Below are 72,089 nucleotides of genomic sequence, written 5' to 3' on the forward strand. Positions count from 1 at the left end.
TATCACTGTGGCAGAATTCAGGCACATGGTATCCCAATCTGACTCTGGGTACACACTAGACGACATGCAAATGATGCAATGTTGCTCACGATTACCCTTGAACTCTCTGGAACTCTCGGGCAAATGATATTGGGCCTAATTCAGTAAACATTGCAGATTCTGCTTTTTAGCAGAATCTGCAATCCTTTCAACCACATGCTGGGTGCTGCCCCTTGCAGGGCAAGGATGCCCAGCATGCGACCCACCGCCCACCCACTGAGATCACACTGTTATTGCGATTACAGCGTGGTTGCAGATATTGTACATTCCTCCTGCCAGTGCTGCCTGGGTGCAATGGGAGGAGTCCCGCTGCCATTTTCTCAATATGAGCGGCTGAGTGTGACAATACGCAGTCACCCCTAAAATGCCGCAGACACGCCCCCATTTCCAAGACACTGCCCCAAAAACGCCTGGATGTCAATCAGGAAATGCGTTTGCAGTTAATGCGCTCCACTCACATTAATTGCTCGCGCACACGCAGGATGGGAACTGCGCATGCGCAGAGCACACCTTTCTCAAAAATGACGATCTCATCGCCATGCGACCTGAAAAAAGCCCATTGTGTGTACACACTAAGCGATTCTACAAATTACCAAATGAAATATGTTACTTGTCCGACACTAACAAATTGTTGGATTTCAGCCTCATTTAAATACTGGGCAGGCGTTTCAGGGGTGGGGGGTGGGCAGGACTTCAGGAGGGTATAAATAGACAGTGGCCATTAGCGCATTAAAACATTGGTGGGCAGCAGTAAAAATTAGATGGCGTATATGTGGCACATATTGGTGGGCATCAGCGTATTAAAACATTGGTGACCAGCAGTGTTGGGTGGCATATATTGGGTGACCAACATCATAGGTGGGCAACAGGATACAACATTGGTTGACAAGTGGGTATACAAGTGGGCACTGTATACATACAAACACGCAGACTGTTCCAATCCCGGATCCTCTCAATTGTCACACACAGCACACAACTGCCAGCGATCCACTCACAAAATGGAGGACGTGTGTGGCTCTGATGATGTAGGTCCTGAATACATATCGTTCATCATTGGTAGCATACACATGGTCCTAGTTATAACGACATTTTTGAAATTGAGTTGCATGTACAGACGACAGGACGTGGGAGCATGCATCGCTAGCGATATACTACACACTGAGCGATTTTAAGAATTTGTCATGATGATTGGTCAACATTTATTTAAAATATGTAATTTAAAATGTGTTTAAAATGTTGTCTAGTGTGTACCCAGGTTGTATAGTGTGTACCCAGCTTTACGCCAACCACACTACATAATGAATAATAATAATGCTTAATGTATTACCATTGCCCTAGCTGTTACCTATATATCTCACAAAATGTCAATTTACAGTACAGGGGTGGATCTGAGGTGGCAGCAGAGCAAAAAACCTAAAAACTAAGGAGTAAGTAACTTTGTGCTTGGTAAGACTGAAGAAGGGGGGGGGGCAGATGTAACAGTTAGATTTGGGAGAGTAGGATTTGGGAGGAGTAAATTCCAGTGTAAACATAAAGCTGCATAGCATTTCTGGGCTACATGCAAAAGCATCCGGTATTTACTCTGCCCGCAACCCCCTTCCCCACAACTGCCACCAATTATCTGCACCCCTTGTATTGCAATATGGTTTGTCCAGGTGCAAAGTTGCTCCGTTATCTTGTTTGTTTCCAACTGAAATTCAGACCCACAAGGCCTCCCCAGGGTATGCCGTCATGATGTTGACATTCAGAATGTCGACTTTCACAATGTTGGCACTGACTTGATGTTGACATTACATTTTTTCATTGACCTTTGAACTAGCCCTAACCCCAGTCTAACCCTAAAATCAGCCTAATCCCAATATGTCAACTTTTTGTCAGTGTCGACATTGTGTTGATATTCTGAATCTAGACATTCAGACCATGTTGACAGTCTTGTGTCAACATTCTATATTTCGACATGCTGAACACACATCGGTTTCAGGGTTAGGGTTAGATTAAGGTTAGGGTTACATTCAAAATGAATGTCAAATTCTTGCTATGTCAGCATTATGTTGATGTGTTATCATTATGAATATGCATACCCCATTAACATCTTTAACTATGCAAACAATCAATGTACAATAGTACATGGTCTATGTGATATTATGTAGGATCTTGTGAACTAGTTATCAAATTTGTCACATATGGGCTTATTTATCAATATTATTTTTACTAAAATAATGTGACACCTTTTCACATCATTTTAATACATAAATGCACTAATGGGCAATTGGAAGAAAATTTCCACAATTCTCCTCCAAGCCCTTAATATCGCATTGGTTTAGTAATCAGAACGCACTTCCCACACTTATAATGGGAAATGTAATATGCCCAAATTTACTTATGTTGAATGGTTAAAAATTTCGTAAAGAGCCCTACGATAATAACGCTGTCTTTAGATAGTGTTATGCAAGCTTCCCTCCAGTTGCCCTACTCCTTCTCTACTCTGTCATCTGACAAGCAGAACAAAGCACGGACCTGGTGCCTCTGATCAGCCTAATCTATCTAAATAGACCACAGGCTGAATACATACTGTAGGTTTCTGTGTTGTTGGGGATGTGCTCTGCGCTCCCTAGAAATGTTTAATTGTGTGTTTTGTGTAGCCGAGCGGCCCAGGTTGGTTTAGGAAACTCTTTTCGTTTGTTTCCTGGTTTTACAGAGTCTGCGAGGAGGGGGACCAACCTTTGGCGCTGCAGGCTTTTGAACAAGTATATAAAGGCAGTAGGGTGTCTATGGGTGTGATAAATAGATGTGTGTAATATGTATAGGTGTAGTGGAAATATATACGTACGGAGGCAGTGGGATGTAAATGGGTGTGATGAATATATATGGAGGCAATGGATTGTATCCAGATAAAAATTGTTTATTAAGTGAAAAAAATGTTTAAAAATATTAACAGTTTTTGACAATATTCCATAAAAAATTAGAAAAAGAAGGCAATTATGTTCAGTGTGTTTCTATTACATAATAAATAAACATATGCAGCACATCAATTAAAAATATAAGATATAAAAAATATATAAAAATTATGGAATAGAATAAAGATATATATATAGAATAAAAATAAAAATATATATATAGAATAAAAATAAAATTGTATATATATATAAAACCAGATTTTGAATCTAATGTCAATCGATATGTGATCGTTTACACTTTGCTTTTGATCATAGAGAGACCGGTCTCTTCTATTTAGAGTGTTACGGGGTTAATATGGTGTGAGTCACGGCAGAGCTGTCTGTGTCCACAAAATGGTCCGGTTTATAATAAGTTCCTGTTGCTCTTAGAAAGGCAGTTTGTAATGGTAACGTTTCTCTCTATTTTTATTTTTATTCTATATATATATCTTTATTCTATTCCATAATTTTTATATATTTTTTATATCTTATATTTTTAATTGATGTGCTGCATATGTTTATTTATTATGTAATAGAAACACACTGAACATAATTGCCTTCTTTTTCTAATTTTTTATGGAATATTGTCAAAAACTGTTAATATTTTTAAACATTTTTTTCACTTAATAAACAATTTTTATCTGGATACAATCCATTGCCTCCATATATATTCATCACACCCATTTACATCCCACTGCCTCCGTACGTATATATTTCCACTACACCTATACATATTACACACATCTATTTATCACACCCATAGACACCCTACTGCCTTTATATACTTGTTCAAAAGCCTGCAGCGCCAAAGGTTGGTCCCCCTCCTCACATACTGTAGGTGTAGGATAGAAAATAAATAAAACAGAAAATACCTTCACCCAGGTACCGGTAATTGTTGCCCTCCTCTCTGTGACAAGATCAGCTGAGGAGATCACAGAGAGGAGGTCATAATCACCAGTGTCCGGTGCATGTAAGTTTACTTTATTTATTTTTTTACACCAAGGTCAGCTAGGGCAGAGACTGCAGCTGGAATGGGAGCGAGGGGCAGTCAGTGGGGACAGGAGAGGTGACAGGGAGACAGGCTGCAGTGGCAATAGAGGCAGCAGTAGGGGGTCTGGGGCAGGAAAACTTCCCTGCAAATGATTTTGATATGTTCTAGTGATACTGTATTTCCTAAATGCAAATTTAGGTGAAAATATCACACCACAGCCGCATTATTTATGCGCATTGTGGTAAATATGCCTCTAAGGGTGGGATGTATTAAGATACATCGCCGCCCCTCGCCAGTTACCACAGCGATGTTGATCGCATATGTACTAACATATGCGATCAATATCGTGATGCGGTGACAGAGGCCCCCCGCGATACCTGTTAGGTGGTCTGCCCCGGCGCCTCCTCCTTTCCCCTGCAGCCGGAAGGACGTCCGGCTGCATTGCTAGGGGGAGGAGGAGACTACCTTCCGGGTCCAGGGCAGCCTGGAGGAAGGTAAGCCGGGGGGGAGGGGGGGAGGCGTCTGCTGCGGGGTCGGCGGGTTGCGGTGGTCGGCGATAAGAAGCCCATAGGCTTCTATAGGGTATCGCCATCCAGAGATGGCGATACCCTGGACGGCGAAAACGCTGTGGTAGGGTCTTAGTAAATTTGAAAATGCAGTAAAACCCCAGTTTTGGGGGGTTTTACCACATTTTTGCTTTAGTACATCCCGCCCTAAGAGAGGTTCTGCCTTTCGTCATTTTTTATCATTAGAATAGAGTAGACTGTTTTTATGTACTGTATGCTGGTGTCCAGTATAAGAAAAACAGGATCTGTTTAGATAGCTTGGTTTAAGAATATCAGTTTGTATGCCTAGAGAATAAGTCTAGTTAATTAAAACTATATATTATTTGCAAAATAAAATGGATTATTTTACCCAACTGGTCAAAATAGGATACTTGGAAACTATTCATTCTGGTAACACATATATACCACGACTGCCAACAGTCTAAATGAAATCAGCAACAGAATATGTATAAATTATGTGTCTATAATTAAAGAGATTTGCAGATAAATCTGGCAAACAGCAGAGTCCATTCTGGTGGCCAGTCCAATAAAGTTCATACATCTGGTCATAAATACCCATCCAAGTAACAGTCTCAGACAAGTATCTAACCTTTGTCCTTGTAGCAATGACAGCACCAAACTTCTGTTTGGATAAGCGTACGATGGAGTTTTTAGTATGCCCAAAGACATTTTATCACCTGACATTCATGGCTCACTAGTAATTGTGTTCATTTATTTTATGCAATGCCTCATTCGCATTAGGCAATGTTTCCTGTTAGGCTCCATAGTCAAAGGGTTACTATAGGCTTACAATTGTACCCACTGATGATGTCATCATTAATTTAAATAAACAATATAGGGAAAAAAGCAAAAAATAAAACATCTCACAGTTTGTGAATAAGGGGTCTATTCATGAAGCAGTGAAAAGTGTGGAGAAGCGAGCCAGTGGAGCAGTTGCCCATAGCAACCAATCAGCTGCTACATACTGTATAATTTTATGGAATACACTTTATAAAAGTTACCTCAACGCTGATTGGTTGCCATGGGCAACTTCTCCACTGGCTTACTTATCCACTCTTTATACTGCTTCATGAATAGAACCCTAAGTTCACTAAGGTAATGACACTTGCATAATATCAAAGGAACTCTCAAGAACCATGCTTGCAATGTATAACATTCAACTGAGAGCACAGGCGATTTTGAGCTCAAAGTAGCTCACTTTTGGCAGCTTGAGCTAATTTGAGTTTAAACTCATCCAGTGTGTATGGGCGGGCGATGAGTGGTGAGCGCTGATGCGCGCTCCCTTATCATCGCTAGCCGCCGCTGTTCGTCGGGCTGTTTGAACAGCCGAGTGAAGCACTTTCCACAGCTAGCGAGCGAACAACTTGGAATGAGGGCCCATGTTGTTATATAAAGTTAAATGTATCTTTTACAAATGTAATATTATAATGTAAGTGCTGGAAAGTAGAAATGTGATACTTGAATAATTGGAAACAGATACAGAAAATATTTCTATTTCTAATCTAACAAGTATTATTTATGCCTCACTGGTTAATATACTGTATAATATTAAATGCTGCCTTAACTGGCAATATTTAAACGGAGAAATATACTGGAAATCATCAATACAGTAAGTCACTATCCCTGATAGCTACTTGTGATTTAATACATTAACACAAATTTAAAAATAAATCAAAAATATGTCAGACAATACCAAATACATCAAATAAACTGCTTTATATATTGAAATGAATATTATCTATATAAATTAATGATCTAAAACAGCTTCAATTAGTTTGTTATTTCTTTGGGCCTAATTCAGCATGGATCACTAACTAGAGAATTTACAATTGTGCACGCATGTGGGGTAATAGTGACAGGAAATGCATACAGATCGTAAACGCAATGTAGCCACTGTTGGACTGACAGGAAGCTGACATTTCTGGGCGGAAACCTGATGTTTTCTGGGTGTGTCAAAAAAATGCAGGCATGTCCATGCGTTTTTGGGAGCGTCTCTGACAGCGGTGCATGTGGGCAGGTACGCGCGGGTACGGCGTACCCTTAAGAATTTAGCCATGGCTACGCCGTACCGACCGCCGCCGGGACGCCGCTCATTGCACTCACCAACTAGACCCACGGCTCTCAAGCCGCATGCAGCTCTTTCAACCTCCGCATGCGGCTCGATTGCCTCCCGGCCACCGCTCCCTCCCTCCCTCCCTCTGCTGCTGCTCACCGCACTGCTGCTGTGAGGGGAGGAGAGAGCAGCGTGCACCTCTCCTGCCCCTCAGTGTCTACCTTCAATTTGGCACAGGGCCATGAGCCAATCAGAGCTCGCGGACCGGCAGCCAAGGTTCCTGATTGGCTGTTGGACCGTGAGCTTTGATTGGCTCACAGAACGGCACCTAATTGAAGGTAGACACCCACGCCGCCGCCGGAGACTGAGGGGCAGGAGAGGCGCATGATGCGCTCTCCTCCCCTCACACACAGGACAGCAGCAGCGCGGTAAGCAGCAGGGGGCACTGTGAGGACATGTGTACCTGGCTCTGGGGGCAAATCCGGCACTGTGGGGAATATGTATCTGGCACTGGGGGCATTTCTGTATTTGGCACTGGGGACATATCTGGCACTGAGGGCATATCTGGCACTGGGGACATATCTGGCACTTGGGGCATATCTGGTACTGTGTAGGGACATGTGTATCTGGCACTGGGGACATATCTGGCGCTGGGGGCATATCTGGCACTGTGTAGGGACATGTGTAACTGGCACTGGGGACATATCTGGCACTGGGGGCATATCTGGCACTGTGTGAGGACATGTGTACCTGGCACTGGGGATATAAATGGCACTGGGGGCATATCTGGCACTGTGTGGGGACATGTGTATCTGGCACTGGTGGCATATCTGGCACTGGGGGCATATCTGACACTGTGGGGGCATTTCTGTATCTGGCACTTGGGGCATGTCTGGCACTGGGGAGACATGTGTATCTGGCACTGGGGGAATTTTTGTATCTGGCACTGGGGGCATTTCTGAATCTGGCACTGGGGGCATATCTGGCACTGTGGGAAGATGTGTATCTGGCACTGGGGGCATATCTGGCACTGTGGGGACATGTGTATCTGGAACAGGGGGCATTTCTGTATATGGCACTGGTGGCATATCTGGCACTGGGGGCATATATGTATCTGGCACTGGGGGCATATCTGGCACTGTGGGGGCATTTCTGTATCTGGCACTGGGGGATAATGTATATCTGACACAGTGGGTGGCATTTGTGTATCTGGAACTGTGAGGCAATGTATATCTAGCACTCTGGGTGCATTTGTGTATCTGGCACTGTGGGGCAATGTGTATCTGGCACTGTGAGGCAATGTGTATCTGGCACTCTGGGGGCATTTGTGTATCTGGCACTGTGGGGCAATGTGTATCTGGCACTGTGAGGCAATGTATATCTGGCACTCTGGGGGCATTTGTGTATCTGGTACTGTGGGGCAATGTGTATCTGGCACTGTGAGGCAATGTGTATCTGGCACTCTGGGGGCATTTGTGTATCTGGCACTGTGTGGCAACGTGTATCTGGCACTGTGGGGCAACGTGTATCTGGCACTGTGAGACAATGTATATCTGGCACTGTGGGGCAATATGTATCTGGCACTGTGGGGCAATGTATATCTGGCACTGTGGGGCAACGTGTATCTGGCCCTATTGGGGTCATATGTGTATCTGCCCCCCATATGTGTATCATGCCCCCATTTTCATTGGCCATGCCCCATGTGGCATTTGGCAACACCCATTTTTTTGTCGTGCGCGCACACAGTACCTGTAAGACATTTTTTCTACTTACACTACTGGTCTCTGATGTCAACGCAGACGACTCCCAGCCTGTCTCAGTGGCAGATTAGTGGCAGCCTCAGACCTACTCACATTTGTGTATCTGGCACTGTGGGGCAATGTGTATCTGGCACTGTGAGGCAATGTATATCTGGCACTCTGGGGGCATTTGTGTATCTGGCACTGTGGGGCAATGTGTATCTGGCACTGTGAGGCAATGTGTATCTGGCACTCTGAGGGGTATTTGTGTATCTGGCACTGTGGGGCAATGTGTATCTGGCACTGTGAGGCAATGTGTATCTGGCACTCTGGGGGCATTTGTGTATCTGGCACTGTGGGGCAATGTGTATCTGGCACTGTGAGGCAATGTATATCTGACACTGTGGGGCAATGTGTATCTGGCACTGTGGGGCAATGTATATTTGGCACTGTGGAGCAATGTATATCTGGCACTGTGGGGCAACATGTATCTGGTCCTATTGGGGTCATATGTGTATCTGCCCCCGCCATATGTGTATCACGCCCTCATTTTCATTGGCCATGCCCCATGTGGCATTTGGCCACACCCATTTTTTGGGCGCGCGCGCACAGTACCTGTAAGACATTTTTTCTACTTGCACTACTGGTCTCTGATGTCAACGCAGACGACTCCCAGCCTGTCTCAGTGGCAGATTAGTGGCAGCCTCAGACCTACTCACATTTGTGTATCTGGCACTGTGGGGCAATGTGTATCTGGCACTGTGAGGCAATGTATATCTGGCACTCTGGGAGCATTTGTGTATCTGGCACTGTGGGGCAATGTGTATCTGGCACTGTGAGGCAATGTGTATCTGGCACTCTGAGGGGTATTTGTGTATCTGGCACTGTGCGGCAATGTGTTATCTGGCACTGTGAGGCAATGTATATCTGGCACTCTGGGGGCATTTGTGTATCTGGCACTGTGGGGCAATGTGTATCTGGCACTGTGAGGCAATGTGTATCTGGCACTCTGGGGGCATTTGTGTATCTGGCACTGTGGGGCAATGTGTATCTGGCACTGTGAGGCAATGTATATCTGACACTGTGGGGCAATGTGTATCTGGCACTGTGGGGCAATGTATATTTGGCACTGTGGAGCAATGTATATCTGGCACTGTGGGGCAACATGTATCTGGTCCTATTGGGGTCATATGTGTATCTGCCCCCCCCCCCCCCATATGTGTATCACGCCCTCATTTTCATTGGCCATGCCCCATGTGGCATTTGGCCACACCCATTTTTTGGGCGCGCGCACACAGTACCTGTAAGACATTTTTTCTACTTGCACTACTGGTCTCTGATGTCAACGCAGATGACTCCCAGCCTGTCTCAGTGGCAGATTAGTGGCAGCCTCAGACCTACTCACATTTGTGTATCTGGCACTGTGGGGCAATGTGTATCTGGCACTGTGAGGCAATGTATATCTGGCACTCTGGGGGCATTTGTGTATCTGGCACTGTGGGGCAATGTGTATCTGGCACTGTGAGGCAATGTGTATCTGGCACTCTGAGGGGTATTTGTGTATCTGGCACTGTGCGGCAATGTGTTATCTGGCACTGTGAGGCAATGTATATCTGGCACTCTGGGGGCATTTGTGTATCTGGCACTGTGGGGCAATGTGTATCTGGCACTGTGAGGCAATGTGTATCTGGCACTCTGGGGGCATTTGTGTATCTGGCACTGTGGGGCAATGTGTATCTGGCACTGTGAGGCAATGTATATCTGACACTGTGGGGCAATGTGTATCTGGCACTGTGGGGCAATGTATATTTGGCACTGTGGAGCAATATATATCTGGCACTGTGGGGCAACATGTATCTGGTCCTATTGGGGTCATATGTGTATCTGCCCCCCCCATATGTGTATCACGCCCCCATTTTCATTGGCCATGCCCCACGTGGCATTTGGCCACACCCATTTTTTGGGCGCGCGCACACAGTACCTGTAAGACATTTTTTCTACTTGCACTACTGGTCTCTGATGTCAACGCAGACCACTTCCAGCCTGTCTCAGTGGCAGATTAGTGGCAGCCTCAGACCAACTCACATTTGCTCAGACGGCAAAGACTTTTTGATGTTCCAGGATTTGAGTATAAATCTGCGAGTGGATAACGATCTGCGATGCATTCGCAAATTTGCAGGGGGTATTTTTTCTTTCTGTCAGGGTGACGCCTTTCTACTCACCAACAACTGCAATTTATTGGATTAAAGATCCATGCTAAATTAGGCCCTTTATCTTTTGCTTGATCAGGGCCGAAACTAGGGGGGGGCTAGGGGGGCAGGCGACCTGGGCGCCGGATTGGAGGGGGCGCCGAGACCCCCTAACACCCGCCGCGGCACTTTTATAACGTTGAAACCCCCTTCTCCCGAGTGCCCAGCTCGGGGGGCGGGGTTTCGCGGAATGATGCGATTGCGTCGTGACGTCACGGCGCAAACGCGTCATTCCACGAAACCCCGCCGGAGGAGGGAGAAGGGGGAGCCGCGCAGACCGGACAAGGAGGGAGAGGCGGCTGAAGAGCGGCGAGAACCGCTTCAAATGTAAGTCAGCCCCTCTCCCTTCCTCTCTCTCTCTCTCCCTCCACCACCGTCCTGCCGCAATGTGTAAAATGGGGACCTGTGCCTGCCGCAATGTGTAAAATGGGGACCTGTGCCTGCCTCAATGTGTAAAATGGGGACACTTTTTCCTGCCACAATGTGTAAAATGGGGACACTTGCCAGCGTACTGTGTAAAATGGGGACCTGTGCCTGCCTCAATGTGTAAAATGGGGACACTTTTTCCTGCCACAATGTGTAAAATGGGGACACTTGCCAGCGTACTGTGTAAAATGGGGACCTGTGCCTGCCGCAATGTGTAAAATGGGGTCACTTGCCAGCGTACTGTGTGAAATGGGGACCTGTGCCTGCCGCAATGTGTAAAATGGGGACACTTGCCAGCGTACTGTGTAAAATGGGGACCTGTGCCTGCCGCTATGTGTAAAATGGGGACACTTGCCAGCGTACTGTGTAAAATGGGGATCTGTGCCTGCCGCAATGTGTAAAATGGGGACACTTGCCAGCGTACTGTGTAAAATGGGGACCTGTGCCTGCCTCAATGTGTAAAATGGGGACACTTTTTCCTGCCACAATGTGTAAAATGGGGACACTTGCCAGCGTACTGTGTGAAATGGGGACCTGTGCCTGCCGCAATGTGTAAAATGGGGACACTTGCCAGCGTACTGTGTAAAATGGGGACCTGTGCCTGCCGCAATGTGTAAAATGGGGACACTTGCCAGCGTACTGTGTAAAATGGGGATCTGTGCCTGCCGCAATGTGTAAAATGGGGACACTTGCCAGCGTACTGTGTAAAATGGGGACCTGTGCCTGCCGCAATGTGTAAAATGGGGACACTTTTTCCTGCCGCAATGTGTAAAATGGGGACCTGTGCCTGCCGCAATGTGTAAAATGGGGACACTTTTTCCTGCCGCAATGTGTAAAATGGGGACCTGTGCCTGCCGCAATGTGTAAAATGGGGACACTTTTTCCTGCCGCAATGTGTAAAATGGTGACACTTTTTCCTGCCGCAATGTGTAAAATGGGGACACTTTCCTGCCGCAATGTGTAAAATGGGGACACTTGCCAGCGTACTGTGTAAAATGGGGACACGTGCCTGCCGCAATGTGTCAAATGGGGACACTTTTTCCTGCCGCAATGTGTAAAATGGGGACACTTGCCAGCGTACTGTGTAAAATGGGGACACGTGCCTGCCGCAATGTGTAAAATGGGGACACTTTTTCCTGCCGCAATGTGTAAAATGGGGACACCTGTCTGCCGCAATGTGTAAAATGGGGTCACCTGTCTGCCGCAATGTGTAAAATGGGGACACTTGCCAGCGTACTGTGTAAAATGGGGACCTGTGCCTGCCGCAATGTGTAAAATGGGGACACTTTTTCCTGCCGCAATGTGTAAAATGGGGACACCTGTCTGCCGCAATGTGTAAAATGGGGTCACCTGTCTGCCGCAATGTGTAAAATGGGGACACTTTTTCCTGCCGCAATGTGTAAAATGGGGACACCTGTCTGCCGCAATGTGTAAAATGGGGTCACCTGTCTGCCGCAATGTGTAAAATGGGGAATGGGGACACTTGCCTGTCGTACTGTGTAAAATGGGGACACTTTTTCCTGGATATGAAATTCATGTTAGAAAAGGCAATTTTTCAGGTAAAAAAGTTCTGAAAGAGATATATATATATATATATATAATATTTTTATTCATGTATTTATTTATTTTAATTTTTTTATTATTATTTTTATTTATTTATTGTAAAATAATTTTTTTTTTTTTGCCGGGGGGGGGGGGGGGGGGGTGTGTGTGTGTCAAATGACTACCTTGCCCCGGGTGACAAAAATCCTAGTTTCGGCCCTGGCTTGATTATATTATTTTGGTGCCTACAATAACTGCGTAATTTTTGTTTTGTTTTATTGTATTATTACTAGAGATGAGCGGGTTCGGTTTCTCTGAATCCGAACCCGCCAGAACTTCATGTTTTTTTTCACGGGTCCGAGCGACTCGGATCTTCCCGCCTTGCTCGGTTAACCCGAGCGCGCCCGAACGTCATCATGACGCTGTCGGATTCTCGCGAGGCTCGGATTCTATCGCGAGACTCGGATTCTATATAAGGAGCCGCGCGTCGCCGCCATTTTCACACGTGCATTGAGATTGATAGGGAGAGGACGTGGCTGGCGTCCTCTCCATTTAGATTATAAGAGACTGAGAGAGATTTACTGGAGCTGACTAGGAGGAGTACTGTTACTGTAGAAGTGTAGAGACTGAGTGGAGAGAGTTTACTAGTGAGGACAGTGCAGTTTACTTTATAATCCGTTCTCTGCCTGAAAAAAGCGATACACAGCACACAGTGACTCAGTCACATACCATATCTGTGTGCACTGCTCAGGCTCAGGCCAGTGTGCTGCATCATCTATTATCTATATATAATATTATATATATCTGTCTGACTGCTCAGCTCACACAGCTTATAATTGTGGGGGAGACTGGGGAGCACTACTGCAGTGCCAGTTATAGGTTATAGCAGGAGCCAGGAGTACATAATATATTATATAGTGAGTGACCACCAGACACACAGTGCAGTTTATTTAATATATCCGTTCTCTGCCTGAAAAAAGCGATACACACAGTGACTCAGTCAGTCACATACCATATCTGTGTGCACTGCTCAGGCTCAGGCCAGTGTGCTGCATCATCTATTATCTATATATAATATTATATATATCTGTCTGACTGCTCAGCTCACACAGCTTATAATTGTGGGGGAGACTGGGGAGCACTACTGCAGTGCCAGTTATAGGTTATAGCAGGAGCAAGGAGTACATAATATATTATATAGTGAGTGACCACCAGACACACAGTGCAGTTTATTTAATATATCCGTTCTCTGCCTGAAAAAAGCGATACACACAGTGACTCAGTCAGTCACATACCATATCTGTGTGCACTGCTCAGGCTCAGGCCAGTGTGCTGCATCATCTATTATCTATATATAATATTATATATATCTGTCTGACTGCTCAGCTCACACAGCTTATAATTGTGGGGGAGACTGGGGAGCACTACTGCAGTGCCAGTTATAGGTTATAGCAGGAGCCAGGAGTACATAATATATTATATAGTGAGTGACCACCAGACACACAGTGCAGTTTATTTAATATATCCGTTCTCTGCCTGAAAAAAGCGATACACACAGTGACTCAGTCAGTCACATACCATATCTGTGTGCACTGCTCAGGCTCAGGCCAGTGTGCTGCATCATCTATATATATTATATATCTGTCTGACTGCTCAGCTCACACAGCTTATAATTGTGGGGGAGACTGGGGAGCACTACTGCAGTGCCAGTTATAGGTTATAGCAGGAGCCAGGAGTACATATTATATTAAAATTAAACAGTGCACACTTTTGCTGCAGGAGTGCCACTGCCAGTGTGACTGACCAGTGACCTGACCACACTGACCACCAGTATAGTTAGTAGTATACTTATATTGTGATTGCCTGAAAAAGTTAAACACTCGTCGTGTGACTTCACTTGTGTGTTTTTTTTTTTTTTATTCTATAAAAATAAAACTCATTCTGCTGACAGACAGTGTCCAGCAGGTCCGTCATTATATAATATATAATATATACCTGTCCGGCTGCAGTAGTGATATATATATATTTTTTATATCATTTATCATCCAGTCGCAGCAGACACAGTACGGTAGTTCACGGCTGTGGCTACCTCTGTGTCTCTGCACTCGGCAGGCAGTCCGTCCATAATTGTAATACCACCTAACCGTGGATTTTTTTCATTCTTCTTTATACATACATAGTTACATAGACATCTTCTCTTTATCAACCAGTCTATATTAGCTGCAGACACAGTACAGTACGGTAGTTCACGGCTGTGGCTACCTCTGTGTCTGCAGTCGGCAGGCAGTCCATAATTGTATACTAGTATCCATCTCCATTGTTTACCTGAGGTGCCTTTTAGTTGTGCCTATTAAAATATGGAGAACAAAAATGTTGAGGTTCCAAAATTAGGGAAAGATCAAGATCCACTTCCACCTCGTGCTGAAGCTGCTGCCACTAGTCATGGCCGAGACGATGAAATGCCAGCAACGTCGTCTGCCAAGGCCGATGCCCAATGTCATAGTACAGAGCATGTCAAATCCAAAACACCAAATATCAGAAAAAAAAGGACTCCAAAACCTAAAATAAAATTGTCGGAGGAGAAGCGTAAACTTGCCAATATGCCATTTACCACACGGAGTGGCAAGGAACGGCTGAGGCCCTGGCCTATGTTCATGGCTAGTGGTTCAGCTTCACATGAGGATGGAAGCACTCAGCCTCTCGCTAGAAAAATGAAAAGACTCAAGCTGGCAAAAGCAGCACAGCAAAGAACTGTGCATTCTTCGAAATCCCAAATCCACAAGGAGAGTCCAATTGTGTCGGTTGCGATGCCTGACCTTCCCAACACTGGACGTGAAGAGCATGCGCCTTCCACCATTTGCACGCCCCCTGCAAGTGCTGGAAGGAGCACCCGCAGTCCAGTTCCTGATAGTCAGATTGAAGATGTCAGTGTTGAAGTACACCAGGATGAGGAGGATATGGGTGTTGCTGGCGCTGGGGAGGAAATTGACCAGGAGGATTCTGATGGTGAGGTGGTTTGTTTAAGTCAGGCACCCGGGGAGACACCTGTTGTCCGTGGGAGGAATATGGCCGTTGACATGCCAGGTGAAAATACCAAAAAAATCAGCTCTTCGGTGTGGAGGTATTTCACCAGAAATGCGGACAACAGGTGTCAAGCCGTGTGTTCCCTTTGTCAAGCTGTAATAAGTAGGGGTAAGGACGTTAACCACCTCGGAACATCCTCCCTTATACGTCACCTGCAGCGCATTCATAATAAGTCAGTGACAAGTTCAAAAACTTTGGGTGACAGCGGAAGCAGTCCACTGACCAGTAAATCCCTTCCTCTTGTAACCAAGCTCACGCAAACCACCCCACCAACTCCCTCAGTGTCAATTTCCTCCTTCCCCAGGAATGCCAATAGTCCTGCAGGCCATGTCACTGGCAATTCTGACGAGTCCTCTCCTGCCTGGGATTCCTCCGATGCATCCTTGCGTGTAACGCCTACTGCTGCTGGTGCTGCTGTTGTTGCCGCTGGGAGTCGATGGTCATCCCAGAGGGGAAGTCGTAAGCCCACTTGTACTACTTCCAGTAAGCAATTGACTGTTCAACAGTCCTTTGCGAGGAAGATGAAATATCACAGCAGTCATCCTACTGCAAAGCGGATAACTGAGGCCTTGACAACTATGTTGGTGTTAGACGTGCGTCCGGTATCCGCCGTTAGTTCACAGGGAACTAGACAATTTATTGAGGCAGTGTGCCCCCGTTACCAAATACCATCTAGGTTCCACTTCTCTAGGCAGGCGATACCGAGAATGTACACGGACGTCAGAAAAAGACTCACCAGTGTCCTAAAAAATGCAGTTGTACCCAATGTCCACTTAACCACGGACATGTGGACAAGTGGAGCAGGGCAGGGTCAGGACTATATGACTGTGACAGCCCACTGGGTAGATGTATGGACTCCCGCCGCAAGAACAGCAGCGGCGGCACCAGTAGCAGCATCTCGCAAACGCCAACTCTTTCCTAGGCAGGCTACGCTTTGTATCACCGCTTTCCAGAATACGCACACAGCTGAAAACCTCTTACGGCAACTGAGGAAGATCATCGCGGAATGGCTTACCCCAATTGGACTCTCCTGTGGATTTGTGGCATCGGACAACGCCAGCAATATTGTGTGTGCATTAAATATGGGCAAATTCCAGCACGTCCCATGTTTTGCACATACCTTGAATTTGGTGGTGCAGAATTTTTTAAAAAACGACAGGGGCGTGCAAGAGATGCTGTCGGTGGCCAGAAGAATTGCGGGACACTTTCGGCGTACAGGCACCACGTACAGAAGACTGGAGCACCACCAAAAACTACTGAACCTGCCCTGCCATCATCTGAAGCAAGAAGTGGTAACGAGGTGGAATTCAACCCTCTATATGCTTCAGAGGTTGGAGGAGCAGCAAAAGGCCATTCAAGCCTATACAATTGAGCACGATATAGGAGGTGGAATGCACCTGTCTCAAGTGCAGTGGAGAATGATTTCAACGTTGTGCAAGGTTCTGATGCCCTTTGAACTTGCCACACGTGAAGTCAGTTCAGACACTGCCAGCCTGAGTCAGGTCATTCCCCTCATCAGGCTTTTGCAGAAGAAGCTGGAGGCACTGAAGAAGGAGCTAAAAGGGAGCGATTCCGCTAGGCATGTGGGACTTGTGGATGCAGCCCTTAATTCGCTTAACAAGGATTCACGGGTGGTCAATCTGTTGAAATCAGAGCACTACATTTTGGCCACCGTGCTCGATCCTAGATTTAAAGCCTACCTTGGATCTCTCTTTCCGGCAGACACAAGTCTGCTGGGGTTGAAAGACCTGCTGGTGACAAAATTGTCAAGTCAAGCGGAACGCGACCTGTCAACATATCCTCCTTCACATTCTCCCGCAACTGGGGGTGCGAGGAAAAGGCTCAGAATTCCGAGCCCACCCGCTGGCGGTGATGCAGGGCAGTCTGGAGTGACTGCTGATGCTGACATCTGGTCCGGACTGGAGGACCTGACAACGATTACGGACATGTCGTCTACTGTCACTGCATATGATTCTCTCAACATTGATAGAATGGTGGAGGATTATATGAGTGACCGCATCCAAGTAGGCACGTCACACAGTCCGTACTTATGCTGGCAGGAAAAAGAGGCAATTTGGAGGCCCTTGCACAAACTGGCTTTATTCTACCTAAGTTGCCCTCCCACAAGTGTGTACTCCGAAAGAGTGTTTAGTGCCGCCGCTCACCTTGTCAGCAATCGGCGTACGAGGTTACATCCAGAAAATGTGGAGAAGATGATGTTCATTAAAATGAATTATAATCAATTCCTCCGCGGAGACATTGACCAGCAGCAATTGCCTCCACAAAGTACACAGGGAGCTGAGATGGTGGATTCCAGTGGGGACGAATTGATAATCTGTGAGGAGGGGGATGTACACGGTGATATATCGGAGGGTGAAGATGAGGTGGACATCTTGCCTCTGTAGAGCCAGTTTGTGCAAGGAGAGATTAATTGCTTCTTTTTTGGGGGGGGTCCAAACCAACCCATCATATCAGTCACAGTCGTGTGGCAGACCCTGTCACTGAAATGATGGGTTGGTTAAAGTGTGCATGTCCTGTTTTGTTTATACAACATAAGGGTGGGTGGGAGGGCCCAAGGACAATTCCATCTTGCACCTCTTTTTTCTTTTCTTTTTCTTTGCATCATGTGCTGATTGGGGAGGGTTTTTTGGAAGGGACATCCTGCGTGACACTGCAGTGCCACTCCTAGATGGGCCCGGTGTTTGTGTCGGCCACTAGGGTCGCTAATCTTACTCACACAGTCAGCTACCTCATTGCGCCTCTTTTTTTCTTTGCGTCATGTGCTGTTTGGGGAGGGTTTTTTGGAAGGGACATCCTGCGTGACACTGCAGTGCCACTCCTAGATGGGCCCGGTGTTTGTGTCGGCCACTAGGGTCGCTAATCTTACTCACACAGCTACCTCATTGCGCCTCTTTTTTTCTTTGCGTCATGTGCTGTTTGGGGAGGGTTTTTTGGAAGGGACATCCTGCGTGACACTGCAGTGCCACTCCTAGATGGGCGCGGTGTTTGTGTCGGCCACTAGGGTCGCTAATCTTACTCACACAGCTACCTCATTGCGCCTCTTTTTTTCTTTGCGTCATGTGCTGTTTGGGGAGGGTTTTTTGGAAGGGCCATCCTGCGTGACACTGCAGTGCCACTCCTAGATGGGCCCGGTGTTTGTGTCGGCCACTAGGGTCGCTAATCTTACTCACACAGCTACCTCATTGCGCCTCTTTTTTTCTTTGCGTCATGTGCTGTTTGGGGAGGGTTTTTTGGAAGGGACATCCTGCGTGACACTGCAGTGCCACTCCTAGATGGGCCCGGTGTTTGTGTCGGCCACTAGGGTCGCTTATCTTACTCACACAGCGACCTCGGTGCAAATTTTAGGACTAAAAATAATATTGTGAGGTGTGAGGTATTCAGAATAGACTGAAAATGAGTGTAAATTATGGTTTTTGAGGTTAATAATACTTTGGGATCAAAATGACCCCCAAATTCTATGATTTAAGCTGTTTTTTAGTGTTTTTTGAAAAAAACACCCGAATCCAAAACACACCCGAATCCGACAAAAAAAATTCGGTGAGGTTTTGCCAAAACGCGTTCGAACCCAAAACACGGCCACAAAACCCGAAAAATTTCAGGCGCTCATCTCTAATTATTACCGTGCCTAAAAGAGTTTAAGAGATGCTTACTTGTATATTTCTTCTTTATTTTATTATTTTGGTGCCTACAATCACTGCTTACTTGTTTATTTTGTTGTTGTTTTATTATTTCATTGCCTACAAGAGTAAAGGTACCCACATATGGGCCCTCATTCCGAGTTGTACGCTCGTTAGTGGTTTTCGCAACGGAGCGATTTGTTGCAAACTGCGCATGCGCAATGTTCGCAGTGCGTCTGCGCCAAGTAAATTTGCCAAAAAGTTAGGTATATTACTCACGTCTATACCCCATGCTACTAAATTGGACCCCAGCATCCTCTACGGACTACGAGAAAAGGATTTACTGTTGAGTCCTCTATCATTGGATACACAACAACCTTGGTAACCCCCTTGGAGCGATGCCCTTGAAAGAAACCGCTATATGAGGATATCTACTGTCTCCCACGTGAGTGTTAGGTACGCCCTCTCTCACAGTAGCAGGTACCATTTAGATCTTGGTTTTCCACCACTGATTGATAAAGAGCACGCCACATCTTGAAAAGATACCTTTATGGGCATGTCAACACCTGTCTTTGTGTAAGTCAGGTGTGTTCATGGGAGAATATTGTTTCCATATTTTGGTTTAAAAAGATCACCTTACAAGTATTCTCTGACCACTTACATTGCCTAGTGAAGCATTTTAGCTTATATTGGCAAAAGACTCTAGTCTAGACCACATATTTTTTAATTTGTTCCATGTGACATTACTACACAATGTGTACTTCTGTCTCATTTCTTATTTTTTGAATACGGTTGAGCTCTCCATCAAAAATTGGACACAGAATATCCTTGACTATTCGTCTGAATACGGCACAGCTAAGTATTTGTTTAGCACTCTCCTATTCAGCATCACTGCTTGAGCGATAGCGCCATCTAGTCCACACCGCCACAATTCTCTTTATTATAAGGAACCTCCCTCCCGGCTTGAGAGTGAGAGGTTAAGAAAACCTGCACACACCGCTCACTGCAATCATGGACCCTGCAGCACGTGACCTGGAACCAGGAAGTGGAGAAAGAAACCCAGCAATGGAGCGCAGCGGCTGCTGCACGTCCGGACAGCGGGTCACACCTGAGGTCAAGCGGCCGAGAACAGAGGAGAAGGAGCAGCAGAGAGGTGGAAGCTGAGCCGGAGGTGCACCAGACGCGCCCCGGCGGTGAGTACAACAAGCCCACCATCTCCTAACATAGCAGGCGCGCCATCCAAACTTAGTGCAGGGGGAGACAGCGGGACGCCGCAATTAACCCCAGGATACCCACACATTTATGACCTCCTTTTCAGCTCCAACACCTAGGGCACATAGGTACTGCATCCTATGGTAAAGGTACACTCATAAGTATACCTGACATACGCCCTACAGTAGTGTTGGTATACCAATACGGATGGTATATACCAAAAGGGTAGTCCGCTGACTCCCCAGATGAACTAAGTTTATCATAGAATCTTGAGCACAGATTTATAATAAACAAAATTTTTATTGCCAGACCAGAAATCTAATTCGGATTTTTTTCACAAGTTAAGCAACCAAACACATTACATACAACATATCCTATTTTTCCCAAAATGTCATTCCATAACCTTTCTTCCTTTCCCCTGACATTTCACTGTCAGCCCACCTCTCTTCATCCCCCCTTGCCTATACCCCAATCAAGAGTTGCGCATACCACTGCAAAGCACATATACTATATTAGGTTGGATACCTCCAGGTATAGCTGCACTCCAAATCTTTCCTGAATGAATGAGCGCAGTCACACAATATATACCGAAGTGACTAGGGACACCACACTTGAGTGGATTGCTGGTGGTTGAATATCCTGGCCCCTGCTTTACCGGACTCTTCCAGTAAGCATGCTGGCATACACTTGAGGTATCTCCAATGCCTTGTAGTATAAAACCTCAACAGCTGCTATTTAGTTATCCCAACCCAACAGCTACAATTGCTTTTCTGCTACTGTATGTATCAATTTCCCAACACACCTCTTAGAATGCCAACTCCTTTGGGCAGGACCATCTTTGATGTCTTTTTAATGTCAATGTATGTAATTTGTTTGCATCATCATGAACCTTTCAATGTATATTTTGTGGAATAGTTTTGTATCTAAAAGATGACAAATTACAATAACAACCTGCATTCAATGTAACCAATTCACTTTCCTGGAAGCTCAATATAATTTAGGATAAAAAAATAACCTGACGCGTTTCAAGGACAGCTGACTTCATTGGGAAAATATCTTGAGGAGCTGCTGTCAGTCTGGAGCATTGTTTTTGGAGCACTGTGGAGAGGGGAGTGGAGAGGACGCGGTGTAGTTGGGCACTGGTACGTGAGCATGTAAGATGCACATTTACTATGATAGTGCACTATTAAAGAAAGAGTTTGTTTATTTACAGAGCTTCACGTATACCTGGCGGAATTCTAGTTGTTAAACCTACAGTAAATATGTGCATTTCCATAGTGAATTAGAGCATATCATAGACTTGCAGATCCTTGCTCATGAACAACCAGAATGAGGCCAGGAAAGCATTAGCAGAATATATATGTAAGAGAAGTATGCAGCCTGAAGATGTGGCCTAATGAGACTTACACAGTCCCTAGATATGTTTCCTAGAAGGTTAACCTTTTGGTGGCATTTCATTCTTTAGTGTCGCAGTTATATTATGTCAAGCCGCAGTTGTCTATTCATATTTCTTTTTGGCTTTGTGCAGTAAAGAAGACCCCTTTACAAAGTGTTAAATTATGTATGGGGAGGTGTTTGTATTTATTTAGATTTGTTATTCCTATTTATTAATAGCAGACTGTCAAGGCACTGTTCTCTTGTGTCTATGGCACTTCATTACATATAGCGCACAAGTAGGGTAATTCATGCTACGGTTCCATTTATAGCCAAAGGCTGTCAATCTCCATGCTATCATTAGGCTTAAGTATGTATGAGATGTAGAATTTCTGCCGTGTTTTGATTTCGACATATCTTGAGATATGTGCAACTCTACATACACATCATTTTTAATCATGCATTTGGTGCAGACGATGCACCAAAGTCTATATCAGTCCATAGTTTCTAAGATGCCACCCTCTCTATTGCAGCTATACTATTATAGGCCCTACACACTGGCTGATATTCCTCAAAGATATGAACGATCTCGTTCATTATTGAACGAGATACCGTTCATATCTTTGAGTGTGGAGTCACCAGTGATGAACGATGTGCGGCCCCGCGCTCGTTTATCGTGGTGCCCCGTCGGCTGTGTATGCAGGCCAATATGGACGATCTCGTCCATATTTGCCTGCACTTTAATGGAGCCGGGTGATGGGGGGAGTGAAGAAACTTCACTCCCCCATCACTGCCCCCCTCCGCCGCCGGGTCGCCCGTCGGCCATATCCGCCGTCGGGCAGCTCGGCGGCGGATCTTTATATGTGTAGGGCCCTTTAGTAAACATTTTATTGTCCGGTCCCTTTAATTATTTTCTCCAAAGCAAATAAATGAAAATGTCACAAAATACTGCACTGTTCTCAGCCTACCCCCCCTTTAGTCAAGTACAGGATTAGTTTCATTATTTGCGAAAGCACTTTCAAGTTCACATTGACAAATAAATAATAATTTTCTCCAAGTGATTCATCTGCCTGATCTGTTGTCTGTGTCCCCCTTCAACTTATTCTGAGAGATTTCCCATTTCCCTCTGATACTTAAAGCTCCGCTGGCCACTCTGTTGAGTAATTGTCATTTGTTGTCATGGAAACCTCTCTCTCCCAGAAACGTTTAGTAATGTGCTCCCTGTTTTGGCTGTGCCTCGTCAGGCTGCAGCCGTCGCTGCTTTCCACCTCTTACATTACTTCCAGCCTGATAATTACGCTGTATCTTTCTCATGAGTCACAGCTACCATATAAGGGAGCTCTGTGCTAAACCCCCGCTTTTCCCTTGTGCAGATTTCATCTCTTCATTGTTATGTCCACATTCCGCAGCAGAATGTCCGCTTAATGCTGGATATGGGGGTTATCCAGGTTTCTTAGTGAACCAAAAAAGCACACTAATGGGCAATACCATGTTGCAGTGCAGGTGGGGCAGATGTAACGTGCAGAGAGAGTTAGATTTGGGTGGATTATATTGTATCTGTGCATGGTAAATTCTGTCTGCTTTATTTTTACGCTTTAATTTAGATTTCAGTTTGAACATATATATCTGCACATGTTACATCTGCCCCACCTGCAGTGCAACATGGTTTTGCCCAATTGCTTACTTTTTTGGTTTGCTAACAGACCTGAATAAGGCTCTACAGTATGTGTACATTACTGGGATAGAACCATACATGTGAAATGAAGCGGCTGAATTCTGAAAGACAAGTGGATGTCACTTCTTTCTCTGCTTATATTGTGTACTAGCCCAGAGGTTCCCAAACTGTGTGCCGTGGCTCTCTGGGGTGCCTCGGGACACTTGCAGGGGTGCCCTGGGTTGGTGGTCCAGGACCAATTCAAATTATTCATGGTCAATATAATAGGCAAAACCAGTGCTGGTGGCTGCCAGTCATAAAATATGTGGCCAAACAGAAGCAAATCTTGTCCCTCACCACACAACTGACCCTAATGATGACATATAAACGCGATCTACTTAATGTAATACTTCTTTCTAAATTTCTCAATAAGAAATTTTTGGCCTAGGGGTGCCGTGAAAAAAATTCTGATATTCTAGGGCGCCGTGATTCAAAAAAGTTTGGAATCCACTGTACTAGCCACTTATTTCCGTGGTACTTATTTCAGTGGTACTTTTATTTATTTGTTTACTATAACCACCAACCACCCACTGAGCTCAATGTTTGATGAGCAGAAGCAATGCACAGCTCTACTCTTACCCTATATATTTCTCTCTACTCTTTCCCTGTATTTTTCTGAACTCTCATCAATGATTCAGGAGATGGGTGCATGCAAATACCCTTAACCTAGTATCATACCTCACTGCTTACGCCCAATCTCATCCGATCTTGGAAGCTAAACAGTAGAAGGCTGGGTCAGTACCTGGTGGGGTACTACCAGGGAATACTCGGTGCTGTATGTTCTGAACCAGGAACAACTCCAGTCTAACATTGACAGCAGATTCATGCTATTCCTTACACTTTTTTTTCTGCCATCTCAGGCACCCCTCTTACAACCCCCCAAAAAAAACTCAAATTCCATATGCTGCCCTACCCCATCTAATCTGGAAGCATTGACAGTGTATAAACAGTACCTGGCCCCCATTTACCTGAGCTTCTCACCGCAGGACATCTCCCAATTAATAGGAAATAGATTACCTACTAGATATAATATCAATATTGATATTCCTTCTGCCAACTGTTTTAACTTGTACTGTATTTATTGTTTATGTCTATTTGTCATAGGAGATAAACTTTTTAAGAGATACAATTAAAAGTTAAATTTTAACTCCATCATTGTAACATTGTAATTTCAGACTTTAAGAGTGCACCCACAAAGAAGTCTTCTTTCTTTTCTTCTTGTGTAACAGGCATACAGTAAGCAATTACTGACTTTGGGGTGCACCACCAGTGTAACTAGCAGTGGCATCTTGCCTAGATATTATTTGAATACTGGTTAACATAATAACTTTCAAAGATTTGATACCAGTGCTGAATCAAACCTATATCTTCTTCAGCAATGCCACAGCTTCCAGCCACATCCTAGGAGATAGCAACTACAAATGATAAATGTAGCCAATCCGGTCGACATGTAATTAGAGAAACAAAGACAACCCCGCGTTCAAGTCATGCCTATTAATGCACTAAGGAACCATTACCCATTCTTCTAATGCTTCTCAGTTTAAATTGAGGAATTTGTAGTTTATTGGAAACGATGGGTGATATAATGTACAGGCCCGGCGACGGGGGCGAGGGGGGCTTGGGGGTCAAAGGGGACACCCCTAATGGGCCCTGAGCATCAGAGAGGCCCCAAGGATCAGGCAGAAAAAAAGTAACCAGAGAGTCTATTCATTACTTTGATACTATCCGCTCCACTTGCAGGGTCAGAGCGGACAATGAGCATGTCCCAATCAACCTCCCCTTCCTCCCTCACAGTTACCCATCACTTGGTCTGGTTCCGATGGACGTAATGACGTAGTAACACATGACACTGCATGTTCTGGCTCTTCCCTGCTGTTCTGCCACCGCCACCGCCGAGGAGCTCCAAGCAGTCCCCCTGAGCCCAGCAGGCAGCTTGAAAAACTGCATTTAATCGGTCACATCACTGTGACAAACAGCAGCAGTCCCATCGCAGCCCCTCCACTGTCCCTACACACAGAGTCACCCTGGCTGTGGTAAGTCACCCCAGTGTCCTGTGGCACCCTCACTATATATATATATATATATATATATATATATACACAGTATATAGTACTATTTAATGCTCAGCACTCCTCTGCTTGTAATAAATGGTCTGCTAGGTGCCCTCCATCAAAAATCATGCAATTCAAAGGGTATATTGGTGGCACTCACAGACTTGGTTCTCCCAAGAATCGCAAGCGGACTCTCCAAATGACAACTTTTCAGTTTATTCAACCGTCGTCAGGTACCTGATGATGGTTGAATAAAGCGAAAACGTAAATTGGAGAGTCTGCTTGTGTGTATATCTATCTATCTATCTATCTATCTATCTATCTATCTATCTATCTATATATGTATGTATATATATATATATATATATATATATATATATATATATATTCAGGCAATCAGCGGCACTCCACATCAATATGTAAGCAATAAATTACCGGTGCTCTCCAGGTGTGATGATTCACAAACATATACCAGGCAATAGGCGCCACTCACGGTATAAGAAATAAAGACAGCAGTCTCGTCTGCAATATCTATCTATCTATCTATCTATCTATCTATCTATCTATCTATCTATCTATCTATCTAAGTGTATTTGGTGATCCATGTATTGGCACAAGGAGGGATGTTTGGAGGAGGGGTCAAGTAGGTTTAAGGGAGGGTAGGGGGGCAGAGATGACCATGTACCGGGTCCCAAAATTTCTGTTGTCGGCCCTGATAATAAGTATGACTTAAGTTGCTGGGATGGAATAAACCAATAACCAATTTAGTTGGCAGAAATGACTGCACCATTAACTTTACTTCGGACAGACCTGTTTGCTCGCTAGGGTTTTTTTGCAGTCCTGCGTTCACATAGCCACCGCACATAGGGAAGTGCATTTTCGCTTTGGAAGTGTGCGAACACATGTGTAGCAGAGCTGTACAAACAGATTTTGTGCAGTCTCTGAGTAGCCAAGGACTTAGCTGCTGCGAACACTTCAGCCTGTCCGGGACCGGAATTGACGTCAAGAACTCTCCCTGCAAACACATGGACACGCCTGCATTTTTCCAACCACTGCCAGAAAACGGTCAGTTGACACCCACAAACGGATTCTTCCTGTCAATCTCCTTAAGAACGCCCGTGCAAATGGATTCTTCACACAAATCCATCGCTGAGCGGCGATCCGCTTTGTACCCGTGCGACGTGCCTGCGCATTGCATTGCATACACACACGCTGTTTAGACCTGATTGCTCGCTGTGCGCGAAAACCCAGCCTAGCGATCAACTCTGAATTTGGCCCAGAGTCTGTTGTGTTATTAGCGTAAGCACATAATGAGGGTAATAGCTACAGGAGAGCCATGGATGGTCTACTAATAAACTAGAACATTTTGGTGAATGGTTCAGCTATTTAATGCCCACATCATCATAAAAAATGTTCTCAAGAGCAATTTCATCATTTTTCTACCTGGGATGGCAACTTACACAGCAACATACTCATCCTGCGTGCAAACTAACATTTGTATCAGAGTAGTGTAGCTCTATAATAGAAATAGTGTTACTTTAATCATTAATAGGTCCAGCAAACCTTATGTACAGTAGACCTTGTCAGCAGGAAAAGCAATTGTTTAAGTTGATTGCCTGCACCTTGCTTGGCCAGAGCCTGCAGCCTTTCTATACTGTACCTTGCTATACCTATCTTTGTAATGTTTTGCACTAATTTTTATGGGTGTGGATCATAGGGTCGACAGTAACTAGGTCGAAAGTCATTAGGTTGACCACTATTGGTCGACAGGGACTAGGTCGACACCTGAAATAGGTTGAGGCGGTCATTAGGTTGATGTGGAAAAGGTCAGCATGGAAAAGGTCGACATGAGTTTTTTTAATATATTTTCGGTGTCGGTTTCTTCGTAAAGTGACCGGGAACCCCAATTAGTGCACCGTATCCCCTGACATGGCTTGCTATACTCACCACGCTTTGGGAAACGTGCCTTGCTCCCCTACCGCTGCGCTCGGCACAGGTTACTATTCCCAATCTACGTCCATGTGGATCGTAAAGTATGAAAAAGTTTTTAAAAAGTTTTTGTTTTTTTAAAAAACTCATGTCGACATTTTCATGTGCCGACCTTTGCCATGTCAACCTAGTAACCATGTTGACCTAATGACCATGTCGACCAGTGTCGACCTAAGTGCTGTTGACCTAAAGCCTGGATACCACTGAGCACATGGGCCTGATTCATCGCCGTAAGCTATGCCGATGTTATATGCAGTGGAGGAATTATTGACCTATTTACCGATGTGATTAGCAATAGTGCATGCACAGAGGATTTCACTGCAAAATGAGCGGTAGATAGTCAGTGTTTCGGGGAGGTGACGGAGGGTGGCTAGAGAAACTCAGGCACGTTGAGATCATTATCTGGGTTTCCAATATCAACCACTGAAAATTCACTAAGAGCTGGAGAGAACCCAGTGCCTTGGGAGAGCTGCTTAGTCTGAGACAGCATAGTTTGATGGTCGATCAATGCGCATCTGATGTTTCTCCTTTTGTACATAAGCAGCAGATGTGAGATGTCAGCAGTTGATGTCTCATTGCACAAGACAGTCTCTGAGTCATGAGCAACAGCGCATTTGAGAATGCATTTGTGTAAATCTCTGAACAGGGTTGGACTGGCCCACAGAAGTACAGGGGAAACCCAAGGTGGGCCCCACTGCCGGGGGGCCCACCTCCTCCTCTAGGGATCAGGTGTCAGACAGTGCACTTGAATTATTCAGTAATTGTATGTTACCTTATACTGCACATGACTATGGTGTAGTTTCTACACTGCATTGCTGTTATTAATCTGATACATTATCTTGCAAGCACTAGCAATATTTACCAGAGGCAGAACTCTGGGAGGCAACGGAGTAAACTGCCGCCGGGCTCCTGCTTTGAAGGGGGGCACTTCTCCTCCGGTTCTGTGTGTTCAGCGACATTAATCAATTAAGTTAAATGACAGCAGCCGGTATCTCTTCCGTAGGCGACTTCCCCACTAGTCACTGCACCTTACAAATCACACCCTCTTTATTATAGATATACTGGAAGCAGTTACCTTACTGATGAAGCTATTTGCTCCTATAAATGAAGCATGAGAATTCTAACTATATGAAGTTATTTCTCTGACAGTTACAAGTAACTTCATATACCTGTAGTTAGAATTCTCATACTTCCTATGCAAGAGCAGATATCTCCATCAGTAAGGTGCATGCTTCCGGTGTAATAGGTTGTGGGTTCTAATCCTGGATATGACACCAGGGCCGAACCTAGGATTTTCGTCACCCGGGGCAAGGCTATAGTTTGCGGCCCCCCCCCAAACAAACAAAAAAACAACAGTAAAACAAACTCTGTCAGACTAAAATATCAAATTACCAGGAAATTTGAAATAAGGGGATACTATTGGAAAATATTCCTGTATGTGCGTCAAATGCTCTACAGCAGGCTTTTTCAACCAGTGTGCCGCGACCAGTTGCAAGGTGTGCCGCGGAGCCAGAGCAGCTTCCTGCACCTTCAGAGTGAACTGTTGGCCAGGGTTTTCTTAGAGGATCAGTCTTGCTCTGGCCATGACCTATGCCTTGAAGACGCGGCGGTGTGATATCATAGGTCACGGCCGCCGTGTCTCACCACCCAGCCAGCCCACCTGCCTGCATACACATATTCCAGTTCCTGCCTGCATACACAGCTTTCCTTACCCACCCACATCCACACCTGCCCCCCCCCCCCCCCCCCCGCTGCTCCGTATTCGCAGCACTCCACTATGAATAACCCCCACCACTGAGGGACAGGGAGGAGGACAGCTGACCGGTAGGGGCTAATATTTGTTATTTTATTTCTCCTGTGGGGATTTATGTGGGTAGAATAAGGATTTATGGATTTATTGGGGTAACAATGTGAATAATTCATGTGAGGAGCAATAGGATTTATGTAGGGAGCAATAGGATTTATGTGGGGAGCAATGTGATTGTTTTTCTGGGTAGGCCAATGTATGTGTGGATTTTTTTTTTACTGTGACGGCCAGTGTGTGTTTTTTGTTTTTGTTCTGTGGGGAACTGATGGTGTGCCTTGGCAATTTTAAAATATTGTTCGGTGTGCCGCGAGTAAAAAAAGGTTGAAAATCACTGCCCTACAGTATGCGTCACATGCCCTGCCAGCGTGTTCAACTACATGCTCCACTGCGTGTCCCCATACATTGCACTATATCATAACACTTCGTCACTGCACTACATTCCCCTATCCACTGCACTACATCACTATACTACATCCCCTACACGCTGAACTATACTACATGCCCCTATGCACTCCACTACATACCCTATATGCTACACTACATCCCCTTATATGGTACACCACATCAGTGCACTACATGCCCCTATATACTGCAATACATTACTACACTACATACCATATATGCTACACTACATCACTACACTACATCCCCTTATATGCTATACCACATCAGTGCACTACATGCCCCGATATACTGCAATACATTACTACACTACATACACTATATGGTACACTACATCACTACACTACATCCCCCTATAAGCTACACCAAATTCCCCCATCTGGGAGGCAAAGCGGAGCTTGATACTGCTAACTGAGAGCACAGTGCGCTTCTATAGCTTGTACAGTGCACCGCACGCTAGTCGCAGCACTGCATGGCAAAGAAGAGAGTTTAAGACAGTAGCCAGCATAGAAGAGATCCCAGGTACTGGAGCTCACCTGCACAGCTTTGGAGCCAGCTGTGGGCAGACAGGTGGGTCAGAGACATTGCCAAGGGTGCTGTCTGCTGCCTCACTGCAGCAGCACAGCACTGCCGATAAAAAAAAAACGAAACATTTTTTTTCCTGTTCCTCTGTAACTTCTTGGCGCCCCCTCAAATCCTGCACCCGGGGCGCATGCCCCCTTAGCCCCCCTAGTTACGGCCCTGATGACACTTGCAAATTAATTGTCATAGAAACAATCAGCATTGTGAGTGACTGAGCAGATCTATGTAGTGTGTGGCTGGACCCCTACAAAGATCTGCCCAGTTGCAATGGTTTTGTAGTAGCTTCATATAGTTAGAATCTGCAGGCTTGCTATATATGTATATGGGGGGTCGCCAATATTTTTCTTACCTCTGAATTAGGTTTATGTCAGCAAAGTGTTATACTGTCACCTCTACACTTCTCACGCACTTGAGAAACCGATCCTTTAATCCTGGACATGCTTATAGTCCTCTCATAAAATGGTGAAAAAAACCTTGAGGGAATGTGAGAGTCTGCCACTTGCAGGCATTGGCGAAATCCTGACCTGTCTGCAGATGTTTTAACGTGGCAATCATTAAAGGTTAGGTTTACCCTTTTAAATGATTGCCACTTTAACATACTGTGTAGACTCGCTGGGATCTTGTCGACGCCTGTAAGTCACAGGCTATTTAATTCCCTCCTTCAGCTTATACTGCATATTCCAAAATAACAGTTTTAAGGAGTAAGTTTATGAGTTTGCTATTTGCATTTATTCATGAAGATCATTTTAATTGATCCGCATCATTGGCTGTGCAAATACCTGTTACTGCCAGAGGACAGTCTCCAGGTCACAGCTTTCTAAATCATTTATTTATTATCCTTTATTTATATAGTGCCTACATGTGACAAAGAATTGAATCATTCACATTAGTCCCTGCACAGATTGCTTACAAAATATATCACTACCACATTAACATTACATTGTTTTTATCAGAAGTCAACTAACCTACATGTATAGTTTTTTTGAGAGCATATGAAGAAACCCATCCAAGCATGCAAGCACCACACACACACACACACACACACACACACACACACACACACACACACACACACACACACACACACACACACACACACACACACACACACACACACCACCACCACACATACCCCCCCCCCCCCCCCACTGGTCAGAATTAAACCCAGAGCTGTGAGGAAGTAATACTAACCACTGTGTCACCCTACCATATATAAAATACAACTGTTACCATAAATATTTCCAATTTCATGTACTTTGAATTAATATTATGTTTCTAGTTGTGTGAGAGAAAAAAAACGAAATATAAAATGAAATATGTAATATTGTATTTTTTTTTTTTACATTTGTTTAATTCAATAATATATTTAATAAAATAGTTTCAGACATCTGGATGTTAAGCCTACTCCAGTATAAATTATATATAACCCTACTAATATAGATTTTTGTATGGAGCTGTTTCTTTTTTATCAAAGAACTATTAGTTTAGTATGCTATACTGTACTTTGCAAAACTGCAATGGAGGCTAAACAGAGCAGCAGTAAATTATACTTTACATACTGTGCATCCGGAAAGTATTCACAGCACTTCACTTTTTCCGCATTTTGTTATGTTACAGTCTTATTCCAAAATGGAATCAATTATTTTTTTCCCCTCCAAATTCTACACACAATACCCCATAATGACAAAGTGAAAAAAGTTTTTTGAGATTTTTGCTAATTTATTAAAAATAAAAAAACTAAGAAATCACATGTACATAAGTATTCACAGCTCAATACTTTGTTGATGCACCTTTGGCAGCAATTACAGCCTCAAGTCTTTTTGAATATAATGCCACAAACTTGGCACACCTATCTTTGGGCAGTTTTGCCCATTCCTCTTTGCAGCACCTCTCAAGCTCCATCAGGTTGGCTGGGAAACGTCGGTGCCCAGTCATTTTCAGATCTCTCCAGAGATGTTCAATCGAATTCAAGTCTGGGCTCTGGCTGGGCCACTCAAGGACATTCACAGAGTTGTCCTAAAGCCACTCCCTTGATATCTTGGCTGCGTGCTTAGGGTCGTTGTCCTGCAGAAAGATGATCTGTTGCCCCAGTCTGAAGTCAAGAGCGCTCTGGAGCAGGTTGTCATCCAGGATGTCTCTGTACATTGCTGCATTCATCTTTCCTTCTATCCTGACTAGTCTACCGGTTCCTGCTGCTGAAAACATCCCCACAGCATGATGCTTACACCACCATGCTTCACTATAGGGATGGTATTGGCCTGGTAATAAACGGTGCCTGGTTTCCTCCAAACATGACACCTGGCATTCACACCAAAGAGTTCAATCTTTGTCTAATCAGACCAGATAATTTTATTTCTCATGGTCTGAGAGTCCTTCAGGTACATTTTGGCAAACTCCAGGTGGGCTGCCATGTGCTTTTTTTACTAAGGAGTGACTTCCGTCTGGCCACTCCATCATACAGGCCTGATTGGTGGATTGCTGCAGAGATTGTTGTCCTTCCAGAAGGTTCTCATCTCTCCACAGAGGAATGCTGTAGCTCTGACAAGTTGACCATCAGGTTCTTGGTCACCTCCCTGACTAGGGCCCTTCTCCCCTGATCGCCAGCTCTAGGAAGAGTCCTGGTGGTTTCAAACTTTTTCCATTTATGGATGATGGAGGCCACTGTGCTAATTGGTACCTTCAAAGTAGCAGATATTTTTCTTTGCCCTTCCCCAGATTTGTGACTCAAGACAATCCTGTCTTGGAGGTCTACAGACATCTCCTTTGACTTCATGCTAGGTTTGTGCTCAGACATGCACTGTCAAGTGTGGGACCTTATATAGACAGGTGTGTGCCTTTCCAAGTCATGTCCAATCAACTGAATTTACCACAGGTGGACTCCAGTTAAGCTGTAGGAACATCTCAAGGATGATCAGTGGAAACTGGATGCACCTGAGCTCAATTTTGAGCTTCATGGCAAAGACTGTGAGTACTTTCTGTATGTACATGTGATTTCTTAGTTTTTTTATTTTAATAAATTTGCAAAGATCACAAAAAAAACTTATTTCACGTTGTCATTATGGGGTACTGTGTGTAGTGTTTCGAGGAAAAAAATGAATTTATTCCAGTTTGGAATAAGGCTCTAACATAACGAAATGTGGAAAAAGTGAAGAACTGTACACCCAACACTCTCAGCATCAGCAGTTGTCATATATGTTCTAGCTATCTGCACAATCAGCAAGCATTTTAAGATTTGGGAGCACTGACGTACAGTCATGCTTGTCATACAACAGTATACTCCAGAGTTTTGACTATAAACATGATTTGAAAAATACAGAGATAATTTTTATAAATTACAGTATAAATATCTTGTTATTACAGGTTGAGTATCCCATATAAAATATTCCGAAATACGGAATATTCCAAAATACGGACTTTTTTGAGAGAGAGTGAGATAGTGAAACCTTTGTTTTTTGATGGTTCAATGTACACAAACTTTGTTTAATACACAAAGTTATTAATAATATTGTATTAAATTACCTTCAGGCTGTGTATATAAGGTGTATATGAAACATAAATGAATTGTGTGAATGTAGACACACTTTGTTTAATGCACAAAGTTATAAAAAATATTGGCTAAAATTCCCTTCAGGTTGTGTGTACAAGGTGTATATGTAACATAAATGCATTCTGTGCTTAGATTTAGGTCCCATCAGCATGATAGCTCATTATGGTATCTAATTATTCCAAAATACGGAAAAATCCGATATCCAAAATATCATTTTTATAGTCAAAACTCACCAAATGTGCAGTGCTCTGCTGGAAATACAGTAACTGTCAGGGAGAGACCAGAGGTGCAGCTATGAGTGCAGCTGTAAGCAGTGGGGTTAATGTTAAAAATTCATGTGACCCTTGTCCCTCATTCATAGTAAGTTTAAGACTGCATGTTTGTGCATTGTATAATATGAAGAGAACTTTTTGCCAGTTCCCATGGGTTCTGTTCAGACTGACATGCACAGATGGGTTGTTACTAGGCCTAACTTACAACACAGTGGCCTTCAGAACTGATGAATAAATTATTTGACATGTTATTAATAAGTTATAACTATAAATGGAGCAATATTGCCCCCTATCCCTAATTAAGTAGTGCAGGTATACCCAACCTTGGTCCTCAGGGCACACTAACAGTCCAGGTTTTCTAGGGAAATCCATGCTTGAGCACAGGTGTATTAATTAGTACCTCAGTTATTTTGATTTAACTATCTGTTCTGACATCTGGATATCACTAAAACCTGTACTGTTAGTGTGCGCTGAGGACCAAGGTTGGGAAAGCCTATAGTAGAGCATCAATGTATGGATACTATATAGTTTGCATACATTTCTGGGGTGATACCACCCCTAATCTCAAGGGCAATGAAAGGTTGTGAAGTTTAAACATTAGTTAAGTACTGTATATCCTCATAATCAGACCCTTTCTCTCCCAGGACACTACCCTCATCCACTCACTGGTCATCTCCAGATTGGACTACTGTAATCTCCTCCTTTCCGGCCTCCCTGAAAAAAAATGCCTCTCTCCACTCCAATCTATCCTCAATGCTGCTACCCATCTCATCTTCCTCACCAAATGTACTACATCCACCTCCCCTCTCTTGCAGGACCTTCACTGGCTACCCTTCACATTCAGAATCCAATTCAAGCTTCTCACACTCACCTACAAAGCCCTCACCCACTCTTCTCCCTCTTAAATCTCTGACCTTATCTCTCATTTTATTCCCACCTGTCCTCTTCGCTCTGCTAATGCACACCATCTCTCCTGCCAACTGATTACCTCCTTCCACTCCTACTGTACCTGCTCCCTATCTCTGGAATTCTCTACCTCTCCCCATCTGACTCTCCAACTCTCCTAACACTTTTGTCTATGCTCACTGTCTACCCCTTCTGTGTCACCCCGGTCTGTCAGCTCTTCACCTTTTAGATTGTAAACTCATAAGAGGAGGGCCTTCTTTCCTCATGTGCCTTTCCTTTTCTTGCTTTACCTATCTTATACTCTATACTACCTTTGATGGCACCTGACCCCTTGTTTTCCATACTTGTTTTCTTGTTTGCTCATTTGATTATATACTGTGTAATGGGCGCTGCAGATCCTGTGTGCCGCCATATAAATAAAGCATAATAATAATAATAATAATAATAATAATAATAATCATAACAATATTAATAATAATAATAATAATAATAATATTAATCTGCTTATATTTATCTGTTATATATTGTATAATACATATTGTTTTTAAATAAACTGCTGATTGCTTTTATTACATTATACAACAGTAGTGGTCATTCCGAGTTGTTCGCTCGTTGCCGATTTTCGCTATATTACGATTAGTCGCTTACTGCGCATGCGCAAGGTTCGCAGAGCGCATGCGCTTAGTTATTTTACTCAAAAGTTAGGTATTTTACTCACGACATAACGAGGATTTTTCATTGTTCTGGTGATTGTACTGTGATTGACAGGAAGTGGGTGTTTCTGGGCGGAAACTGGCCGTTTTCTGGGCGTGTGCGAAAAAACGCTTGCGTTTCTGGGAAAAAAGCGGGAGTGTCTGTAGAAACGGGGGAGTGTCTGGGCGAACACTGGGTGTGTTTGTGATGTCAAACCAGGAATGAAACTGACTGAACTGATCACAGTGTAGGAGTAAATCTCGAGCTACTCAGAAACTGCTAAGAAATTTCTAATCGCAATTCTGCTAATCTTTCGTTCGCAATTTTGCTAAGCTAAGATACACTCCCAGAGGGCGGCGGCTTAGCGTGTGCAATGCTGCTAAAAGCAGCTAGCTAGCGAACAACTCGGAATGAGGGCCAGTGTGCTGTGCCCTTTATTTAATGACACTATATTTTCATGTATGAACCCAAATATTGCCATTCTCAAAGATTACACTCAGTCTCCCCACTGTGATAGTCAGAAATAATAATGCAGTGTCAGGTGACTCATCCAGGAAATTCTCCAGCACTGAAACAGCAGTAGCCAATTTTGTTGAATTTGCTAGAGGCTGCTGGGGCTGGCCCACTCTCCTCATGTGAGCAACATGCAGTACCCTCCTGCCACTGTAAATAAGCAGATAGTGCCCAGAGGCTGAAATGCTTAATAATATAGATTTTGTCTTTAGGACAAGTGTGAGATTTCATTGCTTGGGCCATGATAACTTAGAAGACACAGAGCCAGATTTAGGCTATAGGGGAGGGTGGGGGGCAGGGTACTTCTGACAATGGGGCCCTTAATAAAGAGGCAGGCAGAGGAATTATAAGAAAAGAAAAAAAAAAAATATATATATACACACACACACACACATATATATATATATATATATACATCAGTGACACAGGGTGTTTGGAAAGTCGCTGTCCACTACTAATAAAGCAGTGAAAACAGTGGAGAGGGGAAGCTGTGGAGAAGTTGCCCAATGCAACCAATCAGCATTGAGGTCACATACACAGGGTGTTTGGAAAGTCGCTGTCCACTACTAATAAAGCAGTGAAAACAGTGGAGAGGGGAAGCTGTGGAGAAGTTGCCCAACGCAACCAATCAGCATTGAGGTCACATTTCGAATTTGCATATTATTAAATTATATGGAGCTGCTGATTGGTTGCCATGGGCAACTTCTCCACTGCTTCACTTCTCCACTGCTTTATGAAATGACCTCATATTTTGATCGTAAAGTCACTGTGCACTTATGTATATAGAGATGTTTAGAATTTTTTAAAAAAAGGGTCCAAGCCTGTGTTGATGCTAACGGTGGTCATTTTTAACATTGTTTATAATTATCATTCGTGTTTGCATCATGTATTGTATATTGAAACTAGAGATGAGCGGGTTCGGTTCCTCGGAATCCGAACCCGCCCGAACTTCATGTTTTTTTACACGGGTCCGAGCGACTCGGATCTTCCCGCCTTGCTCGGTTAACCCGAGCGCGCCCGAACGTCATCATCCCGCTGTCGGATTCTCGCGAGGCTCGGATTCTATCGCGAGACTCGGATTCTATATAAGGAGCCGCGCGTCGCCGCCATTTTCACACGTGCATTGAGATTGATAGGGAGAGGACGTGGCTGGCGTCCTCTCCGTTTATAGAGAAGAGAGTGAGACTAGAGTAGAGAGAGACACAGTATTTACTTTAGTAATTTTGGGGAGCATTAGGAGGAGTACTACTACTTGCTGAAGTGATAGTGTGACTGTATATCTGACTTGTGGGGGAGACAGTGGGGAGCAGTTAGAGTCTGAGAGCAGGAGTACATATTTTAACGTACAGTGCACACTTTTGCTGCCAGAGTGCCACACTGCCATTGTGACCACACTGACCACCAGTATATATATTGTGATTGTCTGCTTAGGAGTACTACTTGCAAGTTGCTGATAGTGTGACCAGTGACCTGACCACCAGTTTAATTAATCACCACCAGTTTAATATATATATATATATATATATCTGTGTCGGCACTCGGCAGTCCATCCATAATTGTATACCACCTACCCGTGTTTTTTTTTTTTCTTTCTTCTTGATACATACTACTATAGTAGCTTACTGTAGCAGTCTGCGGTGCTGCTGAGCTGACAGTGTCCAGCAGGTCCGTCATCAGTCATTACATAATAAATATATATACCTGTCCGGCTGCAGTACTAGTGATATTATATATATATATATATATATATTAATTTCATCTCATTATCATCCAGTCTATATTAGCAGCAGACACAGTACGGTAGTCCACGGCTGTAGCTACCTCTGTGTCGGCAGTCGCTGGTCCATCCATAATTGTATACCACCTACCCGTGTTTTTTTTTTTTTCTTTCTTCTTGATACATACTACTATAGTAGCTTACTGTAGCAGTCTGCGGTGCTGCTGAGCTGACAGTGTCCAGCAGGTCCGTCATCAGTCATTACATAATAAATATATATACCTGTCCGGCTGCAGTACTAGTGATATTATATATATATATTAATTTCATCTCATTATCATCCAGTCTATATTAGCAGCAGACACAGTACAGTAGTCCACGGCTGTAGCTACCTCTGTGTCGGCAGTCGCTGGTCCATCCATAATTGTATACCACCTACCCGTGTTTTTTTTTTTTCTTTCTTCTTGATACATACTACTATAGTAGCTTACTGTAGCAGTTTGCGGTGCTGCTGAGCTGACAGTGTCCAGCAGGTCCGTCATCAGTCATTACATAATAAATATATATACCTGTCCGGCTGCAGTACTAGTGATATTATATATATATATATATATATTAATTTCATCTCATTATCATCCAGTCTATATTAGCAGCAGACACAGTACGGTAGTCCACGGCTGTAGCTACCTCTGTGTCGGCAGTCGCTGGTCCATCCATAATTGTATACCACCTACCCGTGTTTTTTTTTTTCTTTCTTCTTGATACATACTACTATAGTAGCTTACTGTAGCAGTCTGCGGTGCTGCTGAGCTGACAGTGTCCAGCAGGTCCGTCATCAGTCATTACATAATAAATATATATACCTGTCCGGCTGCAGTACTAGTGATATTATATATATATATATTAATTTCATCTCATTATCATCCAGTCTATATTAGCAGCAGACACAGTACGGTAGTCCACGGCTGTAGCTACCTCTGTGTCGGCAGTCGCTGGTCCATCCATAAGTATACTAGTATCCATCCATCTCCATTGTTTACCTGAGGTGCCTTTTAGTTGTGCCTATTAAAATATGGAGAACAAAAATGTTGAGGTTCCAAAATTAGGGAAAGATCAAGATCCACTTCCACCTCGTGCTGAAGCTGCTGCCACTAGTCATGGCCGAGACGATGAAATGCCAGCAACGTCGTCTGCCAAGGCCGATGCCCAATGTCATAGTACAGAGCATGTAAAATCCAAAACACCAAATATCAGTAAAAAAAGGACTCCAAAATCTAAAATAAAATTGTTGGAGGAGAAGCGTAAACTTGCCAATATGCCATTTACCACACGGAGTGGCAAGGAACGGCTGAGGCCCTGGCCTATGTTCATGGCTAGTGGTTCAGCTTCACATGAGGATGGAAGCACTCAGCCTCTCGCTAGAAAAATGAAAAGACTCAAGCTGGCAAAAGCACCGCAAAGAACTGTGCATTCTTCGAAATCCCAAATCCACAAGGAGAGTCCAATTGTGTCAGTTGCGATGCCTGACCTTCCCAACACTGGACGTGAAGAGCATGCGCCTTCCACCATTTGCACGCCCCCTGCAAGTGCTGGAAGGAGCACCCGCAGTCCAGTTCCTGATAGTCAGATTGAAGATGTCAGTGTTGAAGTACACCAGGATGAGGAGGATATGGGTGTTGCTGGCGCTGGGGAGGAAATTGACAAGGAGGATTCTGATGGTGAGGTGGTTTAAGTCAGGCACCCGGGGAGACACCTGTTGTCCGTGGGAGGAATAGGGCCGTTGACATGCCTGGTGAAAATACCAAAAAAATCAGCTCTTCGGTGTGGAAGTATTTCACCAGAAATGCGGACAACATTTGTCAAGCCGTGTGTTGCCTTTGTCAAGCTGTAATAAGTAGGGGTAAGGACGTTAACCACCTCGGAACATCCTCCCTTATACGTCACCTGCAGCGCATTCATAATAAGTCAGTGACAAGTTCAAAAACTTTGGGCGACAGCGGAAGCAGTCCACTGACCAGTAAATCCCTTCCTCTTGTAACCAAGCTCACGCAAACCACCCCACCAACTCCCTCAGTGTCAATTTCCTCCTTCCCCAGGAATGCCAATAGTCCTGCAGGCCATGTCACTGGCAATTCTGACGAGTCCTCTCCTGCCTGGGATTCCTCCGATGCATCCTTGCGTGTAACGCCTACTGCTGCTGGCGCTGCTGTTGTTGCTGCTAGGAGTCGATGGTCATCCCAGAGGGGAAGTCGTAAGCCCACTTTTACTACTTCCACCAAGCAATTGACTGTCCAACAGTCCTTTGCGAGGAAGATGAAATATCACAGCAGTCATCCTGTTGCAAAGCGGATAACTGAGGCCTTGACAACTATGTTGGTGTTAGACGTGCATCCGGTATCCGCCGTTAGTTCACAGGGAACAAGACAATTTCTTGAGGTAGTGTGCCCCCGTTACCAAATACCATCTAGGTTCCACTTCTCTAGGCAGGCGATACCGAGAATGTACACGGACGTCAGAAAAAGACTCACCAGTATCCTAAAAAATGCAGTTGTACCCAATGTCCACTTAACCACGGACATGTGGACAAGTGGAGCAGGGCAGGGTCAGGACTATATGACTGTGACAGCCCACTGGGTAGATGTATGGACTCCCGCCGCAAGAACAGCAGCGGCGGCACCAGTAGCAGCATCTCGCAAACGCCAACTCTTTCCTAGGCAGGCTACGCTTTGTATCACCGGTTTCCAGAATACGCACACAGCTGAAAACCTCTTACGGCAACTGAGGAAGATCATCGCGGAATGGCTTACCCCAATTGGACTCTCCTGTGGATTTGTGGCATCGGACAACGCCAGCAATATTGTGTGTGCATTAAATATGGGCAAATTCCAGCACATCCCATGTTTTGCACATACCTTGAATTTGGTGGTGCAGAATTTTTTAAAAAATGACAGGGGCGTGCAAGAGATGCTGTCGGTGGCCAGAAGAATTGCGGGACACTTTCGGCGTACAGGCACCACGTACAGAAGACTGGAGCACCAATAAAAAACGCCTGAACCTGCCCTGCCATCATCTGAAGCAAGAAGTGTTAACGAGGTGGAATTCAACCCTATATATGCTTCAGAGGTTGGAGGAGCAGCAAAAGGCCATTCAAGCCTATACAATTGAGCACGATATAGGAGGTGGAATGTACCTGTCTCAAGCGCAGTGGAGAATGATTTCAACGTTGTGCAAGGTTCTGCAACCTTTTGAACTTGCCACACGTGAAGTCAGTTCAGACACTGCCAGCCTGAGTCAGGTCATTCCCCTCATCAGGCTTTTGCAGAAGAAGCTGGAGACATTGAAGGAGGAGCTAAAAGGGAGCGATTCCGCTAGGCATGTGGGACTTGTGGATGGAGCCCTTAATTCGCTTAACAAGGATTCACGGGTGGTCAATCTGTTGAAATCAGAGCACTACATTTTGGCCACCGTGCTCGATCCTAGATTTAAAACCTACCTTGGATCTCTCTTTCCGGCAGACACAAGTCTGCTGGGGTTCAAAGACCTGCTGGTGACAAAATTGTCAAGTCAAGCGGAACGCGACCTGTCAACATCTCCTCCTTCACATTCTCCCGTAACTGGGGGTGCGAGGAAAAGGCTCAGAATTCCGAGCCCACCCGCTGGCGGTGATGCAGGGCAGTCTGGAGCGACTGCTGATGCTGACATCTGGTCCGGACTGAAGGACCTGACAACGATTACGGACATGTCGTCTACTGTCACTGCATATGATTCTCTCACCATTGAAAGAATGGTGGAGGATTATATGAGTGACCGCATCCAAGTAGGCACGTCAGACAGTCCGTACTTATACTGGCAGGAAAAAGAGGCAATTTGGAGGCCCTTGCACAAACTGGCTTTATTCTACCTAAGTTGCCCTCCCACAAGTGTGTACTCCGAAAGAGTGTTTAGTGCCGCCGCTCACCTTGTCAGCAATCGGCGTACGAGGTTACTTCCAGAAAATGTGGAGAAGATGATGTTCATTAAAATGAATTATAATCAATTCCTCCGTGGAGACATTGACCAGCAGCAATTGCCTCCACAAAGTACACAGGGAGCTGAGATGGTGGATTCCAGAGGGGACGAATTGATAATCTGTGAGGAGCGGGATGTTCACGGTGATATATCGGAGGATGATGATGAGGTGGACATCTTGCCTCTGTAGAGCCAGTTTGTGCAAGGAGAGATTAATTGCTTCTTTTTCGGAGGGGGTCCAAACCAACCCGTCATTTCAGTCACAGTCGTGTGGCAGACCCTGTCACTGAAATGATGGGTTGGTTAAAGTGTGCATGTCCTGTTTATACAACATAAGGGTGGGTGGGAGGGCCCAAGGACAATTCCATCTTGCACCTCTTTTTTCTTTCATTTTTATTTGCGTCATGTGCTGTTTGGGGAGTGTTTTTTGGAAGGGCCATCCTGCGTGACACTGCAGTGCCACTCCTAGATGGGCCAGGTGTTTGTGTCGGCCACTAGGGTCGCTTATCTTACTCACACAGCTACCTCATTGCGCCTCTTTTTTTCTTTGCGTCATGTGCTGTTTGGGGAGTGTTTTTTGGAAGGGCCATCCTGCGTGACACTGCAGTGCCACTCCTAGATGGGCCAGGTGTTTGTGTCGGCCACTAGGGTCGCTTAGCTTACTCACACAGCTACCTCATTGCGCCTCTTTTTTTCTTCTTTGCGTCATGTGCTGTTTGGGGAGTGTTTTTTGGAAGGGCCATCCTGCGTGACACTGCAGTGCCACTCCTAGATGGGCCAGGTGTTTGTGTCGGCCACTAGGGTCGCTTATCTTACTCACACAGCTACCTCATTGCGCCTCTTTTTTTCTTTGCGTCATGTGCTGTTTGGGGAGTGTTTTTTGGAAGGGCCATCCTGCGTGACACTGCAGTGACACTCCTAGATGGGCCAGGTGTTTGTGTCGGCCACTAGGGTCGCTTATCTTACTCACACAGCTACCTCATTGCGCCTCTTTTTTTCTTTGCGTCATGTGCTGTTTGGGGAGTGTTTTTTGGAAGGGCCATCCTGCGTGACACTGCAGTGCCACTCCTAGATGGGCCAGGTGTTTGTGTCGGCCACTAGGGTCGCTTAGCTTACTCACACAGCTACCTCATTGCGCCTATTTTTTTCTTCTTTGCGTCATGTGCTGTTTGGGGAGTGTTTTTTGGAAGGGCCATCCTGCGTGACACTGCAGTGCCACTCCTAGATGGGCCAGGTGTTTGTGTCGGCCACTAGGGTCGCTTATCTTACTCACACAGCTACCTCATTGCGCCTCTTTTTTTCTTTGCGTCATGTGCTGTTTGGGGAGTGTTTTTTGGAAGGGCCATCCTGCGTGACACTGCAGTGACACTCCTAGATGGGCCAGGTGTTTGTGTCGGCCACTAGGGTCGCTTATCTTACTCACACAGCTACCTCATTGCGCCTCTTTTTTTCTTTGCGTCAGGTGCAGTTTGGGGAGTGTATTTTTGGAAGGGCCATCCTGCGTGACACTGCAGTGCCACTCCTAGATGGGCCAGGTGTTTGTGTCGGCCACTAGGGTCGCTTATCTTACTCACACAGCTACCTCATTGCGCCTCTTTTTTTCTTTGTGTCATGTGCTGTTTGGGGAGTGTTTTTTGGAAGGGCCATCCTGCGTGACACTGCAGTGCCACTCCTAGATGGGCCAGGTGTTTGTGTCGGCCACTAGGGTCGCTTATCTTACTCACACAGCTACCTCATTGCGCCTCTTTTTTTCTTTGCGTCATGTGCTGTTTGGGGAGTGTTTTTTGGAAGGGCCATCCTGCGTGACACTGCAGTGCCACTCCTAGATGGGCCAGGTGTTTGTGTCGGCCACTAGGGTCGCTTAGCTTAGTCATCCAGCGACCTCGGTGCAAATTTTAGGACTAAAAATAATATTGTGAGGTGTGAGGTATTCAGAATAGACTGAAAATGAGTGGAAATTATGGTTTTTGAGGTTAATAATACTTTGGGATCAAAATGACCCCCAAATTCTATGATTTAAGCTGTTTTTTAGTGTTTTTTAAAAAAAACACCCGAATCCAAAACACACCCGAATCCGACAAAAAAAATTCGGTGAGGTTTTGCCAAAACGCGGTCGAACCCAAAACACGGCCGCGGAACCGAACCCAAAACCAAAACACAAAACCCGAAAAATTTCAAGTGCACATCTCTAATTGAAACATGTGTGTTAATATATATAGTTATACATAAGTGCACAGTAACTTTCTGAACACCCTGTATATACAATATACAGTATATATATATATATATATATATATATATATACATATACAGTAGCCTAAAATTCTAATTCAGTTGGTAGCAGCAATTCAACACAGTCAGCCTTATTATTTGCTCTGACAGGCTGCTGTGGTGCAGAGTAGACACAAGAGCAGAGTGATTGTGGTGCCTTTCCTCCAAGCACCACACAACCTCGTACCTCCGCCGGCACTACTGGCTCCCCACGTTGTCATTAATCCCTCCATCTTCTTGCAGCCTGCACGCCCAGCCAATGACTGAGCCGCAGACCTGTTTCACGCGCTATTGGACAGCTGAGCCGTCGCTCAGCTGTCCTGTACTGAAATTCGACTGGCAATGCAGTGGGGTGTTAGGAGCGCAGGCAGCTGGGATCGGATCGCTTTGTGACCAGTCTAATTTTTTTTACCTGCAACTTTCTGCAATAAACTATTTTCATGTTATTATTTGGTAAGCAGAAAAAAATGTGATTATTTGTAAATCTGACTCTGACACTAGCCAGTGCCTCCCGAGCTATTAAACTCACCAAACATCACTGGTTGAAGGTGTGTAGTTACTGGTTTAGTCTCCCATATCCAAAATACTTGGGAAAAGAAGTATTTGGGATTTTCTGTATTTTGGAATATTTGCATACCATAGTGCAGTGATGGCTAACCTTGACACTCCAGCTGTTGTTGAACTACACATCCCAGCATGCCCTGCTACAGTTTTGCTATTTGGCCATGCGAAAACTTATGCAGGGCATGCTGGGATGTGTAGTTCAACAACAGCTGGAGTGTCAAGGTTAGCCATCACTGCCACAGTGTGATATCTTGGGAATGGGACCCAAGTCTAAAAACACAATGCATTTATGTTTCATATACGCCTTATACAGATAGCCTGATAGTAATTTTTTTACAATATTTTCAATAATTTTTTGGATAAAACAAAGTTTGTGTACATTGAACCATCAGAAAGCATATTGTAGTGTACAATGCAAGGTAGCAAGTTGCAAGTGTAGTACTACAATATGCAGACCAATAAGAAGACTGAGAGAGCTTCATAGAACCAAGATGGGTGATAAAACAAGCTATTGTCATGTAATGCTGGCTGCTACATTGTGATTGGTCCATTTGGTTTTATTAAATGTCCTAGGCCTGATTCTACTTTGCACCTTCGGTCCTTGGTAAATTGTATGAATCAGGGCTGAGTCGTAGGGAAGCCCTCCTGATTCAGGGAGACTTCTACAAATTTGAAATTTGTAGACTTCTCTTCAACCTTTTTGTGTAATTGTGCCTCATGCAGATGTAATGTGTAGGTGAGAATGAGAACAGAACCTTAAGAGGACTAAAGAACATCTCTTATTCTTTCAGGAGATCTTTATTCATTATGTAAAGGCAGCATTACATAAAGATATTTAATGTTTGTTTTGTGTGATGGATGCTAAATTCTTATGTACTGGATTTTGTATGTGTTATGAACAATGCAATGAGTGGGGGTATAAAGTAGAGATGAGCGGGTTCGGTTTCTCTGAATCCGAACCCGCCCGAACTTCATGGTTTTTTTCACGGGTCCGAGCAGACTCGGATCCTCCCGCCTTGCTCGGTTAACCCGAGCGCGCCCGAACGTCATCATGACGCTGTCGGATTCTCGCGAGACTCGGATTCTATATAAGGAGCCGCGCGTCGCCGCCATTTTCACACGTGCATTGAGATTGATAGGGAGAGGACGTGGCTGGCGTCCTCTCCATTTAGATTATAAGAGAGAGAGATTTACTGGAGCTTAGGACTAGGAGGAGTACTGTAGAAGTGTAGAGAGTGCAGAGAGTTTACTAGTGAGTGACCACCAGACAGTGCAGTTTATTTAATATATCCGTTCTCTGCCTGAAAAAAGCGATACACACAGTGACTCAGTCACATACCATATCTGTGTGCACTGCTCAGGCTCAGCCCAGTGTGCTGCATCATCTATATATATTATATATCTGTCTGACTGCTCAGCTCACACAGCTTATAATTGTGGGGGAGACTGGGGAGCACTGCAGTGCCAGTTATAGGTTATAGCAGGAGCCAGGAGTACATAATATTATATAGTGAGTGACCACCAGACAGTGCAGTTTATTTAATATATCCGTTCTCTGCCTGAAAAAAGCGATACACACAGTGACTCAGTCACATACCATATCTGTGTGCACTGCTCAGGCTCAGCCCAGTGTGCTGCATCATCTATATATATTATACATCTGTCTGACTGCTCAGCTCACACAGCTTATAATTGTGGGGGAGACTGGGGAGCACTGCAGTGCCAGTTATAGGTTATAGCAGGAGCCAGGAGTACATAATATTATATAGTGAGTGACCACCAGACAGTGCAGTTTATTTAATATATCCGTTCTCTGCCTGAAAAAAGCGATACACACAGTGACTCAGTCACATACCATATCTGTGTGCACTGCTCAGGCTCAGCCCAGTGTGCTGCATCATCTATATATATTATATATCTGTCTGACTGCTCAGCTCACACAGCTTATAATTGTGGGGGAGACTGGGGAGCACTGCAGTGCCAGTTATAGGTTATAGCAGGAGCCAGGAGTACATAATATTATATTAAAATTAAACAGTGCACACTTTTGCTGCAGGAGTGCCACTGCCAGTGTGACTGACCAGTGACCTGACCACACTGACCACCAGTATAGTTAGTAGTATACTTATATTGTGATTGCCTGAAAAAGTTAAACACTCGTCGTGTGACTTTACTTGTGTGTTGTTGTTTTTTTTATTCTATAAAAATAAAACTCATTCTGCTGACAGACAGTGTCCAGCAGGTCCGTCATTATATAATATATAATATATACCTGTCCGGCTGCAGTAGTGATATATATATATTTTTTATATCATTTATCATCCAGTCGCAGCAGACACAGTACGGTAGTTCACGGCTGTGGCTACCTCTGTGTCTGCACTCGGCAGGCAGTCCGTCCATAATTGTATACCACCTAACCGTGGTTTTTTTTTCTTCTTTATACATACATACTACTACGACATCTCTTTATCAACCAGTCTATATTAGCAGCAGACACAGTACAGTACGGTAGTTCACGGCTGTGGCTACCTCTGTGTCTGCACTCGGCAGGCAGTCCGTCCATAATTGTATACCACCTAACCGTGGTTTTTTTTTCTTTCTTCTTTATACATACATAGTTACATAGACATCTCTTTATCAACCAGTCTATATTAGCAGCAGACACAGTACAGTACGGTAGTTCACGGCTGTGGCTACCTCTGTGTCTGCACTCGGCAGGCAGTCCATAATTGTATACTAGTATCCATCTCCATTGTTTACCTGAGGTGCCTTTTAGTTGTGCCTATTAAAATATGGAGAACAAAAATGTTGAGGTTCCAAAATTAGGGAAAGATCAAGATCCACTTCCACCTCGTGCTGAAGCTGCTGCCACTAGTCATGGCCGAGACGATGAAATGCCAGCAACGTCGTCTGCCAAGGCCGATGCCCAATGTCATAGTACAGAGCATGTCAAATCCAAAACACCAAATATCAGAAAAAAAAGGACTCCAAAACCTAAAATAAAATTGTCGGAGGAGAAGCGTAAACTTGCCAATATGCCATTTACGACACGGAGTGGCAAGGAACGGCTGAGGCCCTGGCCTATGTTCATGGCTAGTGGTTCAGCTTCACATGAGGATGGAAGCACTCAGCCTCTCGCTAGAAAAATGAAAAGACTCAAGCTGGCAAAAGCAGCACAGCAAAGAACTGTGCATTCTTCGAAATCCCAAATCCACAAGGAGAGTCCAATTGTGTCGGTTGTCTCAACATTGATAGAATGGTGGAGGATTATATGAGTGACCGCATCCAAGTAGGCACGTCACACAGTCCGTACTTATACTGGCAGGAAAAAGAGGCAATTTGGAGGCCCTTGCACAAACTGGCTTTATTCTACCTAAGTTGCCCTCCCACAAGTGTGTACTCCGAAAGAGTGTTTAGTGCCGCCGCTCACCTTGTCAGCAATCGGCGTACGAGGTTACATCCAGAAAATGTGGAGAAGATGATGTTCATTAAAATGAATTATAATCAATTCCTCCGCGGAGACATTGACCAGCAGCAATTGCCTCCACAAAGTACACAGGGAGCTGAGATGGTGGATTCCAGTGGGGACGAATTGATAATCTGTGAGGAGGGGGATGTACACGGTGATATATCGGAGGGTGATGATGAGGTGGACATCTTGCCTCTGTAGAGCCAGTTTGTGCAAGGAGAGATTAATTGCTTCTTTTTTGGGGGGGGTCCAAACCAACCCGTCATATCAGTCACAGTCGTGTGGCAGACCCTGTCACTGAAATGATGGGTTGGTTAAAGTGTGCATGTCCTGTTTTGTTTATACAACATAAGGGTGGGTGGGAGGGCCCAAGGACAATTCCATCTTGCACCTCTTTTTTCTTTTCTTTTTCTTTGCATCATGTGCTGATTGGGGAGGGTTTTTTGGAAGGGACATCCTGCGTGACACTGCAGTGCCACTCCTAAATGGGCCCGGTGTTTGTGTCGGCCACTAGGGTCGCTAATCTTACTCACACAGTCAGCTACCTCATTGCGCCTCTTTTTTTCTTTGCATCATGTGCTGTTTGGGGAGGGTTTTTTGGAAGGGACATCCTGCGTGACACTGCAGTGCCACTCCTAGATGGGCCCGGTGTTTGTGTCGGCCACTAGGGTCGCTAATCTTACTCACACAGCTACCTCATTGCGCCTCTTTTTTTCTTTGCGTCATGTGCTGTTTGGGGAGGGTTTTTTGGAAGGGACATCCTGCGTGACACTGCAGTGCCACTCCTAGATGGGCCCGGTGTTTGTGTCGGCCACTAGGGTCGCTAATCTTACTCACACAGCTACCTCATTGCGCCTCTTTTTTTCTTTGCGTCATGTGCTGTTTGGGGAGGGTTTTTTGGAAGGGCCATCCTGCGTGACACTGCAGTGCCACTCCTAGATGGGCCCGGTGTTTGTGTCGGCCACTAGGGTCGCTAATCTTACTCACACAGCTACCTCATTGCGCCTCTTTTTTTCTTTGCGTCATGTGCTGTTTGGGGAGGGTTTTTTGGAAGGGACATCCTGCGTGACACTGCAGTGCCACTCCTAGATGGGCCCGGTGTTTGTGTCGGCCACTAGGGTCGCTTATCTTACTCACACAGCGACCTCGGTGCAAATTTTAGGACTAAAAATAATATTGTGAGGTGTGAGGTATTCAGAATAGACTGAAAATGAGTGTAAATTATGGTTTTTGAGGTTAATAATACTTTGGGATCAAAATGACCCCCAAATTCTATGATTTAAGCTGTTTTTTAGTGTTTTTTGAAAAAAACACCCGAATCCAAAACACACCCGAATCCGACAAAAAAAATTCGGTGAGGTTTTGCCAAAACGCGTTCGAACCCAAAACACGGCCGCGGAACCGAACCCAAAACCAAAACACAAAACCCGAAAAATTTCAGGCGCTCATCTCTAGTATAAAGCACCTTCCTGGGGATTTAGATTGTCCTCAAAAAACTCTCCCACTGTTCCAAAAGGAGTGCATCTTAACATCTTATTTTCCACATCTGTGGGCAAATGCATTGACTTGTCCCTTGTTTCCATATTCTGGCTAAGCATTTTGACCTATTGTAAATAGATGAATGTAAATGCTCTATATTCTGTTGTCATTATAACATGTGTTGTGTGAAAGGCATTGTGTGTCTAGTATCTGATCATACAACAGTTTGGGATTACAGGGGTGCAAACAGCATTGTTCAAGCAAGAGAAGTGAACATACAGTGCATCTGGAAAGTATTCACAGCGCTTCACTTTTTCCACATTTAGTTATGCTACAGCCTTATTCCAAAATGGAATACATTTATTCTTTCCCTCAAAATTCTACACACAATACCCCATAATGACAATGTGAAAAGTTTTTTTGTTGTTGAGATTTTGCAAATTTATTAAAAATAAAAAAAACTAAGAAATCACATGTACATAAGAGTTACAGCCTTTGCTCAATACTTTGTTGATGCACCTTTGGCAGCAATTACAGCCTCATGTCTTTTTGAATATGATGCCACAAGCTTGGCACACTTATCTTTGGGCAGTTTTGCCCATTCCTCTTTGCAGCACCTCTCAAGCTCCATCAGGTTGGATGGGAAGCGTTGGTGCACAGCCATTTTCAGATCTCTGTGCATGTCCAAGATGGGAAGAGTGGGGGCTAGCAGCAACAAATGCTCACTAAACTAACTGCTATAAGACTTTACTAAATGTTTTATTTAAACACAGAAGACCCATAGACGTTTGCTGGTAAGGTATGGGATTGAATATGTATTGAAAGCTGCAACAAAAGCAAGATAGCCTTTATCAACAGCATGTTTTGTCCTGGTACCAGAAAGTGAAGAACCATATCATTCAAGCAGAGGAGACTATAAAGACCAAGCAACACAGAGAGCCAGTGACAAAGCCCATATATTCATCATGATGCTGCCGTGGTCAGCTAACCAATCAGTTAGCCAAAAGGAAGTAGAGAAAGTTGGCAGGTGCTACTGTGAGGTAGTCCCTTTAATATGTAAGTATGTGGTGGAACACTGTGAATCCTTGCCAACATTGAGGTGACACCAAGGCTGGACTGCTGTCTTAGCAGCAGGAAGAAACAATCATTACTTTACCTGTTGGAGTGCACCCATCATGAATACCACTTCTAAGGATTGGCTGAAGGAGTACTGTATGTTTTTGTAATGTTATGTATTCCCTTCCATGTTATAGTGTGCTGTGTATTATTGGATAATAGTTCTAGTTCTTCTGGGAAACATTATTTAGAACCTAATTTCTTTATTTATTAAAAAATATGCCTGGGTGTGAATATACCTATTATACATAAACAGCTTTGGGTTAGTGACATAAGGATAAAGCTAAAGCCTACCTCGTTATTGTAGATCTGGTGGGGGAGTTATCGTTGATTATATAATGATTATATCATGATTTTCACAGAGAAGTAGATGTATAGTAGCCACAGGATGGTAATATGTGGTACACGCTAATAGTGAACATTATCATGAATAATTAGTTCAACGGTAAAAATAGCAGCCCTGGTTAATAGCAACATGTGAACAAACAATTTTAAGTTTATTTAAGCTGATTCCGTAATGTACCTCCAGCACTGTTCTACCCATCAAGCAGCAATCATATTTACATTGAGAAGATATTTTCCACTGAATTCCTTAGATCTATACGCTCACACATAAGATGGGATACGCATCATACACATTGCACAATAATGTTTATTACCTGGTAACACAGTTATTACTATATGACCTTGCCAAGCACTTTGATGTCTTCACACCTAATGTTTACTAGCACTGATGCTTTATACAAACATGTATTAAATAAACATACCTAGATACAGCATGAATATTTTATATTCCAGTTATTGGTTTCATGTGCTATTACTTGGAAGTACATCCTATAGAGATTGCCGGAATTACGATATTGCTGCAGGAGATGTATGTACTACCCTAGTGAATCAAACATCAAAGCCAAGTTTTCATAGCAAGAAATGTACTCTGTGAAATCGCTGTGGACATACTGTAGCGTAGTTCTGGCCAACTACGACAGAGAAGTGGAGTGAAATTAATGATTTTTCCTATATTGCTGAACCAGTTAATGATTACAGCTGATCTCTTAACATTTAAGAATAAAATAGAAAGTATACAAAAATTATTGAATTCACCACTATGCTGTGTAGATTATTATGAATAATAATAATAATAATAATAATAATAATAATACCATATTTTTAGAAAAGAATAATATTCCTACACTTTTTTTTATTAATCAATGAATAAACTAAAACAACTTAATAATAACATATTGCAATAAATGAATACTACTACTACTACTACTACTACTACTACTACTACTACTACTACTACTACTACTACTGCTGCTGCTGCTATTTCTAATGATGCTGTTATTACTACTACTACTGCTGCTGCTGCTGCTACTATTACTACTACTACTGCTGCTGCTACTACTACTACTACTACTACTACTGTTGTTGATGCTGCTGCTACTACTATTTCCGAACTTCCACTCCCCAGCCGCCGGCTCCATGGGATTGCTAGGAAGCAGAGATGCTGGGTAACTTCCGCCCGGAGGCTTCTGTGAGTTGCCTGGTTACACTGAAGCTGGGCACTCACAGGAAGCTTGTAGGACATGCTGCAGGACAGCTGTAGGGGATTTTTAATTAGGGGAGGCTTGGCTGTACAGCATTTCTGATTGGTTCATGCTCCCTTTATACTCTTGGCCTGCCTCTCACTCCTTGCTGGTCTTAGTTCCTGGTTGTAGTGGGAGCCCTTGTCTTTTGGTTCTCACTCTAACCTGTGGATACCTTTGTCTGGTTACCTCATTATCATCCTCTGCAAAGTTCCTGTGTCCAGCCCAGTCTCTGTTGCATTATCTGTCACGTTGTATATTTGTTATTTCTGCTAATACTGCCCTTCGTCTATGTACTATAGAATTACGTGTAGCTTCAGCGTTCTATTTCTTTTGCATATCTGCAGTACTCCTACTACCAGCAGCTCCACCTGTTGTTTCAGAGCTTCCAATGTTTTTGTGCTCTCATATTCTCATTTACACTCTAGTACATATTATTCCTGTCTTGTCTCTGTTTGGGACACACCTGTCCTAATATCTTTAGGTCTCCTGATTTTCTCTGTCACCATGCCATTCTCTTTCTCTTGTCTTATATTATCTTTGTGCTACTACTCTCTTCTTTGGGGTCTTCCTTCCTATCAGCTTTGATTTGGGTCACTTGGGGTTAAGCTTGTACTACCACCAGTAGCGTAAGTCCTGGTGGCATCTCAGTACCGGTAGGCATATCTTGCCTTATGGGAAAAGCAGCTATTATAGGCAAGAAGACCTGCTGGTGAGTTCTACGAGTCTTAACCTGGAGTGTACAAGGGTCACTGCCCTGAAGATCTCCGGTAACCTCAGTCTCCTCGGGAAGAAGATTCTTCAGTCAAAACAGCTGCTATCATCGGCTGGAGAATGATATGAATGACTCATCGACCGCTAAGCTATTCATTTATAACTCTCCAGAGAATCATATTGTGAGTCACTCATTAATATACTATACTGCTGTGACGGCGACTCACCAATGCGAGTAGCAGAGGTAAGGGGACAGTCTGACTGCTTTCTGAATTGCATCCACTCCCCTTCTCCTCTGCTGTTGCTGGGGAATGAGAGGTAACTCGTCACATCACACTCAAGAGAGAAGAGAGGAGCAGCCTTGTTCTTCCACTGGAACTGTCATTGCCAGGGGGAGTCTCTCACTAGACACAGAAACGAGGAATTTGATGACAAATAAGAACCACTTGGCCCATCTAGTCTACCCCCTTTTTACTATATTTTAACCTCAAAACTTATTTGATACTTATTTCTTTGTAAGGATATCCTTATGTCTATACCATGCATATTTAAATTGCTCTACTGTCTTAGCCTCTGCCACCTCTGCTGGGAGGCTATTCCACGTATGCACTACCCTTTCTGTGAAGTAATCTTTCCTCAAATTACCCCTGAACCTACCTAATTTTAGTTTCAGTGGATGTTGATAAATAATAAATAAATAAATGTCCTTGTGTTCTAATACTTCTCTTCATTTGAACAATGTTTCCCCCCTGGACTTTGTTAAAGCTATTGATATATTTGAACGTTTCTATCATGTCCCTCCTTTCCCTTCTATGCTCCAAACTATACATAATGAGACTTTTTAGACTTTCTTGGTATGTTTTGTGATGTAGGCCATGCACCATTTTAATTGCTCTTCTTTGTACAGTCTCTAATGTATTTATATCCTTCTGAAGATATGGCCTCCAGAATCAAACACAACATTCTAGAAGAGGCCTTACCAATGACCTATACAGTGGCATTATTACTTCTTTCTGTTGCTGATTCCTCTCCCTATGCAGCCAAGCATCTGACTAGCCTTCCTCATTGCTTTGTTACATTGCTTACCTGCTTTTAAGTCACCTGAAATAGTGACTCCTAGTTCCCTTTCCTCCTCTGTAGTTTCCAGTATAGTGCCATTAATACTATATTTAGCCTTTGGATTTTTGAGACCCAAGTGCATGATTTAGCATTTTTTGACATTAAACTGTAATTGCCACACTCATGACTACCAGTGTTCCTGACAAGCTACAATGGAGAAACAGATGGAGCCCAGGTTTAGCTCAGAGGAGCTGCTTGAATCTCAGGTCCAGCCTTGGATTCCTGGGAGACTTCATGGTTGTTCTCACTGTATACTTGTCAAGCCTATTGTCCAGTTACCATTGTCTACTTCTGTCAGTTCCAAGCTTCACATTTTCTGATGGCAGCCCTGCAGAAGTGGATGGCTTGGGTCAACCAAGTAATCCAGATTCTGGTTTAGGTGAATAAATAGTTCCCACGCTATGCCCTCAGCAATGAGACACAATACCCAATACTAATACAATCAAGGTATACTTTTATTAATCTGGATTCAGTTGAAGGAATTATCTACTGTATTACAAGTTCGGGATAAAAGATTGTGGAATTATTAATGTTACATATAAAATACACTAAGATATCAAATTAACCCACATCTCTCTCTTGGTAAAGCAACTTACCTCAAATTTGCACAGGCAATTTATCCAAGCTTTTATAATGGGCTGCAGCAAATAATTCATTTGCAAGTGCCTCAATAACAGAAAGACATAGGAGAGCATCAATATCATATGCTACATGTATATTGTTGCCTTGTCTATGGAACCTGTTGGTGCCCATATACACTGGTTGCAAACTGGTTTTGTATTGTACTATCCTACAGTAGTTTTTCTTTTTGAGCAGATGAGTTCTCAGGTAAGTCTATAATGAGGTTGTAATAGAAAAAAAAGTCTACCACACCACATGCCAATCTGATATCTCCCCTTACCACCCCACATCCCACTCTGACATCAACACATACCAACTCACATGCTACTCTACTGTATTATTAATAGTATATCCCCAGTTTTCAAATTAATCAGTTTAATATAGTAATACTGAATCACTTGTCCCAGGCTTCGACCACTCATCTCCCATTGTCTCTCTGCTGCCTTTAGATAATGTATCTCCTGGGCTCCTGTTTTCTGGCTTACATTAGCACTACTTGTCCTTTTACGTGACCCCTAATGTGCTCTGCGCAGCCAGTGTCAACGTACAGAGTATGAAATGTACCAAGCCATGGAGAATGATAAAATGGAGAAGTTTCCCAAAGCATCCAGTCAGATTCTGTCATTTAAAAAATTGTGCTAGATAAATGATAGATGCTTATTGGCTTAAATGGGCCACTTCTCCACTTTATCTCTCTCCAAAGCTTGATACATCTATCAATGAGCCCAAGGCTGTTGCTACCATAGGGGCAGGGAGTGCAGCTGCTATGGAGTCCAGATCTGAGAGGGGGCCACCTTTCCTGTCACAGTTACATTTGTTATATACATAATTCACCATTGAGTGGTACACAGGTTCACTTACAAACTTTTGCCTTGGGGCCTGCAATATATACTGTATAGGTATGCCCCTGTGCCTGCTAATTGTATTGTGGTATAAAATGAACTGGAAAGCATAAGCATTATAATGTTGTATAATATGAGCTGGGGCAATGTAATGTGGCACAATATGAAGCAGAGGCACTACAGTGTGGCATAATATGACATGGGTCACTGTAATGTGATATATAGTGGAATTCAATTGCCCATGGAAAACTACAGTGGATAAAAAGGGTGGTAGCCTCAGGTTTTAATAATCGGGGCTATTCAATTCCAGCCTGCTTTACCCGAGCCTCTTGTTAATGCCTTTTAAATAATGTGTTAATGGGCTTTAACACACAGAATCTGTGAAAAGTTCACGGATTCATGTGTTAACAGGGTTAACAAGGTAAAAAAATAAGTCTCTAATAAGTACTGTCAACACTGTGTGTCATAATGTGAATTGGGGGTACTGTGTTGCATAGGGATCCCGGCGGCTTAGCTTGCCATGCTTTGGGCCCGGTGGCGACCTTAGGTCCCAACAGGTTTCTATTCACCTCCAGGTGGTGGCGTGGACCATCACCCAAGAGAGGCAACCAGCCAGCGGTCATGACTCCGACCGCCGGTATTTCAGCTGGTGTCGTGATTCCGGCGTCGGTATCCTGACCACCAGGATCCCGACAGGCGGTCGATTGACTGCCTCCCCTACTATGGGGCATAACATTAACTAAGGCACTGCTAAGGTTCAGAAATTAGGTTTATCTCTTGAAGCACAGGGACAATGTTGCTATGGGGCTGACAAAGTTCTGGTTATGCCTCTGACTTAGCCTATGCAAAGGAAGTTTTTTATGTTTGGTTGATGTCAGATCACCAAACCCCCAATTTCTGCAGCCACTCAGTAGTGAATTTCCCACGTGCCTTACGTGCCTAGGGGCGGCACTTGATGCTTGTGCTGGTACTGTCAGCCCAAAAAGTACCAGTAACTGCAAATATTTCAACTGTGCTATACCATATGTCATCTTGAATGGAGTGTAAATGGGTTGGACATGCACATACTGCCCCTTTAAGATGTCCAAATTAGTAAATACGAATATATAATTTACAAACAAGAAAATCATAGTTAGTGGATTTTTATTTTTCTATTAAATTGGCTATCATTAAATGGGGTCTTGTAACCAATCAATAAAAATAATAAAATTATGCAGGTGGTGGTGGCGGGGGGCGCGGCCGTTACTGTTGTGCCTAGGGGTGCCCTCACCCCTAAATCCGCCCCTGCAGCCATTGTCACCCAGCCTTCAGGTTGAGGAACACTCTTCTCTTATTGTTATTGAGCTTCTCGAACAGTGTTCCTGTGCATTCCAGCAGAAGAATAGCGCCACTGTTTCCATTACCTTTTATTAACACTTTAGTTCATTGTTGGCCAATGGACATGTACATATAGTATATTACAGTATGTAGGAGACCTATACTATGTTTTCATGTTAGATGTATAGTATGCTTCTAATTCAGGCTTTGTAACATACTGCTCATTTAAGGCAGCTGATCATCGGAACTGTATAAAATGTATCATGCTAGGCAAAATGCAACATGCAGTTAGTTCTCCTGAAACCTATTTGGGCCAATTACTACAGAAGCAATATTTAAGTCCAAAAAGGTGGATGCCACTTACTGATTGGTAATGAAACTTCACTCCTGCATCTATGGCAGTGGTTCCCAAACGTGGACCTCAAGGCACCCTAACAGTGCAGGTTTTAAGGATATCAATGCTTAGGCACAGGTGACTTAGTACAGTTCCTCATCAGTTTGATTATACCATCTGTGCACAAGCTGGGATAGCCCTTAAGAAACAACAACAAATACTGCTATATAGCGCCTCAAAGTATAATAATATTACTAGTAATGAATCGTGATTACTCTGACACATGCGCTGCCGTGAAACACAGTGTGAGTGTTTAGTGGAGATACAAATAAATAAAGAAAAGGGACGGCTGCGCAATGTGTCAAGGCAATAAGGAAATGAGAGCTGACGTGTAAAATATAAAAAGAATATTTATTTTACTAATGACAATAAATGATCACATTAAAATCAATATATGTTTTTAGCATGTAATTTTACCAGAACATGAGTGCTAAGCACCTTGATATTGAGGGTATATAAACTGAAAGTTAGCTCCTTCAATAATAACGAGGCAATATGTCCAGTTTGAATCTCCGTAGAATGTGTCCACAATCAGACAGAAAACCAGTCAATTGGTAACTGATAGAAAGTGTGCCGTGATTACAGTCCCAATATAAAAGGGATGGCTGTTGCCTGACACACAAATGTATACCTCTCCGTGGGCTGGTCCGAACCGAGCATCCTTGGTTGTGGAGTCCTGCTATGCCCACCAGTTGCTATGCAGTGGAGAGGTGATCGTGGAGCTGCCGGGCAGGTATATCAAGTAGCTAGCGGCGTGCTGATGATTGCTGTCTGCGGCAGTGAGAGAGCCGGATTTGTGGAGCCGATGTGGAGATTGCTCGGATAGGTAGCTTGCTTCCTTAACGGATACCAGAATCAAGGTGTGCAAGGAGGCGGGGTCCTGACGCGTTTCGTCATGTTTCACGTGACTTTGTCAAAGGTGGATAGCCCTTAAACCTGGACTGTTGGGGTTCCTTGAAGACTGCACTTGGGAACCACTGATCCATGGTGCATATAATGTCAAACATTTGTAACCCCTTTCCGAGTACTGTGTAGGCTTGAGTTAGGAAAGCTATTGGACTCTTGTATAGTTTCTTAAGTAGTATGACTTACCAACATTTTGGGGGCTGAATGGGACCTCTCAGTGATCCGGCAGCTAGCCAATCAGACTCTCAATAATCAGACATGCGGAATGGAAAAGGCAGCAGTGGTGCCCTCCACAAATTGCCACACTACGTTACTGTATACCTGGCATAATGGTCGGGCCAGCCATGGCAGTCGCAATAGATATGCCCACTTAAGAGTTGTATCATCAGCTTCTTCCACTCTACATAGCTGTTTAAGTGGTGAACACACCATTACAGTACTCGGGCTATGCTAGCGCACTCTTTCCCTCTTCTGTTCCACCCCTTTAAGCATAGAGAGGTGCAATTGCAGGTATGACTCTGCGCACAGACTGTTTTGCAGTATGGACAATGCGTTTTACATCCAACATGAGCTCCAAAGCATGCTTGCCCACTACCAGGATCATCTAGTTGGCTCTAGATTATCGATTGGTGCTCTCAGAAAACCTGAAGAGTCTCCCAGAGCTATCTGCCAGTGAGTCCAGACAGTCGATGATACAGCTGCCTCTGAACCACCCCCTCAGTGCCAACCTGGCGGCTCCCTCCTGAAGGGGACTTCCCAAAAGTAGTTAAGTTTCCCCACTCACCTAGAATGAACTTTTTATTACACATGATGATACGCCAAGTAGGTGCAAAGTGTCCTGAGACTATATCATGATGTATGGTGTAGTTCCAGGTGACTAGAAGTACAAAAGTCCAAGAGCAAAGTACAGGCATCTCTTAAATTAATCAGTTAGCCAATAGGAACGGAAGTAGGCTTTTTTTTTTTTTCAATGTGTTTTCCTTTCTTGTTTTTGATAATATGTGGCCACGGATCTGGAAAATTAAAATTGGAGTCGTTATGATTCTATAAATAAAAAATGTGCTTCTATTTTCATAGAGCTAGCTGTTCGGCAATAATGATAGTGCATGCTCAGCAGAAATAAAAGTGAATATCAACAAAGTTATATAAAAATTATAATATACAACAGTGTTTTGATCAACTGGTTTCTGTGATACTGTAGAATATTTTCAGGAGAGATTATCTAAAGGTATGCAATAAATGTGAGATTTTTTTTTCCTTATATAAAAGAAATTCCATCTGTGCACATCTATTACTCTTCATAATGTAGAATAAAATAATTAAGTTTCAGCAAGCTCACAGCGCAAATTAAATTATATTTATTCAATGCATAGGTAACATAAGTGCTTGAATGACATTGCAGAGAATGGAGGAGCATTACACAGTGCCCTCTACTGACCAAAAGGGTTGAAACATGAATTCTTCAGCTAAATTCTGTACTTCTGAGCTACTGTATGTGTAATGCAAAAGTAGATTATACTGTATGTTATGATAATAATATGCTTGAGTGCAACATTTACATTTATATAAATCTGGGTTTGTACTTAAGAAAAGCAAGCAGATGCATAATTTTATCTACTGTACAAAAAAGCATTTATAGTAATTGAATAAAGACATAGGGGTCTATACAATTGAAGTCGGAACTGCCGTCTAGTCAGAAAGACAGCAGTTTCCGACTTTTTTAGGTCGAAACATGATTCGACCTATTCAATGGGGCTGCCGCTTTTCCGACTTGTCGTCAATTCCGACTTGTTGGAAAACACGTGGATAGGCGGATTAGCCACGGATCCACGTGTTTTGTTGGATTTGCAGCCAAATTCGACAGTTTTAAGTCCCGTTTTTGACAATGTCAATTCTACTTTAAAAAAAAAATCGGATTGGCACTGTCGAAAACGGTCAAAACCAGTCAGATTTGCCCGCAAACTGAATACTGAATTGTTGGATCGTTTCCGTTGGAGAGGATCCGACACGCATTGAATAGACCCCATAAGGTATTTCTTCCCTCTAGTAAATGTATTAATAAACAGTTTCATATATATATATATATATATAAAAATGTATGTGTGTATGTGTGTATGTATGTTCCAGTATAACTCTGGAATGCCTGGAGCAATTTACACCAAACTTGGTACACATATGGTTTACAATCTGGAAACAAATACTGTGGGAGTAATACACCCCTAGCACCCCTAGAGGTGGGGGTGGGAAGGGGGTCACATGTAAAAATCCTTAGTTTTCGCGGTAGCGGAGATGAATAAGCCCAGGCATGGCCAGCATCGCTGCCTGTCACACAGCCACGGCTCACCGCCTCCTGTAACCCCACTCCCCCCTCCAATCACACTGGGCCGCCCTTGTGAGGTGTAGGCAGAACCCGCTTCATCGGCGCAGTGATACCCCTCGCCTGGCAGTGCTGAGGCTGCGTGTGAGTTCGCTGTTGGTGGCCTTGAGCCTCCATCTACCTACTACCAAGGAGTCCCCGATGACTACCCCAGGAGCTGCCATGCCGGGCATGATGGATAGGAGCTCTGACTTCCTATCCAAGAGCCGCTCCAACGTAACCAAGACCCCATCCAGCGTCTCCAACGGACACTGCTCGGAGGAGAGCGGTAGCGATGACGAGCATGGTTGTAGCCTCGGACTGGGTGAATGAGCCTCCCCGTCCCACCTCTCCCGCCTGAGTGTGAATGTGTGGCCGGGTCCGGCTGGCCTTGTATGCCTCTCCCCTAGTTTGCAGCCATGGTGGTAGCCTCAGTGTAGTGGGAGGGTCACTGGCCAGCCAAAGGGTCCTTCTACCCTAATCCATGAGCTGAAACATAAAGCCCTCTATACCACTATGATACCATATATCAGTACTACATGCAGCATTGTGTCTGTAGGGCTATCCTCCATTTTATCTATATACAGTATGTATATATATATATATATATATATACAGACTGTTTTGAAGGCGGCACTCAAAGACTTACACAAGTAGTGAAAAACCATCCATGTGTGGATGTTGTTTTAATGCGTGTTACGTTTCGGGGACGTTTCCCATTCCTCAGACAGTGATTTAGTGCAACAATACAAATATAAATACATGTAACAATTAGTGCCACTTACCCCCCTTCCATGACTCTCAGCTGCGTGCCTCGCGGTGTTCCAGACCTCCCCCGTCCCGCACTTCCGGTCTCTACGTTACCAGAGCACAGGAAGTGACGTCACTGGGCCAGTCGGTTACCATGACGACGCGCCGCGAGCTGTCATGTAGGAAGCAGAAAACATAAACAAAACACAAGTTCATAACATCTAGATACTAGATAAGTATAATACACATAGTGAACAACAATCCTGTGTAATAACATAAAACGTTTGGACATACAAATAAAATTGCGCCCAATATGGGCTGGAGTATGCCTCATAAACAAACCATGTAGATCTAAAATGTGAGATGTGTACATACAATGACTGCACTGTACAGCCTGATGCCCAACCTTGCCACGTGGCCTAACCCCGCCTATCTATTGCTTATAACTATTTTCTTACAACCAGTTACTGTCATATGGTCTTCTTATTTTGATTCTGTGTACCACTGTGATTTACAATCCTGTGTGGCGTATTTGCCAGCCACGAAGAGACCTTTCGACTCTGTCTTTCTAGTGGACCATGCTAGGTTTAACTTCTATTAAAGGTATGTATCAACCTCAGCTTGTGTATAGGTGCACATAATGATTGTATACCATTTACCACCTTGCTATAGAAAGTTAATAAGCCCCAGGTTCTCATTAAGTCCCCTTGGCGCCAAACAGTCTAGCTTAAAAATCCATTTGGATTCTAATTGGAGCAATTTCTTACCCCTGTCACCACCACATATGGATGCAGGGACATGATCCACCGCCTTATATCTGAGGCTGGCCAAATTATGTCGCGAAACGGCAAAATGATGGGCTACCGGTTGATCACTTTTACCGGATTCTATTGCTGCCCGTATAGCCGACCGATGTTGTGTAAGTCTCACTTTCAGTTGACATTCTGTCTTTCCAACATAGTATAGCCCACAGGGGCACACTATGACGTATACTACAAACTTTGTAGTACACGTTAATGGCCACCTGATTTTTAGCCTCTTACCAGTCTGAGGGTGTGGTATGGTATCACCAATCAGCATAAAGGAACAAGTTGTGCATCCTAAGCATTTGAAGCATCCATTCTTTCTACTCAGAAAGTTACTGGATGCTTTTGGTTGACAAAAACCTGTTACGTCAGTTTTTACAATCATATCCTTGATGTTTCTACTACGGGTGTAGCTGGGCATTAATCTATGGTTTTGAAGGCATTTCAGATCCGGATCTGAGGTTACCATTTGCCAAAGACTTTTCACTTGTTTAGATATCACAGGGCTTTTGGTATTATACTCATTAACCCAAGGCATGATGGATTTGGCCAGATCTTTCCCTCTCTTCCTGTTTTTCTGTGTGGCAGTATACATCGCCTTTTTACAAGCTCTATTCAACTCAACCTTAGAATAACCCCTCTCACAGAAGTTGTCAATCATTTCTTTCAATTGTATGTCCCTCATGCTAGTGTCCGAGTTATTCCGACATACCCTCAAAAACTGAGAGTATGGCAGACTACGTATAATAGCTTTAGGATGGAAGCTGTCTGCATGGAGTATTGTATTCCTGTCAGTGGGTTTTTTGTATAAGGAAGTCAGTATCATACCATTCCGTAATTGGATCAATACATCAAGGTAACAAATCTCTGTTTTGCTAGCAGTAAGAGTGAGTTTAATGGGGCTACTAGATTGGTTCTGTTTGTCAATAATCTCTATGAGTCTGGTCAAATCATTGGTCCACAGAATTAAGAGATCATCAATATATCTATAGTATAATAACATAGCGGCTGAAATTTCCGCATTTTCAAAAAACAGGCCCCTCTCTACCTCCCACATGTAACTATTTGCGAAGGATGGAGCCACAGGTGAGCCCATGGAGCAACCAGTTAGTTGTCTAAAAAAACGCCCATTAAATAGGAAAAAATTGTGATCCAGTGTAAAAGCCAGTAGCTCCATGAACAAACCAATATCGGGGCCCTCATATAGCTTATTACCAGTAATCAACCGTGCCACTGCAGCCAGACCCGCCTGATGCGGAATGCAAGTGTACAAGCTGGTGACATCCAATGTCACCAGCGTCGTATTGCTAGGGACCTGCCCAATCGATGCCAATTTTTCCAACAACATACCAGAGTCTTTAAGATATGTAAATGTGTCTTGCACACACGGTTGTAGGTAATGATCCAGAAAGATAGCAATAGGCTCGCACAGAGACCCCCGGGCCGAAATAATTGGTCTCCCCGGAGGCCTCTGTGCGTCCTTGTGAATCTTAGGCAAGGTGTATAGCAGGGGCACAACCGGCCACCTAGTGGTCAGTTTGTCACATATACCTTGTGAAATAAACCCATCACTAACAGCATGTTTCAATATTGCATCTAATTTCTGTTTATACATTAGGGTGGGATCTTGGTCTAATACACAATACGTGGTTATATCACTTAATAATCTCTCACATTCTTCTATATAAACCGTTGTGTCCTGTATCACTATAGATCCCCCCTTATCCGCTGCTCTTATAATGATGTCCCGCCTATTTTGTAACTCACGCAGAGCCAGTTGTTCTTCTCTGGATAAATTGTGTCTAACCATACCAGTAGGTGTATCAATTGAGTTCTCCATTAGCCGATGAAAGGTTTTTAAAGTAGCGTTTGTTGATGGTGGATCAAATCTTGATCTAGCCCCCAGTTTTGCCAACCTCGAGGGCAAAGGCAAGGTAGAAGTTGTCTCAGATTGTTTAGAAAAATGTTCTTTAATTTTTAATGACCGTGAAAGCTTGAAAGTGTCCAATTTCCATTTAAATTTATCTGGATAATTCGTGGGTATAAAGGATAAACCTTTATTCAGCAACTGTTGCTCCGGATTGCTGAGCATATAAGACGACAGATTAAAAATTAAGTTCTCCGATTTTTGGGAGGTCTTCCCACGGTTCTGCCTCCGCGTTTGGCCTCCACGCCTCGTGCGCCTCGTCCCCGAGCGGAGGGACCCGCCCGGGTATCTACCCCTAATGGGGTTACCTGTCTGGTTCCGGATGTATTGTCCATAAGTTCGTCATTCTCGCTCACAGATGTACTGGGGAAATGTACCCGTTGGGGGCGTCTATTGGTATAAGCCCCTCTGCCCCTCCTATTGGACGAAGCTGTTTGGTTTAACCAAATATACACCCGATGTTGAGCATAATCAGCTATGACCTTCTTCTGTTTTTCCCTCTTATACTTTAGTAGATCATTTTTGTACGCTATTATACGTAGTCTGCCATACTCTCAGTTTTTGAGGGTATGTCGGAATAACTCGGACACTAGCATGAGGGACATACAATTGAAAGAAATGATTGACAACTTCTGTGAGAGGGGTTATTCTAAGGTTGAGTTGAATAGAGCTTGTAAAAAGGCGATGTATACTGCCACACAGAAAAACAGGAAGAGAGGGAAAGATCTGGCCAAATCCATCATGCCTTGGGTTAATGAGTATAATACCAAAAGCCCTGTGATATCTAAACAAGTGAAAAGTCTTTGGCAAATGGTAACCTCAGATCCGGATCTGAAATGCCTTCAAAACCATAGATTAATGCCCAGCTACACCCGTAGTAGAAACATCAAGGATATGATTGTAAAAACTGACGTAACAGGTTTTTGTCAACCAAAAGCATCCAGTAACTTTCTGAGTAGAAAGAATGGATGCTTCAAATGCTTAGGATGCACAACTTGTTCCTTTATGCTGATTGGTGATACCATACCACACCCTCAGACTGGTAAGAGGCTAAAAATCAGGTGGCCATTAACGTGTACTACAAAGTTTGTAGTATACGTCATAGTGTGCCCCTGTGGGCTATACTATGTTGGAAAGACAGAATGTCAACTGAAAGTGAGACTTACACAACATCGGTCGGCTATACGGGCAGCAATAGAATCCGGTAAAAGTGATCAACCGGTAGCCCATCATTTTGCCGTTTCGCGACATAATTTGGCCAGCCTCAGATATAAGGCGGTGGATCATGTCCCTGCATCCATACGTGGTGGTGACAGGGGTAAGAAATTGCTCCAATTAGAATTCAAATGGATTTTTAAGCTAGACTGTTTGGCGCCAAGGGGACTTAATGAGAACCTGGGGCTTATTAACTTTCTATAGCAAGGTGGTAAATGGTATACAATCATTATGTGCACCTATACACAAGCTGAGGTTGATACATACCTTTAATAGAAGTTAAACCTAGCATGGTCCACTAGAAAGACAGAGTCGAAAGGTCTCTTCGTGGCTGGCAAATACGCCACACAGGATTGTAAATCACAGTGGTACACAGAATCAAAATAAGAAGACCATATGACAGTAACTGGTTGTAAGAAAATAGTTATAAGCAATAGATAGGCGGGGTTAGGCCACGTGGCAAGGTTGGGCATCAGGCTGTACAGTGCAGTCATTGTATGTACACATCTCACATTTTAGATCTACATGGTTTGTTTATGAGGCATACTCCAGCCCATATTGGGCGCAATTTTATTTGTATGTCCAAACGTTTTATGTTATTACACAGGATTGTTGTTCACTATGTGTATTATACTTATCTAGTATCTAGATGTTATGAACTTGTGTTTTGTTTATGTTTTCTGCTTCCTACATGACAGCTCGCGGCGCGTCGTCATGGTAACCGACTGGCCCAGTGACGTCACTTCCTGTGCTCTGGTAACGTAGAGACCGGAAGTGCGGGACGGGGGAGGTCTGGAACACCGCGAGGCACGCAGCTGAGAGTCATGGAAGGGGGGTAAGTGGCACTAATTGTTACATGTATTTATATTTGTATTGTTGCACTAAATCACTGTCTGAGGAAGGGGATACGTCCCCGAAACGTAACACGCATTAAAACAACATCCACACATGGATGGTTTTTCACTACTTGTGTAAGTCTTTGAGTGCCGCCTTCAAAACAGTCTGTACATGTGTGTGGGTATGCAAACCCACAAGGAAGGCACCTTAGCGAGTTTTGTATAGCAGGAGTGCCGGAGCCGAGCAGTTGTATATATATATATATATATATATATATATATATACAGTATATATATATATATATATATATATATATAAAAGTAACATGTATGTATGTATGTATGTATGTATGTATGTATGTATGTATGTGTATATGTATGTTCCAGCATAACTCTGGAATGCCTGGAGCAATTTACACCAAATTTGGTTCACATATTGCTCACAATCTGGAAAAAAATACTGTGGGGGTAATACACCACTAGCACTCCTAGGGGTGGGGGTTGGAAGGGGGTGAAATCAATAAAAAATCAATAGTTTTCGGGGTCGCGGAGATGAATAGTAACACTTTCGATGCTGTTTAAGTCCAAGTTCAGCTCCCATCAGCATGGGGGGTGAGACAGAGGCAGGACGGGGCAGAGAAGGAGGTGGATTATTCTCCTCAGCGCCAGCCTTTTAACAGCATCAATCCTGGAAAGGCCCACCTAGAGGTGCGGCCTGACAAAGATTGGCAGCGGTGGGCGGAGCATGTCCTGTTGTAAGTCTAATTATTTTACCAGGAAGGAAAGATATACGCAAAGAAATACTTGAAATTCCGTAGCGAAGCACGGGTATTCAACTAGTATATATATATATATATATATATATATATATATATAGTGCATAGAAGACAGCGGCACTCAGCAGACTTGAAGAAAAATATTTATGCCTTTAATGTGGTCCTACGCCGTTTCGGGGTCAAGCTCCGTTGTCAGGGACGAGTGATACATAAACAAACAGTGCACATACAGAGTACTTATACCCACAATAACCAGTGATCATTGAACAGATTGTGCTCACCTGTCCGGCGCCGCCGTTCCCGCCACGTCCAGCCGCACTGAATGTGCGGGTCTCAGGGAGATGACGTAAACAGCTGGCGCCAGAGAGTCTGAGCCAATCGGAAAGCATAGCCCACGTTACTACGAAACGCCTGTAAATAAACACACAAAATGTACATTTAAAAACGTGAGAACACTCCCGAACCCAAAACAACCCATTTAAAAACACAGGATGGTAATAAGCACAGGAAAATATACGTCTGCAAGCATACATCTGTACAGACTGTACTAATTGAAAATAAAGAGTATACATGCCAAATATCAAATAGGCCAAAAATACATAAATAACTGGCAATAATAGATAGCAATATTAGCCTAGGCGAAGCAAACAGAGGGGAAGCATGTAAGTAAACACTTGGTCATATTACAAGAAACATTGTAGCCCTAAGGTTTCATTCAGTCCCCTCGGTGATAGTGTGTTAAGGACATAAATCCACCTACTCTCTCTCTGTAGGAGGATCTTGTTACGGTCCCCACCCCGATGGGATGGAGGGAACGTATGGCACTCCATCGGAGTGCCATTAAACAGGCATACGAGAAGGGGAATAGTGAACAGCCAGTTGCTCGTCATTGTTTATGGGCAAAACACAATGTAGCCAGCTTAAGGGTTGTTATTATTATTGATCATATCCCTCCATCCCATCGGGATGGGGACCGTAACAAGATCCTCCTACAGAGAGAGAGTAGGTGGATTTATGTCCTTAACACACTATCACCGAGGGGACTGAATGAAACCTTAGGGCTACAATGTTTCTTGTAATATGACCAAGTGTTTACTTACATGCTTCCCCTCTGTTTGCTTCGCCTAGGCTAATATTGTTATCTATTATTGCCAGTTATTTATGTATTTTTGGCCTATTTGATATTTGGCATGTATACTCTTTATTTTCAATTAGTACAGTCTGTACAGATTTATGCTTGCAGACGTATATTTTCCTGTGCTTATTACCATCCTGTGTTTTTAAATGGGTTGTTTTGGGTTCGGTAGTGTTCTCACGTTTTTAAATGTACATTTTGTGTGTTTATTTACAGGTGTTTCCTAGTAACGTGGGCTATGCTTTCCGATTGGCTCAGACTCTCTGGCGCCGGCTGTTTACGTCATCTCCCTGAGACCCGCATTCAGTGCTGCTGGACGCGGCGGGAACGGCGGCGCCGGACAGGTGAGCACAATCTGTTCAATGATCACTGGTTATTGTGGGTATAAGTACTCTGTATTTGCACTGTTTGTTTATGTATCGCTTGTCCCTGACGACGGGGCTTGACCCCGAAACGGCGTAGGACCACATTAAAGGCATAAATATTTTTCTTCAAGTCTGCTGAGTGCCGCTGTCTTCTATGCACTATTAAGGATCTAGCCATTGATCTACGGAGGGCACTGCAGCAAGTATTTGTGTCTACCCATTTGGAGTGCCGAGCCTTACTGCTGCTTATATATATATATATATATACACAGTGGGGCAAAAAAGTATTTGGACAGCCACCGATTGTTCAAGTTGACCCACTTTAAAAGATGAGGGAGGTCTGTAATTTCCATCATAGGTACACTTTAACTGTGAGAGCCAGAATCTGAAAAAAAAAAACCTAGGAAATCATATTGTATGATTTTTAAACAATTTATTTGTATTTCCTTGCCGAAAATAAATATTTGGACAATCAAAAAGTTTAACTCAATACTTTGTAATATAACCTCGGTTGGCAATTACAGAGGTCAAACGTTTCCTGTAGTTCTTGACCTGGTTTGCACACACTGTAGCAGGTATTTTGGCCAACTCTTCCATGCAGATCTTCTCTAGATCTGTCATGTTTGGAGGCTGTCGCAGGGCAACACGGACTTTCAACTCCCTCCACAGATTTTCTATTGGGTTAAGGTCTGGAGACTGGCTAGGCCTCTCTAGGACCTTGAAATGCTTCTTACGGAGCTACTCCTTAGTTGCCCGGGTGGTGTGTTTGGGGTCATTGTCAAGCTGGAAGACCCAGCCACGTTCCATTTTCAATGCTCTTATTGAGGGAAGGAGGCTTTTGCTCAAAATCTCACGATACATGGCCCCATTCATCCTCTCCTTAATACGGATCAGTCATCCTGTCCCCTTTGCAGAAAAGCAGCCCCAAAGCATGATGTTTCCACCCCCATGCTTCACAGTGGGTATGGTGTTCTTGGGATGCCATTCATCATTCTTCTCCCTCCATACACGGCGAGTGGAGTTTATACCAAAAAGTTCGATTTTGCTTTCATCTGACCACATTACCAATCCTCCTCTGCATCATCCAGATGATCACTGGCAAACTTTAGACGGGCCTGGACATGTGCTACCTTAAGCAGGGGGACCTTTTGGGGCGCTGCAGGATTTCAATCCATGACGACGTAGTGTGTTACTAATGGTAACCTTTGTGACTGTGGTCCCAGCTCTCTTGAGGTCATTGACCAGGTCCCCCCAAGTAGTTCTGGGCTGATTCCTCACCGTTCTCAAGATCATTGATACCCAACGAGGTGAGATCCTGCATGGAGCCCCAGGTCGAAGGAGATTGTCAGTGATCTTGTATTTCTTCCATTTTTTAATAATTGCACCAACAGTTGATCTCTTCTCACCAAGCTGCTTGCCTGTTGTCGAGTAGCTCATCCCAGCCTTGTGCAGCTCTACAATTTTGTCCCTGGTGTCCTTAGACAGCTTTCTGGTCTTGGCCATGGTGGAGAGGTAGCAGTCTGACTTTTTGAGGGTGTGGACAGGTGTCTTTTATACAGATAACCAGTTCAAACAGGTGCCATTAATACAGGTAACAAGTGGAGGATAGAAGAGCTTCTTAAATAAGAAGTAACAGGTCTGTGAGAGCCACAAATCTTGCTGCTTAGTAGGTGTCCAAATATTTATTTTCCACAAGAATATACAAGTAAATTGTTTAAAAATCATACAATGTGATTTCCTGTTGTTTTTTTTCGGATTCTGTCTCTCACAGTTGAAGTGTACCTATGATGGAAATTACAGACCTCTCTCATCTTTTTAAGTGGGTCAATTTGCACAATCGGTGGCTGTCCAAATACTTTTTTGCCCCACTGTATATATTTATATATATATATATATATATATACACTAGGTAGCTCATCGCGCCCTACGGGCGCTCTTCACACCGTCGCAAGGGGCTATGCCCCCTTAACCCTTGCACGCTGCGGGTGGGGAAGTGGCAGGTGCAAGGGTGCCGTGGGTGGGGTTGGGGGTTCGGAAGTGTGGTGGGTGGGGGAGGGGGTGCCGTGGGTGGGGGAGGGACAGGGGCGGGGGTGCCGCGGATGGGGAGTAGGTCCGGAGGCGCTGTGGTTGGAGGGGCATGTGCAGGGGTGCAGCGGGTGGGGTAGGGGGTCCGGAGGCAGCACGGGTGGGGGAGGCGTGGGTGCATGGGTGCCGTGGATGGGGGTGGAGATATAATATATAAAATTGTACATGCTATTATGTAGAGAAATTCTACTTTGTACCACACAAAGTACTGCCCTACACACACACACACACACACACACACACACGTTGCTGCAGACAAACATGTACACGGGCATGTATGACCCAACATGTAACAAGCTGCAGGATACATATAATGTCCATCCTCATCTAGTGACCGGACCCCCTGCCCAGCTATTGTGTCAGCAGCAGGGATATTGCATGTGACTGGGCAGCAGTGACCCTGGCTGACACAAAGCGCAGGCGATCCGGGTGCTCCCCTTGTGCAGCTGCAGTCCCTGCTGCTCTGGGCCGGGTGGCGGGTCAGGGATGGCGATAGGCCGCAGGCCTCAGTGTGGGGGTTACCTGCTCTCGCCGTGCGCTCTGCTCTCCCCAGCAGTGACCGCCGCCGCCTCCCCCTGCCCGGTGGCCATCGTACACACAGCAGCAGCCAGTCCAGATGAGGGGGGGGAGGAGGGCGGCTCTCACCGGCTCCCGGCACACACACATATGTGTGTGTGCATGTTCCCCACTACAAGGACACATGCACACACTAGGGTCGATGTTTATCAAAAGACAATTAACCTTCCAGTATATTTTGGTATTGTTGTCTACTAATGCCCTATGCAAGAAATTATGTAGTGTCGCCCCCCCTCCCCCCCATTTCAACTACTGTATATCCATAATTCATAATTTTTATGTAATCCCAATGTTTATGCAAATCTCCAATTCTATCTGTCCATGAGCAGAAGCTGCATTGCACATGTGTAGATCTTGGTCTGCAATGTCACTCGCAGTGCCTCTAAAGCCGCAGCATGATTGACATGCTGCTGGTGTTTCGGGGTGGCCTCACGGTGCATTCCGGAAAATAGGGGAGAGACGGCCCTATTTTTTGAGCGTGATGAAGCCAATGGCTTCATCCTCAGATGCAGCTTCCCTGGCCCCGACAGCATGATTTGGCCAGACATTCTGAATAACCTGAGGGTTACTCAGATATCCGATTGTCATGCTCTTGCCGTTGTTGCATCTGCAGACACATCAGTGGATCACAGAAGCCGGCAGTGTGCATCTCTTATCACAAGATGTCTCCAGCGGCTTTTGCATATTTTAGCACAGCTGTTGTGTACAAAGATGCATTGTATGTGCGTCCCCTTCTGAATCAGCCATATTGTCCCCCACAGGAAAAAAAAAAACACATTTCCTCCATAGAACAACCTCCCAAAGCATTGGGCCC

Source organism: Pseudophryne corroboree, chromosome 12 (genome assembly GCF_028390025.1).
Source record: "Pseudophryne corroboree isolate aPseCor3 chromosome 12, aPseCor3.hap2, whole genome shotgun sequence".
Taxonomy (NCBI): domain Eukaryota; kingdom Metazoa; phylum Chordata; class Amphibia; order Anura; family Myobatrachidae; genus Pseudophryne; species Pseudophryne corroboree.